General features: G+C 48.7%; 1 protein-coding gene, 2 long non-coding RNA genes and 1 pseudogene across 3 annotated transcripts; 2 read left to right on the forward strand and 2 right to left on the reverse strand.

Moving 5' to 3' along the window:
* Positions 1-3,316: 3,316 nt before the first annotated feature.
* On the reverse strand, positions 3,317-7,495 carry LOC111561277. The gene is made up of 3 exons (XR_006600198.1): positions 7,171-7,495; positions 6,733-6,902; positions 3,317-3,985 (listed from the first exon to the last, which is right to left on the reverse strand). It is a non-coding gene; the product is annotated as an uncharacterized LOC111561277 (long non-coding RNA).
* A 7,801-nt stretch (positions 7,496-15,296) lies between these two features.
* Positions 15,297-18,225, forward strand: LOC109501892 (annotated as a pseudogene).
* Positions 18,226-24,981: 6,756 nt separating this feature from the next.
* Positions 24,982-32,558, reverse strand: LOC123386406. Its single transcript, XR_006600197.1, has 3 exons — positions 32,098-32,558; positions 29,763-31,794; positions 24,982-28,923 (listed from the first exon to the last, which is right to left on the reverse strand). It is a non-coding gene; the product is annotated as an uncharacterized LOC123386406 (long non-coding RNA).
* A 165-nt stretch (positions 32,559-32,723) lies between these two features.
* GTPBP4 (GTP binding protein 4) lies at positions 32,724-60,711 on the forward strand. Its single transcript, XM_003988063.6, has 17 exons — positions 32,724-32,878; positions 38,672-38,842; positions 41,417-41,520; positions 41,600-41,736; positions 43,569-43,669; positions 44,941-45,033; positions 46,071-46,262; positions 46,343-46,408; positions 48,380-48,469; positions 49,224-49,334; positions 50,953-51,030; positions 51,343-51,394; positions 51,778-51,878; positions 53,273-53,470; positions 54,747-54,812; positions 59,020-59,163; positions 60,048-60,711. Exons 1-17 carry the CDS (start codon positions 32,831-32,833, stop codon positions 60,198-60,200), a joined length of 1,905 nt encoding a protein of 634 aa, XP_003988112.2. The 5' UTR covers positions 32,724-32,830; the 3' UTR covers positions 60,201-60,711.
* Positions 60,712-60,948: the final 237 nt, after the last annotated feature.

A 60,948-nucleotide genomic window follows, 5' to 3' on the forward strand; every position in this document is an offset into this window, starting at 1 on the left:
TTCCATTATTTTACTTTCAATCTATGTCTATCTTTGAATCTAAAGGGAGTCTCTTGTGACAGCATAATATTGGACCTTGCTTTTTAACATCTAACTTGACAAGATCTTTATTGCCTTTATTTACTGGATTGTTTAACCCATTCGCATTTAATGTTATTGGCATGGTTGGATTTATGTCTAACATCTTACTTTTTGCTTCATACGTGTCTCACGTCTTCTTTGTTCCACTATGACTCCTTCAATGTTTTCTTTTGCGTTGAGTAAATGTTTCTAATGTAACAGTTAATTTCTTTACTGATGTTCATTGTACAGTTTTGAGTTATTTCCTTAACGGTTGCTCTGGGGCTTACCATATGCATCTAGTCAGAATCGACTTCAGATTTATTGTTTTTATTTTATTTTTGAGACAGAGAGAAACAGAGCATGAGCGGGGGAGGGGCAGAAAGAGAGGGAGGCACAGAATCCGAAGCAGGCTCCGGGCTCTGAGCTGTCAGCACAGAGCCCGACGTGGGGCCTGAACTCACAGACCGCGAGATCATGACCCGAGCTGAAGTCGGACGCTCACCCGACTGAGCCACCCAGGCGCCCCCGACTTCAGATTTATAATAATTCCAGTGAGATAAAGAAATGTTCCTCCTGTATAGCTCTATTCCCTATCCCACCTTCCTGTGGTATAAGTTAAATACGTGTTATTTCTGTAAACCTCACAGAGCCAACAACATTTTGTTGTAATTATTATCGCCTTATAAAATGTTGTGTATATTAAGGCCTAAGTAAGAAGAGAGAGTGATCAGCGTGCCTCGGTGGCTCAGTCAGTTGAGCATCTGACTCAATTTTGGCTCAGGTCATGATCCCACGGTTGGGGAATGAGCCCGGCCTCGGGCTTCACGTTGAGCATGGAGTCTGCTTAAGATTCTCTCTGTCCCTCTGTCCTCTCCTCTGCTCACTCTTTCTCCCTAAAAAAAGAGAAAGAGTGATCCTACATTTTGTTATATTAGGCTTTTTATTTCATCTCTGATTATCTTCATTCTATTCTGAAGGAAACACGTTCTATTCTATGGAAACGTGTCCTGACCGCAACACGGCTTTGCTGTGACTCTTCCCTTTTGTGCTGTTGTTGCAAATTTATATTACATTTCTGTATGTTGTCGTGTTAACGATACATCATACACCTATGTTTATATACTCGCTTTTTAAATTAGTTAAGAAAAGAAAGTAAATATGCATTCACATGATCATAATTATGTGATTGTCTTTACTATGCTTTTTGTTCTGGTGTGTATGCAGATTTGAATCATCATTACTTGCTTTCAAGACTTCCTTTAGTGTCTCTTATAAGGCGATACACTGGCAACACATTCTCTCAGCTTTTGTTCATTTGGGAAAGTCTTTCTTTCACCTTCATCTAAAGATAGAGGATTCCTGGGGCGCCTGGGTGGCGCAGTCGGTTAAGCGTCCGACTTCAGCCAGGTCACGATCTCGCGGTCCGTGAGTTCGAGCCCCGCGTCGGGCTCTGGGCTGATGGCTCAGAGCCTGGAGCCTGTTTCCGATTCTGTGTCTCCCTCTCTCTCTCTGCCCCTCCCCCGTTCATGCTCTGTCTCTCTCTGTCCCAAAAATAAATAAATGTTGAAAAAAAAAATTAAAAAAAAAAAAAAAAAAAAAAAAAATAAAGATAGAGGATTCCTGTTAGCATTTTTCTCTTTGAGCCACTTGTGAAGTATACTCCTTCTGACTTCCATTGCTTCTGCTTCTGGAGGACGTCAGCTGTCAATCTTACCGGGGTTCACTTGTAAGTGACGAGATTTTTTTGTGCTTTCAAGATTTCCTCCTTGTCCTTGGCTTTCAGCACTTTTAGTATGATGTGTCTATTGTGGGACTCTGTGTTTATCCCACTTAGAGTTTATTGAATTCCCGTTTGGGAGGTTTCAGCCGTTACTTCTTTGAATATTCTGTCTGCTTCTTTCTCTTTTGTCCTTCTATTTCCATTACATGTATGCTGGTGCCCTGAATATTGTCCTACCCACTTTCCAAGGCTGTATTCGTATTTCTTAATAATTATTTCCCTGTTCTTTAGATTGCATAATCAGTATTGGTCTGCCTTGAAGTGTGCTTTTTCCGCCGGTTCTAATTTACCCTCTAGTGAATGTTTCATTTTAGTTGTTGCAGTTGTCAACTTCAGAACTCCTATTATTTATATATTTATTGAAAATAATTTTTAATTTTTTTAGCATTTATTCGTTCTGGAGAGACAGAGTGAGGAGGGGAGGGGGAGAGAGAGGGAGACACAGGAGCTGAAGCAGGCTCTAGGCTCTGAGCTGTCAGCACAGAGCCCAACATGGGGCTCGAACTCACGAATCATGAGATCATGACCTGAACCGAAGTCGGACACTTAACTGACTGAGCCACCCAGGAACCCCTCAAAATTTCCATTTTTTAAATTATTTCTAGCTCTTTATTGGTATTTTCTCTTTCATGGCATTGTCATCATACCTTCCTTTACTTTGTAAATTATAGTTTCCTTTAGCTCTGTGAACACATTTATAATGGCCACTTTGAGATTTGGTTAGCGCCTGGTCTCATCACTCTCACAGGCAATTTCTGTCACTTGGTTTTCTCTTCTTTTCTTTCTTTTTCCTTTTCTTTCTTTCCTTTTCTTTCTTCTTCCCTTTTTTTGGTGTCTGGTTCATATTTTCCTTTGCATGTGTTCTAACTGCAATGTCTATTTGTCTGGGTTTTTTCCTGCCTTATTTTTTCATGTAGCAACATAACTTTAATATTTTCCTGTCAGTAAAAGAGTCTTCTTTGCTATGATTTTATATGGCTGTAGAATACATTACTTATGAATGAGTGCCCCAATTTTTTAAGCCCACTCTCCATATTTGGGCCTTTCCCACTTTAAGTTTTCATTAAGCAAACTTATTTTCTGTTTGTATTTTTCCACAAACACAAAAACAGACGATCACCTCTTCTGTCTCCTTCTCCAAACAGGATAGAAAATTATGGTCTTTTTTAAAAAAAATTTTTTTAACATTTATTCATTTTTTGATAGTCAGAGTGTGAGCAGGGGAGGGGCAGAGAGAGAGGGAGACACAGAATCCGAAGCAGGTTCCAGGCTCTGAGCTGTCAGCACAGAGCCGGACGTGGGGCTCAAACTCACAGACTGCGAGATCGTGACCTGAGCCAAAGTCGGACGCTCAACCGAGCCACCCAGGCGCCCCGAAAATTATGGTCTTAAAGTGTAACAAAGATGATAGAATTTAGACACTGAGACAACTATGTAGTTATAGAATATAAGCATTGATAGATCTGTTCAAAGGCTTGTTCAATCCTTTTTTATTTCCTTCTGGACTCTCAGACGTGGCTTTGTTTCTCAAAGGGGATGCTGACGACGTTCTTGGGGAGGCCACGCTTTCCACGTTCCACGGTGTTTCGTGGCCCTGTCCCTCCCATTGAAGTCAGCACTGCTTCCCAGCTATCGTGACCACAAAATCCCCCTTTCCCTTTGACCAAACGTCATTGAAAGTCACTGGGCTATCTGCTGTAACAGTGTACTTTCGGTCTTGATGCTGGGTGAGGGGATGCAGAAGAGACACCTGCCCAGGGCGGCAGCCTAGTGTGCTGAAACACCGTGACTTCAGGCCCGCTGGGGCGGCACAGAGGCAGGGCTCACGTGCTCAATCCGCAAACAAGCTTATGAGATAGGTGTCCCTCCAACACGGCGTGTGTGAGGAGACCGAGGCTCCGAGGCAGGGAAAGTGACCGAAGGTCCACAGCTGGTGAGTCACCGAATCGCAGTCTGATCTCTACCAGCCCCGTGGACCGGGGTCAACAGCCACTCCCTCTGTGGTGTCAGGCGGAGGTCCTGCGTCCCCAGCACAGTGTCGATTCAACAGGAGGTACCCAGGACTTGTTGCTAATGTGCTTCTTGTTCCAAGAGGTTGTTACGCGGATGTTCATAATTGCTCACATTCATATGTATGTTATGCTTCAAAGTGAAAAAAAAAAAAACAGAACAGAAAAAGGGGAGTGTTTATGTCGAACAACTTTTTAAAGGTCTGATCATAAGTAGACAAGAGAGAAAGGAATCAAAGCATCAAAACCATAAGATCAAAGCCTAGAAAACCAAGTTCTGAAGGGGTAAAACTTGCATACTTAGGAGGATTGGGAAAGCATTTGCTTCTCATCTGCAGTTGATTTCTTTATTTGTGGAGCACGGATAATAATGTTCTTCATGAGCCAAATTATCCTTATTTATTTATTTATTTATTTATTTATTTAATGTTTATTTATTTTGTGAGAGAGAGCAAGTGTCAGTGGGGGAGGGGCAGAGAGAGAAGGAAAGAGAATCCTAAGCAGACTCCGCGCTGACAGCACAGAGCCCGAGGTGGGGCTCGAACTCACGAACTGTGAGATTATGACCTGAGCCGAAGTCAGATGTTCAACCACCCAGGGGGCTCCTAAATTATCCTCTTTGAAAACATTTATTTTCTCAACTTCCGAATGTGTCCGCTCAGCACTTCTTCTCATTCTTCCCTTCCCTGATTTTTCTTACCGTTCCACAATGGAGAGCGAGCGCGTGGTGATTTGTTCCCTGCGCCTCTGGAAATACCTGTCCGGCAAGTGGCTCCCTGAGACCCCATCCTCCTCGAGGCCACATGTAACCCTGCAGCCTGAGGGGAGATCTGAGACCCGAGGGGAAGAAGGCCAGCTTCACAGAGCGCAGAGCGCGTGTCCCCATCCTGACGCGCTGGCTTTCCCTCTGCAGCCCGTCTACCGTCCAGGGGCTCCTTCGGGTCTGTCCTGACGGACGTGTGATGCGCGAACCATCGTCAGCTCTTCCTGTCCGGCTCTCGCTGCCGTCCTTTCCTGGCACCCTGGGCCTTGGCGAGGCCTCTCATTTCATCCTTAAAGTCCCGGGCCTCTGGCAGCGGCGGTCCTGTGATAGTCTTGGCCAATGCTGACCAAAGACGCGGCCCCAAAGTAATAGAACTTCGAGAACCACAGATAGAGTCAATGCTTGCACCGGATCAGGGCCTTTTCTTCACTGAAGATAAAAGGAAGTCTATCCTCCGTTTTTCCAGGCTCCTCTGCAAATGGAGATCAGTTGTACCTGCCCAACAGGGTGTCTCTAGGTTGAATTGATACTTACGCGTCTGAAAGCCTTGTGTTGTATTTCTGCACGGAGGGAACTTAGGAAGGGATTAAAAGATGATGCCTGGGCGGCTCAGTGGTTAAGCTCAGTGGTTCGGGTCATGATCTCACGGTTCATGGATTCAAGCCCCACGTCGGGCTCTGTGCTGACAGCGCGGAGCCTGGAGCTGCTTAGGATTCTGTGTCTCCCTCTCTGCCCCTCCCCCACTGTCACTCTGTCTCTCTGTCTCTCTCTGTCTCTGTCTTTCTCTGTCTCAAAAATAAATAAACAGTAAAAAAATTTAATAAAAAAAAAGGAAGATACTAAAGATAAGGTAGGTGGGAAACCGACCGTGCCCAGGGATAATCATATGGAAACTTCCTCTCTTTAAGGCAGAAAACTGGCTTTTAAGTAACTAATTATCCTCTGACAAGGCATAACAATTTCCCCACCAAGAAAGCAGTGTCCTTGCTCACCTGGGTGAGCTCATTTTCTCACGCACTTTCGTTGTTATATTACAGCTTTACTCTTCAGGACAACTCAGTTCACTTTTGCCAACCATTTACCTGCAGTGAAACCCGGTGCTCTGGTAGTTTTAGAGCTGACTGGTAACAAATGAACATCTTTTCTGGGGAGTATGGATTGGACTACATTTACTGCTAGCCACTGAGCTGCCGTCGGAAGACAATTCTACTCTCGACAGGTGTCCACTTTTTTACTTTCTTTTTAAAACCAGGAAGGATGGGGCGCCTGGGTGGCTCGGTCGGTTGGGCGCCGGACTTCAGCTCAGGTCATGATCTCACGGTTCGTGGGTTCAAGCCCCACATCGGGCTCTGTGCTGACAGCTCGGAGCCTGGAGCCTGCTTCTCGTTCTGTGTCTCCCTCTCTCTCTCTGCTCCTTCTCAGCTCACACTCTGTGTCTCTCTCAAAAATAAATAAACATTAAAAAAAAACAGGAAGGAGCTTGAGACTGTTGGGGAACCACTCAGAACCCCAGAATTAGTCTGAAGATGACTTAAAATTTTTTTTAATGTTTATTTTTGAGATACAGAGAGACCGAGTGTGAGCAGGGGAGGGACAGAGAGAGGGAGACAGAATCCGAAGCACGCTCCAGGCTCTGAGCTGTCAGCACAGAGTCCCATGCGGGGCTTGAACTCACAAACCATGAGATCACGACCTGAGCACCCAGGCTCCCCCAGTATGAAGATTATTTTAAACTCAAGACATTTGATCTAATGGATAGAGAAAGAAGCCTCCTCAAAGCTTGCCTTCCCTGACAAAAAGCAGCAACTTCTGGGAAAATGACTTCCCCCCGGAGCGGGGGGGGTGGGGGGGGGTGGGGGGCGGGTGGACTACTAATCCCAGCAGAGAGATCAGGGGTAAACCTACGGAAAATCCTGTCTGGGAGAGTCTCGTGGCCGTGAAGAAGACAGAAAGACCACTCACACCTGCATAGATGAACATTATCTCAGACTTCTTATCTCCTGTTTGTTTTCCTAAAAACGATTTGTCTTTCCTAAAGAAACCTGTTTGCTCTTCCCACTGGAGGCCTTCCTCCAGTCGGGCACACAAGCACCCCCCCTCCGTGAGCTCCTTCTCACCAAACCTCCCCAGGTGTGCACGTTGCAGGCCTAAAGAAACTCTTCTCTTCTTTTGCTAATCTGTTTTTTGTCAGTTTAATTCTGAGTCTCCCGGGAAAAGCCGTTCCCCTTCCAACCTGGCAGATCTGGGCTTTGCACCTCCAGAGGGCTTTAGGTGTCCTTTTCATCTCCTGAAGGGAAATGAACACAAACGTTGTGAGTGGGGCAGGGATGGGAAGGCGGCCGAGTTCTGAGAGATCTGGAATCAGAAGTGAGCCTGCCTCTCTCACCTGCCCCCTTCTCCTTCTTCATTCATTTTCGCCACACGCCCCTTATTCCCCGGGTTTGCATTTCTCAGCATGCGTGTGTGCTCTGAGGACCACCCGTCCTGGATTCCTGGGGAGCTGGATAAAATGCACATCACTAGGCCCTGCCTCAGACACACAGAATCAGAATCACCTGCAAAGGGCTCTGGGGGTTTGCACGTGTTATGGGCTCTCCAGGTGACTCTTGGATGTATGAAAATTTCATAATTCCTCTGGCATCTGGAAAGAAACTTAGGAAATTTAAAAATGAATGTGTCATCGTCCCCATCCTCCAGGAGTTCACGAATTCACCTAACAAAGAAGAAAAGATGGGCAGAATGATAGCATGGGGGACAATGGTGCTAAGTCTCATTGAAGCTCTACAGAAAATAAAATGTAGATGCCCATATTTATAAACTTGTCCACAAGCCTGGATTTCATTAGGCTTTTTTTTTAAATAAAATTTATTTATTATTTCAGGGTGGGGGGGAGCACAAGCAGGGGATGGACAGAGACACACACAGAGTCTGAGCAGGGGAGGGGCAGAGAGAGAGGGAGACACGGTATCTGAAGCAGGCTCCAGGCTCGGAGCTGTCCGCACAGAGCCCGATGCGGGGCTCGAACTCATGAGCCATGAGATCATGACCTGAGCCGAAGTCAGACGTTTAACCGACTGAGCCACCCAGGCACCCCGATTCTGTAATTCTAAGAAAGCCCACATTCTCAAACAGTTTATAATCTAATCCAAGAGACCAAAAATGCAGCAGAAGATATGAGGGAATTAGCAAATTACAGACACTCGTGTGTAAGCAAAAGAAAACTAAAGAAGAACAAGTTAAAACTATGTCATTTGGGGCCATTTCTCCGCTAAGCAGCTGCCGGGGAGGAGACCACGGATGAGGCCGCTGTTGATTCAGCCCGGTGTTCAGCACATGCTTGTGCGGGGGCTGCTAGGCTCTTGGCCCTGGCGGTGAGGAGGGGGTGTGCACTGGGCGACAACTGTCAGGCCTCGGGGTGGATCTGTGCACTTCGTGACTCACCCCGAGCTTGGAGCATAGCATTGTTTGAAGAGTGGAAAGGAGCCCAGGGGCTTCCTTGACGTGAAGGCTAGGTTTTTCCTGTGCTCCTGTCTGAATCTTCAGATGACAGGAGGCAGAGAGGGAGAGAAGGAGGAGGGGGAAGAAAAGGGGAGAGAAGAATGTGGTGCAGGTCCCTACAGAGAAAGGGGACAGGAAGCCAGAGCAAGGAGACTGTGGGGGCCGGGAAACAGACTGAGGAGTGGTGGCGGGTTCCTCAGGCCCAGAACAGCTGACACTGCGAGGGAGGCCAGCAGGCAAGCACTCACACCACAGCACCGGAATGACACAGAAGCGGACGGCGGCAGGGACCCAGGAAGGCAGGGACCAGGTCGGCCTCAAAGCAAAAGGCTCCTGGGAAACTTGAAGTCCCTTCCCGCCACCTGTCGCAGGAAGGCAGCTGAGGCCTGGAGAAGGCTTGCTGCCTGGTTGGGGTCACAGAGAAGGTCTCTCCCAGAGTGGGTTAAGTGAGCGGCCTCAGGACTGTGTCATCCTCACAAGATGTGAGAAATGTCCACAGTTTCTAAGTGAGGGCCTGTGGCACCTCCTCAGCGGTCCATCCGATGGTGACCACGCACACAGAGCTACCAACAGCCCACCAGCCCTGCTCTTATGAGTGGACGGCCCAGAACTATCAGACTCTGGAGGAGAGCACCCAACATCGAATTCAGACACCAGAACAAGGAGGAGAAAGACACAAACATCCAGAGAAAATAGACACAATGCAGGGGGAAGAAATGAAAATGCTCGAATTCGCATCCTCAGAGAGAGGAGAGTAGATATCGCACTCATGAAACAAGAACAGAATGCCTTAAAAAGGAGCACCCGGAAAGGCATGAAAAGGGGGGAAAGCTTTTGTAAAACAAAACAAAAACAAAACAAAACAAAACAAAACAAAACAAAACAAAGAACCTCCAATAGCATAAATCCCAAGCTCGGCAGCAGAATTGTTGGAAGGTGAATTTTTTTAAATTCTCAAAATTGGAAGGGGAAAGGGGTGAGAAAGAGCGAGGTAACAGGACACACTCGTGCTGCGGGGACCGGCGAGACTTCTCAGGAAAAGGAGTCCCGGCCAAAACGGGGAACAGGTCCATCCGGAGGGGTGAGGGGCACCTGCAGGCGTTGGGGAACTCCGGCTGGGGCCCGAGTGCCTGCTGCGACGTGATGCCACCCACTACAGCCCTGGGCGTCAGGAGGTCGTGCACGAGGCCCCAGCACTCTGAGGGCACTTTGCATCCAGACCCGTCACTATCGAGATCTGCAGACGTGGAGGGTCTCCACGCCCTGACCTCGCACGCACTCCCTCAGGAAGCCAGTGGAGGGATGGGAGTAAACAGGAAGCACAGCACCCGGGATCTGGAACGAGGAACCTGACGCAGTTGACAAGAAGCCACGCCGCGACTCCTGGGTGGGCCCTGGGCACAGTCGTGCAGACAGGGGCAGGAGGACCGAGGCCTGCGGGACCTCAGCACAGAGAAGGTGAGACAGCGAAGGCCAGGTGTGTCTGTGCCCGTGAGGGAGACGGCTGTGCTCACGGTGGAGCGTGCAGTGAGTTCACGACGAGCGCGCGGAAGGTTGAACAACTGAAAGACCAAGACAGTTACTCACTTCGGGGAGAAAAAATGTGCAAGAAAGGAAATGGAGTCGTAGTTTTCCATGTGGATAGTGTTTACACAGAGAGAAGGCAAAGAACCAAATATTTAGGAGGGAGCACGTTGAGAACTCATGGCTGGAGCATGTGTGCTCATATGCGTATGTGCTCGTGTGTGCATGTGTGTGTGTGTGTGTGCTCGTGTGCACGTGTGCTTGTGTGTGCACCTGTGTGAGCATGTGTGTGCACTTGTGTGCATGTGTGTGCGTGTGTGCATGTGTGTGCACCTGTGTGTGCTTGTGCATGCACCTGTGTGTGCACGTGTGCGTGTCTGTGTGTCCCTGTGTGCATGCCTGTGTGTGCCTGTGTGCGTGCCTGTGTGTGGTCGTGTGTGCACCTGTGTGTGCGTGTGTGCCTGTGCGTGCTCCTATGTGCACATGTGTGCCGGTGCCTGTGTGTATGTGTGCATGTGTGCTCATGTGTGTGCGCCTGTGTGTGTGCATGCGTGTGCACATGCAATGAACAGCCAAAATCCCAGCACACAAAATGAAAGTCAGTGGATAATGCCTGAAACAAAGGAAGCGAGAGGTAGCACGATAAGTGCTTTTTCAGGGCCAAATTGGGTGAATCAGCCTCACTGGTCCCGGCGTGGCCTGGACATCACCGTGTTTAAAGCCCCTGAGTGATTCTATGTGCCGCCGAGATTAAGAACCCGGTTGAGGGCAGAGATTTCCTGTGGGCCAGGGAGGCGGAGAAGAACCCCCCAGCCCATGGGCGTCCCTCGGCAGCCTGTGCTTCTCCGCGACACACCTTCTCGGGGAGAAAGAATGTCTGGGTGTTCTATGGAGGCACCCCCATCCCCGTGTTGATTGGGAAGGGAGGGGGCAGAGATAATGAGGTAGTTACTGGTCACCTGCACGGTCCGAGCCCTGCGTGGGGTGAGCTGCACACAGTACTCCCCATGGAGGTCACGTGGGGATGGGGTGCAGACACTGGTCCGCCGCTCTCCACAGGTGCACCCTGGCCCCCGAGCACTGGGGGTGGAGGGTGCCTCCCAGGAAGGACAGAGGCCACGGTGGTTAGCGAGAGGGCGGTGGCTACGCTCGCTGGCCCAGGTACCCGGCTCTGCCGAGCCTGTGGTGAAAAGTTCTCAGAAGAGCAGGCTGCGTCTTCTTGTGCGGTGTTTCCCAGCGCAGGGCTGAAGCAGGGAGGTGGAAATCAACCCGAGAAGGATTTTGACTCAATCAAAAATAAAAACATTTCTCCCTCTTCCTCTCTCTCCCCCCTTCCGTCCATATATCGTGTAATATATGCTCATAGCGCTCAGGAAAAATATTCAAGCAGAGGCTTTTAGCAACGGGGAGAAATTTAGATTCAATATGCACGGAGATCTTCTCTGTCTCCAAGACCCTATAATCCTCAGGCATGAACACTTCATTAATGTGGAACCTGGTAATTTGTAGTAATCATACGGGCTGCAGCCATAGTGTACCTTCAAGCTAATAAAAAGGCTTTCTAAAGCAAGTCATGTTACTTGAGAGCAAATTGAGGCCAAACATTATAGCGATTCCAGGTGAACAATTTGTATGCTAATTAAAATAGTTCTTAGAAAGTTTCCAAAGAATTTTGTTCTCCTTGGCAACCCTCTATTAGCGAATTTTGGTTAAGGTACTCAACTTCCCGCTAATTCCATCGGCCTTTCCCCCAATTAGCCCCAAACTGATAGGGTTTAGCCCCACGTGGGCCTCTCAACTGTGGACGCAGAGAGAAGGTTTTACCGAGTTGCTTCCAATCCAACAAACACAGAGACAAGTCACGGAAGGTGGAGAGGCCGAGCCCCCTCAAAGCCCGGCGTCTGACAGCTCCACCCGCTTTTGGTGATTTCCGAAATGCTGAAACTCCTTGGGATCCGAGGAGCGCGGCCGACAAACCGAAGGGACGGAGACGGCTTCTCTCAGAAGCGAGGCAGCCACGGAGGAGAACTTCACGGGGGGCCGCTCCAAGCGACACTCCGGAGAAGGTGCTGGAAGAGAGTGTGCAGTTGCGTGTTGGCTGCAGTCTCGAGGGGTGACCGCACGAGGCGGGTGGGGGACGGACGCACTGTCACGCAATTACCGTGTGTCATCCAGAGGGCGCGCTCCCCGGCTCCGCGATTCGCATCCTGGGTCACACCACGCCTGCGCTCCACGGGTCTTGGCACCCACCATACGTTAAAAGGCGTGACAAGTGGTAGCAGGTTGAGACAGGGATGGAAAAGTTGGAAACTCTGCTTTGGGGGAATCAGTGAAGGCACCAGGAATGGTTTCTGAACTGGGTGGTAGCACTTGAGGCAAACATGATACGTAGTGACAAATACTCGGAAGGAAATGGAGAAAAGGATTTATTTGTGCTTCGTGTGGCAGTTAAAACTTGTGTTTGGGCCTCTGTGTTTACCTTCCTCTCCGGCCTCCCTGCTGCCCCGCCACACTTCAGGCAAGTGTGCAAGTGGAATTTCATTGCCTGGGGCTGTGCCAGGAGGCTGGATGGCAAGGGCCCTCCCTGACTTTTATGGAAGCTGGTAAGAAATTAAACAGTTTCCTGTGGTAGGGTAGACAGGAGTGGTACTTTCAAGAAGTAGGTACTTTTAGGAGAGGGGCACCTGGGTGGCTCAGTCGATTAAGTGTCCAGCTCTTGGTTCAGACTCAGGTCATGATCTCACGGTTCATGAGTTCGAGCCCTACGTTGGGTTCTGTGCTGACAGCATGGAGCCTGCTTTGGATTCTCTCTCCCTCTCTCTCTCTCTATGCCCCTCCTCTGCTCTCTCTCTCTCTCTCTCTCTCTCACTGAAAATAAATAAATAAACTAAAAAAAAAAAGAATTAGGAGGAAAAGATATCCTGGGAGGAATAGAACAGGTGTAGGTGACCTGCCTCGTGTTACTAACCTGCCCCCTCCATGAAGGTGCCCTGGGAGGTGGCAGGACCTGGGATGGCCGAGCAGCCGCACCCACAACGGCCCCAACGGGACCCTGAGCGTTCCACTAGCAACGAGCACACACGAAAGGACTGAAATAAGAATGTCCCTGAATATTTGGCTCTGCGTAGGCCCCTGGGAACTCCTCATTGCCCTGGGGTCGTCGGGTGTTGGCCGGGAATTTTATAACCACTGGGACAGAATGTTGCCGTGGACACTACCAGAGGGAGACTTGGATGTAAGTCTAAGTTGACTTACAGAAAGAAAGTGCAATCTCTCGCCTGTCTATATTTACTGTTAGGTAACTGTAGATTTGTAGAGGGCAAGGGCCAATGAGTACCAGTCCTGCAATGAGGATTTTAGTTAATGCCAGAAAAATTTCTAGCCACTGACACTGTCCAGAGGTGGGGTGGGCTGAGGTGAGAAACCATGGACTCTGGTCACAGGTGGGAACTTGAGAGCTGTCCTTCAAGGGTATTTTGAAGGAGAATCTCACGATGATAGGTACAAATTGGATTGAGTAATCCCTTCCGTCCCTTCCAGATCTGGGGTTCTGCGATTCTGTGAATCCATGGGGTCCCTGGCTCAGAGTGGGAGCAGGATGGAGATTCCAAGCGGCTTGTGTTTGCACCGGTCCTTGGAAAGCAGCGGCAGGACTTCTGTCCTCGAGCACTCTGCACTGCATCACAGCCGTCCTGTTGGTCTTGGTCCGCCTCCTAGAGCAGGTGACAGAGCGCATTTTCAGAGGAAAAGACAGCTGCGTCGGCTTGGATTGTTCTCAAAGGTGCTGTGCTTTGTTTCTTCCTTGAAGTCCGATGAATGTGTTTTCCTTTCCTTTGTGGTTTTTTATTTTTCTATTATGTTTTTATTTTTTCCATGATGATTTATTTATTTTGAGAAAGAGAGAGAGAGCAAGTGGGTAGGGGAGGGGCAGAGAGAGAGAGAGAGTCCCAGGCAGGGGCCAAGCTGTCAGCACAGAGCCTGACGTGGGACTCGATCTCACGAACCACGAGATCACGATCTGAGCCGTAAACCAGGAGTTGGACACTCAACCGACTGAGCCACCCAGGTATCCCATTTTGTGGTTGTTGTTGTTTAATGGTAACTATCAGACTGTACTGAGCATCAAGAGAGAAGAAACTCTGTGTGAAAACTGGAAGTACCAGTGGAAGAATCAGGGACGAAGGAAATGAAAGATGGAGATTGAGAAGGAGTGGAAACATTGCAAGTAGCATTTCCAAGCCAAGCTAAACGTTTTATTACCGGATGTGTCAGAGCTCCAGTGTTGGGTTTGGCTCGACTGTCCTCCGGTGACACTCTGCTCCATGTCAGATGAAGCGGGTGTTTTCAGAAACCGAGTACGGTGGCCTGTGTGTGCGCAGAGGCGCTCTGCCGCCCACGCAGCGTCCACACCCAGGTCTGTGGAAGCTGTTCGAGCCCGGCCATCGTTGAGGAAAACATCATTTGAGCGAGCTTTGGGAGCAGAAATTGGTTCTTTCATTTTAACTATCTGTCATTTTATTGACAACGTAAGGAATCCCATCAGTTTAAATATTGGTTCCAATATCAAAGTGTCGAAAAGTAACTTTTCTTTCCCAGACAGGCTTATAGAAATTGTTTTTGTCGCTCAAGTGAACCACTAGGAAGTTCTGTGTGATGCTACGTCCATTAAACACAGGGAAGGGAGGGTGTGTGCGAGGAACCGATCACTCTGCTTTATTGCTCTCCAAGTACAGAGTGTCCACTCAGTTACAACTATTAGAGTTCTGTAATTTATGGATACTAGGAAGTAGAGGTGACCAAAATTATTTTACAACAACAGTGAGAAAATATGGCTTTCTCAGTTTGTAAGGATTTCTGATTTTGATTCCACATCATTTGACGTGGACTCATTTGCACATCAGGAAAATATTTTGGAAAATCTGTTTTCGGCCATGGCAGAGTTGCCTCGGTTGGACAAACCCTCCTGCTAATAACAATGATAAACTCTATATCAAATATGAAGAACAATAGTGTGAAGGCAGCAGCAGCAAGTGGAAGCAGACAGAAGCTGGAAGGACACAATCGTTGAAATAAAGGAAGCAAACCAGCGGATACCATTTAGCCACATTCATCTGACTTCTCCGCGACAGCACATCCCAGCCCCCTCAGGGCTCGTGACACTAGGGTCAAGCAAAATGTGGCGATTTTACCAAGATAAAGAGAGAGAATTTGGAGGTTGATGCTACCAGAGGGCTGGAAACTGAAGAGAAAATCCCAGAAGGGAGGGATGCACCAGACTGGACCTCTCACCCGAGCTTGCACAAAGACATTTCACAGTCTTGGCTGGCTCTTAACTACACGTATGTGGCTCTTAACTACACCCCTCCCACCCCCGCCCCAGAAACCAGCAGCTGGAAAGCTGAATAGCTGAGGAGGTCCCGGGCTGCCCAGTGCTGGAGACAGTTTGGAGTTCGATTTCCATCGAGTGCGAAGGGCTTGATAGACACGGTGGCTTTCCCAGAAGGGACACCCCTGGGGGTATTGGTCACATTTCAGGCTAAGAGTCTTCTGTGTTCTTTTCTGTGATGCTCACTGAGGTGCAGCTACAAGAGGACATGCAGGAGAGATTCAGGAAAGAACAAGTTTACTATGCTCATGGGTCCCAGAAATGGGAGGCACAATGCCATGCGAGACCACGTAAGGAAGCACCAGAATCATCAGGAGTAAGGGGAAAGTGGAAATCGAGACCTTTACTGGGATTTCTGTAGGAAAGAAAGGCAAGATGGCAGGGCAGACAGCCTAGGACTGGCCTGGTTGAATAATTCCATCAGGCCCTAAGCTGTAGGGTATGTCCCTGTCTCTGAAACGAAGACAGAAGAATACTGCCTCCTGGGTGCAGGGGCCAGATAGGGGAGTTCTGGCTCCAGACTGGTTAGTTTGCAGATCAGAGGCATGCTTCCCGATGAGCTTTTTGGCATCTTAACAATTGGCTGGCCCTGGAAGGGGCAGTCTCTCCCCAGATAGAAAAGTTTTAAATATGTCAAAATATATGAAAACTTTTAAATATGCATGATACAGGAGAGTATACTCTGGAGCAAAGAAGAAAACTGAAGCAGACCTGTTTTTTTTTTTTAAGTTTATTTAGTTTTGAGAGAGAGAGTGTGTGCGGCAGAGAGAGAGGGAGACAGAGAATCCCAAACAGGCTCTGCACTGTCAGCGCAGAGCCTGACATGGGGCTCAAACTCAGGAAACATGAGATCATGACCTGAGCCTGAGTCGAAAGTAAAATGCTTAACCAACTGAGCCTCCCAGGCAACCCAAGGCAGAGCTGTCTTAACAAAGATTAAAGCCAGCCTTCCAAAGGATCAAAGTAATCTGCCACAAATTTAACTGCCTACCAGAATAATAAGCAAATGTCTGCTCTTTATAGAGAAAGGTAACACAATCCAGAGTTTCTACAGTGTTGCCATCCACAATGTCAAGTATACAGTGAAAAACCACTAGATAGGCCAAGAAATATGAGACATAATCAAGAAAAAAGTGAATAGAAGCAGACCAACAGATGACCTAGATGTTGGAATTAGCAGATAAAGACTTTAAAACTTTAAGACTTTTTATAAATATAAAAAACAATTTACAAAAAAAAAATGTGAAAAGATGGACAGAACAGGTGAGTAGATGAAAATTCTCACCAGAGAAATGGGAACTATAAAAAAATTAATAGAAGGAAAATTCTGGAAGTAAAAATAATACAATATCTGAAATGAAAAATTCGATAGACTTAACAGCATAATGGATACAGAAGAGAAAGGATCAGTTAATTTGAAGATACTTCGTTAGAAATTATCCAAATTAGGGAGGAAAGAATGGAAAATAAAAGAATGTCCAAGATGTGTGGAACTGTAAATTGGTTAAAAATACATGTTAATGGAGCTTAGGACTCTAAGGAATTGAAAGAATGGGGCAAAATAAAGAGAGATAATAAAGTATAGAACTGTCTCTTCTATATTTAAAGAGATAATGGACAAGATTTTCTTTAATTGATGAAAGACACAAACTCACAGATCTGAGAAACTCAGTGAATCCCAGTCAGAAAAAACACAAACCACTCCTAGACATATGATAGTTAGATTACCAAAAAGGGTAAAACTTAAATATAGCTAGAGAAAAACTGCACATTACATTCAGGGGAATAACTCTATGATGACAGCTGAAAAAAAATAAAATGATAGCTGATTTCTCATCAGAAACAATGAAAGCTGGGGCACCTGGATGGCTCAGTTGGTTAAGCATCCAACTTTGGCTCGGGTATGATCTCATGGTTCGTGGGTTCAAGCCCTGCATCAGGCTCTGTGCTGACAGCTCAGAGCCTGGAGCCTGCTTCGGATTCTGTGTCTCCCTCTCCTTCACTCACACTGTCTCTCTCTCAAAAATAAATAAACATTAAAAAATTTTATATAAAAAAAAAGAAACAATGAAAGCCATAAGACAATGTAATAGTATCTTTGAAATTCTAAAATTACTTACAAATTAAAAAAAAACACACACCAAAAACCTAGCAACCTAAATTCTATACCCAGTGGAAATATTCTTCAAAATAAAGGAAAAATAAAGACATTTTAGAAGAAAAAAGATCTCACAATATTTTGCACCAATGGGCCTGCACTACAAGAAATGCTAAGGAAGTTCTTAAGGTTTAAGGGAAAGCATCCAAGATGGAACCTGGATCTGCAAGAGGTACCGGAAATTCAATATACAGGTAAATTTAAAATATTATTTTCATAAATTTAAAAAATCTGTTTAAAAGAATAGTAATGGGGGTGGGGGGGACGCCTGAGTGGCTCAGTTGGTTGAGCACTTGACTTCGGCTCAGGCCATGATCTCATGGTTCATGGGTTTGAGCCCCAAGTTGGGCTCTGTGCTGACAGCTCAGAGCCTGGAATCTGCTTCGGATTCTGTGTCTCCCTCCTCTCTCTGCCCCTCCCCTGCTTGTGCTCTGTCTCTGTCTCTGTCTCTCTCTTTCGAAAATAAATAAATAAATGTTAAAAAAAAAAAAAAAGAATAGTAATGGGAGTGGCTCCATTACCTTGGAGAGGTGAAGTACTGGGAGATCCTTTGGCCACGCTGTGGGCCGGAGATGGAAACAACATAAACATTAAACAGTAAAGCTGCCTTAAGTTGCTGGGAATTTCAGGAATACAGACCCTTCTGAAGCTGTTCCAAATTTTGAAGAGACGTTTGCCAGTACATTCACAGAAGATGGCAAAGAGTACCATGAATACCTGAAGAGCCCTCCTGGGTCTCCTTCCAATTGTTGAGGAGTAGAACAGCCGAGCTGCTGGGAGCCAGAGACACAGAGGCAATCAGTTGCAAGGTAATAGACTGTTTAGAGGTCAAACCAGTGGGGGTGGCAAACTGACACTCAATCCAATCAGCGGCATGGACAATCCGGGGGTAACAGTTACCTGCAGTACAGACATGAAACTTACTACCCCCATGGATATGTACACTGTGGTTACAACCAGCCAGCTCCCTATGGTTACTGCTGGTGGAAACGTCAACAGCTTTTAGTAAAACCGTTTACTCTGTGTATCTTCTGTTGGTCATAGTTTTATATCTGATTTCAGAGAGTGGATTATTAACTTTTTAGAACTTGTGACTTTTTTTTTTTTAATGAGATCTTACCAGAGATGTGATGGTTGCTAAATGTTGTGGATTATACTGCCTGACTTCTACTGCAGATTCTTCTTTGTTTCATGACTTAACAGTGCGTTCCACTTGCTATCTGTTTTCCTTGTTTGACCTCCAAGAGTTCTGTCTTTGTTTTACACAGAAATAATTTTAAAGTAGAAAATGCTTGATTTTACTCTGTGAGATAAAGAAGTATCCATTTACTCGGATGTGCTCATTCCTAAATGTTTACAGAGGTTGGTACAGTCAACTCGTGAATGCACAACTGTGCTTTCTTGCACTGTGTTGTAGGTGACCTCAGCAGTCGAAAGGTAAAACGATGGTCGATACTTCTTTTGGCTCTTGTTGTTATGACCGTGGTATTTTGTAATTACTCCAGGTACGAGTCAGCTCCACAATCGTTTTGGTCTCAAAGAGGGATGTCAAGAATAAAGCTGTAAATAAGGAAGGAACTCTTCTCAGTTTCAGTGTCTTGATCTAGCGGTGGGTGAGATTAAGGCACACAACCATTTCACACAAACTGTAAGACTTTTTGCTAACTTAAACATAGCATATCAAAACTCACATGTTATACAAAAGTTTAACTCTGTAAATGTTCCCCTTTCCTTTTCAATGGTATGTATATGACGCTGCATTCTGACTACTTACTTTTATGGTATTTAACGTGGATCGATCGAACAGTGTTATAGGCACTTCCAAATGTGCCCCTTGCTGCTCCCTCTTGTATAAATATAGTGACGCTGTAATTTCCTTTTATGCTGATCATTTTGTTTCAGGCCATCTTAATGGCTTTATTAAAATACTACAAGATTTTTTAAAAATAAAGAAATAGTGATGATGATGATGATGATGATGATGATGATAATGGTGATGATGGCATATTGGGGGGTTATGATGCACATAAAAGTCAAACAACAACAACGTGATGTGCTAAGGAATAAATGAATATTATATTGTTTCTTACAATGAATACGAAGTTTTAGAACATTAACTTACGGTAGACTGTGATAAACTGAAGGTGTGTATTGTAATCACTAGAATTACCATTAAAAGATATTTTTTAAAAAGACACAGCTAAAAAGCCAATAGAAACAATAAATGAAATACCAACAATTACTTATTGATGGAAAGAAGGGAGGAAAGAAAGAATAAAGAACAAATGGAAACAAAGAGCAAGATGGCAGACTTAACCCCAGCTTTGTCAGGAATTACATTAGCTAGAAATAGTCTGAATATTCGAATAGAATCATTAGACTGGGAGAAAACCAAATGTAACTATCTTCTATCTACATCAGCATGTTTTAAACTTAAAGACATAGATTGAAAGGAAAAGGACAGAAAAAGACCCACCATGCAAAATCTAATTTCAAAAGAGCTAATGTGGCTGGCTATATTAATATCAGAAAATGCTATAAAATTTTATAAATTTATATGAAGTTCATAGACATGCAAAAGGAATACACGTTAAAAAAAAAAACGAATACACGTTAGAGAGGAATGGAGGTGCAAATTACTTTTTTCCCAGGTATTTTGCAACTGTATAATAGAAGCAATTTACCCTTTTAGAAAAGGAATAGTTCTGCATAATGGTTGAAGTAAACTAAGTATTCAGATTTGGGTTTAAGTGTCAAAATGTATGACACGTGTCTTTAAAGCCATGAAAGGAAATGTTTTAGGGGAAGCAATTTTCTCAAAAGGAAATTTGAAATTTGATATCTATCTTTATCGTATAATTTTTGCAATATTACACCCCAAAAAGGACTTCTTTAATTAAGCTGAATTAAGTATAACTTTGTTTTGAAAACTTGAAAGATATGTTAAAACCCCTCGAAATAATTGAAGTGATATTCTCAGGTGTTATAAAACTAGGAATGGGAAATATTTTTTAGTAAGTACATTTAGGCAGGTAACTGCACCTGTTCTAGAATATACCAAATTTAATTATGTAGAAAGGTATATTCACCCCATCCTTGGAATTTATTTTAAAAGGCAAGGATTTAAAAAATTAAGTTATCAAATTACTATGATACCCAAACCAGACATAGACATTGCAAGAAAGCCATAGACCACCATCCCTTATGAATATTGATGCAAAACTCCTCAACAAAATACTAGCACACTGAATTCAGCCCCATATTAGAAAGATCACACACCATTACCAAGAAGCATTTATTCCTGGATTGCAAGAATGGTTCAACGTATGAAGATTAATCAGTGGAATATGATACATTAATAGAATGGAGGTGAAAAAAACATATAATCATCTTAATGGATGCAGAAAAAGAATTTAAGAAAATTCAATGCCCTTTCATGATGGAAACACTCAATAAACTGGGAATAGAAGGAAACTTTCTTAACGTGACCCATATGTGAACAATCTGCAACTAAAATTGTACTCCATGGTTACAGAGCGAAAACTTTAAAGTCAACATCCATTCATGATAAATACTCTCAACAAAGTATAGACGGAATATAATAAAGGCCATGTATGACAACCCCACAGCTAACATCATCCTCAGTGGTGAAAAGCTGAGAGCTTCTCCGCTGAGATCAGGAACAAGACAGGGATGTCCACTTTCACCACTTTTATTCAATGTGGTAGTGGAAATCCCAGCCACGGCAGTCAGACAAGATGGAGAAATTAAGGCATTCACATCAGCAAGGAAGGAGCAAAACTTTCACTCTTTGCAGATGACACGATACTCCATATTGAAAACCCTAAAGATTCCACCAAAAAACTATTAGAACTGATAAGTGAATTCATTAAAGTTGCAGGATTTTTTTCCCTATGATATTCCCGATGCTATGTACTTTTCATCCCCTGACTTATTTTATAAGTGGACGTTCGCACCTCTTAATCTCCTTCACCTAGTTCGTCTATTTCCTAACCCTCTATTCTCTGGCAGACCCCTATTTGTTCTCTGTATTTATGAGCTTCTTTCTGTTTTTCGTTTTGTCTTGTTTTGTTTTTTAGATTCCAGATATAAGTGGAATCATAGGGTATTTTTCCTTCTCTGACTTACTTCACTTAGCCTAACAACCTCTAGGTCTATCCATGTTGTTTCTAATGGCAAGATTTTATTCTTTTTCATGGCTGTGTAGTATTCCATTGTGAGGGCTTCTGATTTGCTCACTTCTGTGCCCCAGAGCCTACAGCAGTGCCCAGCATGTTAGTATGAAATAAACACGTGTTGAATGGATGCGTCTCAGTTGGAAACTTTAGCTCTGAGCCACCTGCCATCCATCCTTGGGGCTATGTGGTGCAAGTCTGGAATGGAAATCCTGTTCCATGACCCCAAAGGAGCCAGCCCTGACACCAAGAGCCTGGGACAGAAATAGGGCCACCACAGCTCATCTGATGGCTGGGCTATAAATGGAACAGGAACTTGAATGACCCCGATGATTTTAATAAACCAGAGACTCCTCCAATACTTGGGAACAGGAAGCCTTATGGTCCAATGAGACCCCACGGGGCCCTGGCCTCATTCCACAGGAGAGGACGAGCCCCCTCTCTGGAGTATCTTAAGGTGGAAAAGTGTTGGCATAGTTATGAACAGACATGGATTCCAGCTGTGGTTTGCCATTTACTATCTGTGTCAAGTCTCATACCATCTCTGGGCTTGAGGTCTGTCCCAATGTGAAGATGGAAACTGGCTAAATAATATGTAACTGATTAGTTCATGAACTCGACCAACATCTGTTGGGAGGGGGCTGTGCCAGCGACAAGTCTGTAGCAGGGCTACAAGGAGGCCCCTGTCCTCGGTGACTGCCTTGTGGGAGGCCCGCAGCCTGGACTGCTTTCTGAAGACAGTAGTGTTCACAGTGACAGACTTGATCTGAGGTCATGAAAGATCCAATTTAGGAATGGGGGCAAGGCCAGAGGAGTAGTAACAACTCACAGAAGTAACATAAATTAGGAGAATTGGTTTGTTTGGTTCTCTTGTGCTTCAATATTAATGATTCCATTTCCACTATTTTGAGAACCCATGGCATTTGTATTTTAAGGGCCATATTTTTGATCATCATGTCTTCTGGTGTGCCAAGCCTATGAATAAATCCTGAACCACCCAAAGTTTCTCAACCTCTCCCTTCTGTCGCCATTGTTCCATGTGACAGATGAATTATAGGTGAATCTGTGCGTCTCCAGAAACCTGGAAACCTCCTCACTCTTCACCTCCCCTTTTGGGATCTAGTGCATTCTGATGCATTTAATGAACCTGAAGGATACATGATATCTGAGTGTTACATGTAAATGACCATAGATGTTTTGGTCTTATTCAACACGGAGTTCTCAAGGATCAATATTTAACTCAGGTTAGAGTTAACTCAGTCAACTTTTCTATTATGTATGGCTTACAAAGAGAGGAAAAGAGACAGGTTGAACTCTGATGAAAGGATTGAAATTATTTAGAAATCCCACAAATATCTCAAAACCTCACTTTAGGCTGCTAGCTATTTCGTCCATCCACTCATCCACCCACGCACCCATCCATCTACCTACGCAAGCACCCATCTACTTACCCATCTATCTCTCCACCAGCCATCCATCTGTGATCAACACATTGCTTATCGTGGTAGAACAAAATCATCGGAGAGATCCTTTCCAGTTCTAAATCTCTAAATTTTATTATTTTATGGCCCCAGCACCATTCTAGCTACTGTAAGGTATACTGAAATACAAAGCATGGACATTGCCCGGGTTTATAAGCTGACTTGGGGGATTTGTTCCTTGACTTCTCTAGCTTCTAGAAGCTTCCACATTCCTTGGCTCACGTCCCTTCCTCCAGCTTCTAAGATAGCGGCGTGTCATTTCTCAGACCCTTCCTCTGTGGCCACATGTCTTTGTGACACAGTGGGGAAAGAGTCCCCACTTTTAAGAATGGGCATAATTAGAAGGGGACCAGATGATTGAGAGCACTCTCCCCATCTCAAGGCTCCATGCCCATAATCACATCCCTTTCCATGACAGAAGGTAGCACTCACAGGTTCTGAGGACTAGGACATGGACCTCTTTGGGGACAGTTTTCTTCCTGCCTCAGTACGTGCTTTCATTATCTCCAGTTTCTCGAAGAGAACATTGAGGTTCAGTGAAGCAAACAATTCACCAAGGCTCTGCAGCTGCTGAGGGGGAGGGGTGGGGAGCAGTGTCTCGTTCCAGCCCCAGCTCCTGGCCTCCTGGCCTCGGAGTCAGAACCTCAGGTGAACAGTTGCACAGACAGAGCAAGAACAAACTCGAATGTCATGTGCACAGTGCACATGGGCGCAGGTGCTTCGACGGTCCCAAGTGGGCAAGGGGGGAGAAGAACAGGGGTCTGAGTGACCCACAGTCAGGTGTGCGGGGTGGTCGCAGGGTTACAAGATGGCAGATGGCCCTCCGTCCCCACAGCCCCGCCCCTGACACATAGCAGAGCTACTAGGACCTCATCTGTGTCCGACCCTCCCCCCCCCCCCCACCACCGTCCCCAGCAAGCACACTTAGCTTCCCAGCGCACCACAGCCAGCGAGGCCCAAGTGTCTGACCCGGACGCTCACCAGGCACTAGGGCCGCAGGCTGAGTGCTGGCACCTGCAACCTTGCAGGCATGGTACCCAGAGGGGAGCCCTTGGAAAGAATCTAGTGAGGACCTGCCCATTTACATCCAATGATTGCCCAGCTGTCACAACTGTGAGCACTGATATAAATGAGGACTGTCGGAAAAAGCAAGTTACTCAGGTGCCCAGTCTTCACAGTCAGGTCCCTGTTACCTCCCTCCTCCCGGCGGTGAAGGTTGGTTGATTGACACAAACACAGAGCTGGGCCTGTGAATCAGCTACTGTCCGTCCTTCAAGGAGCCAGTGGGTACCAGGCAGATGGCGCCCAAACCACCACAGTACTGTGTGCAATCAGTGCAAGGAGGGCAGGCGGACAGGGCCTGGGAAGGCCAGGGCAGGGCACTCACCAGTGCTCCTGGACCAGGAGGAGCCTAGGCAGGGGTGGGGCCAGGAGGGAGGCAGAAGTCAACCAGAGGTCCCTAGGAGTCCTGGCCTGAAGGATCTGGGCCCATGCTGTCCCGCAGGGATATAATGCAAGCCACATCACATTCTGAGTGATCTGGTAACTGCTTCTCTAGAAAGTAAAAGGGGGGAGCGCCTGGGGGGCTCAGTCGGTTGAGTGTCAGAATCTTGATTTTTGCTCAGCTCATGATCTCAGTTTGTGTTTCAGTCCCCACGTCGGGCTCTGTGCTGACAGCGTGGAGCCTGCTTGGGATACTCTCTCTCTCTCTCTCTCTCTCTCTCTCTCCCTCTCTCTGCCCCTCCCCAACTTGTGTGCACCCTTTCTCTCTGTCTCAAAATAAACTAAAAAAAATATATATATATATATTTGTGTGTGTATATATATATATATATATATATAACCAACTCTGCTACAGTTTTGGTGGGCAGTGGCCTGGACATCAGAATTAAAACGCAGCCGTGTGAGACCAGCCAGTGAGAGCACCATCGTCACAGCCCAGCCGCTGCCAGGAACCGTGCGGGGAGGTGTCTGGGACCCCGCGCCCAGGTCCCACCCTGCCTGAGCCCCCTCTTCTGGAGACCGCCCTTCGTGCCCTGCCTGTAACTTCCTTATTTCACTCACCGTGTTTGCTCTAAGATCCTTGGGTTGAGGTGTACATCTTACTCTGTGATACACGGTTGTTTGCTCTTCAAAAATCTATTCTGAAAATATAGGTATTGGCAGGTATGAGATGTGGAGAACACAGACTCACACCGCTGCGGGTTTTCACTCTGTGGCCCAAATCCCCTGCTACTGGGGACATTTGCTCAGTGCAGGATGTCAGGGGTGAGCACAATGGGTGCTCCGTCGGTACTGAGTTGAAGTGGGCTGGGTGCCCTCTGGCTCTCGGGCCTATTTCCTGACTGGCTTTGCTCCTAAGTCAACAGGCAGGAAAGGTTAAGCACCCGCACAGAGGCGTGAACTCCCATCTCCGGCGCTGGCCCAGCCCTTCCATGCCAGGAGGCGTCTACACGGGCAGCAGCATGCTTCTGCCAGCTTCCGGGAGCGGCTGCCTGGGTGCCGGCTCCGTGTCCCCCTGCTCGGTCCCCGGCAGCCACAACTCTGCCGGGCAGCACCTGCCATAGGATGGGGGAGCTGGGGGAGGGCGCTAGGCCTGGAAGAGGCTTCGGGGCTCAGCACTGCCTGGGCGAGGCGAGTCTGGTGGGCTCTGCAGAATGGGAAACCCAGACCCGACCCATCTCCAGACTCCACCCAGACTCAGGAGCCTGGCAAGTTCAGAGTCTGATTCCTGTGCAGTGAGCACTGGGTGGAATGAGATTTGAGGTGGCTACAGAAAAGAGTCTGGAGGGCTTTTAGGGGGATAGACCCCAAGATAACCAGGTTCTCCAGATGCAGAGCCGAGGCTGACAGTCACTCACAAGCAGCATCTTTCTCGGTGCCAGGAGGCTTGCCAGCGTTTCTGAGATGGAATGTTCTGGAACAGTCCAACGATATCAGAAACCTCATTAGCAGAGTTGGGGGAGCTGCTGACAAGAGTCCAAAGAACAGGCCCACAGGGAAGCTTGGGAAATGTCTCCAACCCGGAGAAGTGTTTGGCACCAGGTCACCTAGGAGACGTGGACTAGTTCACGTTCACTCAGATTCCAAAGTAGATTTGAAAACTGGGTTGTTTAAAGTCATAAGCATAACGTGGCATGCTTCCTGGTGACAACTCTGATGTTTACCACAAAGCGTTGCCTAATGCAGCAATCAAAAGTCGCCCCGTCAAAAGTGTGGGCGAGGGTGGGAGCCTAACGTGGCCGTGGCCACAGCCGATCCAAGGAGAGTTCCACTCACCCGGTGGCCAAGGGCGCCCACCTCCCCACACAAGTGAGCAGCATTCGCGGCCCCTTGTGCTGACCTTGAGCAAGAGTGTAACAAGAGGAATGAATGTGGCCGTCTGGCTCTCCTCTGGAGGGTGGAAGGGACACCAGCCCCGCATCTGGCTGAGAGGTGGCTCCCAGGCGCTCCACCCTCGGGGACTTGCCATCCGCCGTGTGGGTCTCGGCAGGAGTCACACAGAAGGGAAAGACCGTCCTGTTCCACACCGCCTTCACTCATTGCCCTCTTGGTTTCACTCCGTGCACGCTCCCCAAGCCCAAGAGTTGGGGGGCACACTGGCCTTCCCTTTCTGACATTTGGCGTGAGGCCGAGCCACATGGAGTCTTGTATTTATGCAGTCTACTGGCCAGCCACCAAGCCCCGCGGCTCTTCCTGGTAGTGCGAGTTTCAGTTGTGGGTGAGTGGACTTCATCCACAGTGATTCTGTTGTCACGAGGAGGCTGCGTAGCCTGGTGGTAGGAGAGCCTCACAGGTCAAAGCCAGAAGAGCCGAGGCCCTGGTGCTCAGAAGGAGGTTCCTGACTGCAAGGAGTCAGGGGCGCTGGCTGCAGGCTGGCCTTCAGGCTCCACTGGGGAGCACGGGGTGGGAACAACCCTCAAGACCTGGGTCTCAGGAGGGTGACGTTAGCTGGACCGGCTGGCTGCACCAGAGGCCTTGCTGAGAAATTCGAACAATTGCCTCTGGTCACCTGTAACGTGTGCCCTGGGCTGTGGTCACAGCACACTGCTTTCCATCAGCTCACACCCTACTTACAGGTGCTGTCATTCTCACACCAGCCTGGAGAGCCCCCAGAGGTCACAGGGGCTGGATCTGAACCACTGGGTGGTCACAAGCAACACATGATCTCCCGTTGCCTCAGGCAAGCAGCAGATGCGTGCAGGTAGAAAGACACAATCCTCTGTGATTCGTGTCCTATTATTCACACTGGGGCATCACAAAGTATTTCCACTCGTCGCCCAGATCTGGTCCACTGCCTGGAGTCTGGTGGGGCTCCGCATTTTGGTTTTTCGGATTCTCTTACAGCACATCACTTCCACAGGGAGGCGAATTGTGGCCAAAACCAAGACGGCAGAGGACAATGCATACCTCACTACAAAGCGGTGCTGGTGACGTGTGGGGTTGACACTGTGGGCAAATGTGTTTCGAACACCGGGTTGTGGCAGCCGCATCTTGAATCTGTGCTCCCTTCTGGCTCCCTCGGCCTCCGTCAGAAAGGCCGAGAAGGCACTCTGACTCTCCCCGCATTCACGCACGGTCTGCAGCTTTACGAGCCTTCTCAGGCCGTGTTCCCCAAAAGTTTGGGAATGCCGCTCCCACACAGGATGGGGGCTCCTGGGTATCCCCAGACATACCCTGTGGCCGTTTTCGAGACTCTGACACAATGGGCCACAATCGCTGTGCCGTAGCGCATCCTAATAAGGGTCTTGGTTTTTACATTTCGTATCTGAAACATGTGAACAAGTGACTTCTAGCTGGGAAGCTGTAGCACAGAACCAGATATTCTCCGGATGAGGATGAGTAGTGAGTTGCTGCAGAGAGTCCTTGGGCCGTTGGGTTAAGCCAGGCCTCTGCCGGCCACCGGTGCCGTAACAGCCCCAGACTCCGAAAGACGAACCTAACTGACCTTTCCTTGAAAGAAGGAACTCTACTGTGGGTGGTGAGGTTGGAGCGCAGGAGGAAGGAGGCGGCTCCGCACCGCAGGGCGGACACATCCCGCTGTGTGGAGGTGTGGCCGGCCGGTCTGGAACAGCAAACGGCAGCCCCATCACCAAGCACTGCACAAGGTGCACGGGAGGGGCAGGTAGGTGGTCAAGGTCCTGTGATGGTGACTCAGTGAGCGAAAGGTGACCGCACAGCAGGCTTGCGCCAAGCCACCGGCCTGTGGACAGTGGATCAGAAGTGTTCACGGACGGGCAGGGTCCTAACACTGATACCGCACAGCTACGCCAGGCGAAGTACGAACACCCACACAAAGGCTCCTTTTAGGCAAGAAGTTTGATCACATTCCCCAGGCACAGATTCTGCTGCAAAACGTACTTTTCATCTGTGAGAATCACAGCAACAAGAAAGTACAACAGAGAAGACCAATTCCGCACAACAGGCATGGAAGACAGCCTGTTGCCGTGACGGACCCCAACTGGCTGAAGTCGCCAGAAAGCACCGCAGGGCACCCTTGAGGGTCCTTCGCCACAGCCAAGGCTTACTTCCGCCACGAGGCTCACCCTCTGAGGAGCCTGAGTCACCAGACATCTTCAAACACGGTGGAAATCAGCTCAAGAATTGGTGACCTGCCTTCACTGCAGGTGGCTTTTCCGACTCTCCTCTAAAAGGGCCCCCAGACACCAGCTGCCTCTTACTGCTTCGGGACACACACCTGTCCCCAGGAAGCCACGCTGAGCCAGGCAAAGGGCAGGTGCAAAGGGAAGGACGATGATTCTCATCACCACGCAGGTGGTGTGCGATGCTGGGCACCTCCTCCCGGCTGTGCGGCTCCGGACCGAGGGGCTTGGGCCTTCAGACACGCCTCCCGGCTGCGCAGCTCCTGCGAGTGGCCTCGTTTTCCCACAGCCCCTCCCCCAACGTCACACCCATAGACGCACGATGACCGGAGGGTGTTCCATACGTCTCTTCTGTTCATGTGCTGGTTCTTGTCCCTTACAAAGCTAGCAAAGAACTCAGATTGTGCATGACGACGCGCTCAGAGGGATGATTTCATTGCCACATGTGGCAGCCGAGAATCTCTGGTAAGAAATGTGGCATTTAATATACTTGGCTGGTTCAATCAGTTAAGTGTCCGACTTCGGATCGGGTCATGACTTCACAGTACATGGGTTCAAGCCATGTGTCAAGTTCTGTGCTGACAGCTCAGAGCCTGGAGCCTTCTTTGGATTCTGCATCTCCCTCTCTCTCTTCCCTTCCCCCACTCCCTCTCTCTCTCTGTCTCTGTCTCTCTCTCTCTCTCTCTCTCCTAAAAATAAGTCAACATTAACAAAAGAAAAAGTGGGACGCCTAGGTGGCTCAGTCAGTTAAGTGTCCGACTTCAGCTCAGGTCATGATCTCACAGCTTGTGAGTTCAAACCCCGTGTCAGGCTCTGTGCTGACAGCTCAGAGCCTGGAGCCTGCTTCGGATTCTGTGTCTCCCTCTCCCTCTGTCCCTCCCTCACTCACCCTCTGTCTCTCTCAAAAAATAAACATTAAAAAAAAAAAGATATCTGGGGCGCCTGGGTGGCTCAGTCGGTTAAGCGTCCGACTTCAGCTCAGGTCATGATCTCACGGTCTGTGAGTTCAAGTCCCGCGTCGGGCTCTGGGCTGATGGCTCAGAGCCTGGAGCCTGCTTCCGATTCTGTGCCTCCCTCTCTCTCTGCCCCTCCCCCATTCATGCTCTGTCTCTCTCTGTCCCCAAAATAAATAAACATTAAAAAAAAATTAAAAAAAAAAGATATCTAACATTTAATATACTTCGTGGCAATGAAGTACATTACCTTGTGCTGACCCAATAAAGTTTTCATATAAAGTTATGTTAAAGTCAGCCCTCATATTAACATCTCTTACTTTATGCCTTATGCTTTTGTGCACATACCTTAACTAATCACCGTAAACAATCCTTTGGGGGTGGACATGATTTCTCCACTTGGCAAACAGGGGCCAGGGCTCCGTGGAGCTGACTCACCCACCACAGCACATGCAGCTTGTATAGGGCAGAGCTGGGGTGGGGATTTGAGGCCTTGGACTCTTCACCATGGCAAGTGATTATTGTTTTTTTGGCAAATATGATTCCAAATTCATGAGAGAACAGTAAAAATATGAAAGGCCTGTCAGTTTTTTACTGATAAGATTTACAAAATTACCTCACATTTCTTTTCTGACACACATGTTAATGTATTTGCTCTTTGTCAAGAGTCCTGTTTTGGGTTTCTTTCAAAGAACGGTTCCTCGGGGCGCCTGGGTGGTGCAGTCGGTTAAGCGTCCGACTTCAGCCAGGTCACGATCTCGCGGTCCGTGAGTTCGAGCCCCATGTCGGGCTCTGGGCTGATGGCTCAGAGCCTGGAGCCTGTTTCCGATTCTGTGTCTCCCTCTCTCTCTGCCCCTCCCCCGTTCATGCTCTGTCTCTCTCTGTCCCAAAAATAAATAAACGTTGAAAAATTAAAAAAAAAAAAAAAGAACGGTTCCTCTTCTGTTCTACGTGACCAAGTAGGCTTCAACTGTTCTGTGTAAAACCAACAACATCACGTATATTGACTTTATATTATTATTACCATTTTAAACAGTTCTGTCCCCTCCATATGCTGTCTATATATAACGATTGCATTTACAGGCCAGTGGGGTCCCATCCTGTTTGCCACTTAGAGCCACGTGATTTTGGGGAGAAGCAAACCTGTAATCCTATGTTAACCCCACACCACAAAGTTGTTGGGAATACTGTTGACACTAAAAAGTACAGCACTTTGTAAATGTTAATGACCTGTAGAAATATAAGAAGTTGTTTGATTTTTGCCTAGAGGGAGGAAAGAGCTCAAGGAAGGATAGTTGTCTGTCTGAAGCCAAGGATTGGTTGGACTTACCCAAATATTGGATTTTCAAGGAGGATCCGGCCACGTAAGCGTGAGGGCGACGGGAGGGGCTGAGGGAACTCACGGGCACCCGAGGGAGAGGAAGGGCACCAGCAGAGCTCTGCGGGGCTGTCCAGCAGTTCAGCAGGTGACTGTGGCCACAGAGTCCTGATTATCCCAGATGCTTTTGTGCAAGTGCCACGGAGACATAGGAGGCATATTTATCTAACCTCCTGATAACACAAAAAAGGGCATTATAGTTAATAACTGAGAGAATCGTGATTCAAAATTATTTTCAACTTCAGAACATAGGAAGTTTCTGTAACAACAATAGGACTTGTTGAAAGGATCTGAGAAGGTGACAGAGAAGCAGAACAGCTAATGGTCAAGAACAAAAATGCTGGGCCAGGCCACCTGGGTTCAAACCCAACTCTGCCACCGTTAACTGTTTGACCACAGGCTAGTGAGCAGCTTCCCGTGCCTTGGTTTACCCACCCACCTTGTGGGGTTGTAGGAATTAAGTGAGTTAATACGTAGTTAAGCGCTTCGAATAGTGCTCAGCACATGGTCACAAGTCCATAGGCTTACCACGACATGTGTTACCTGAGGGAGTCGCCACACTGTTAGCAGAAGTTACAGTAGTAAGTGTCCAGATGCACCTCCCTTATCAACTTTCTCCTCTGTCAGACGCCTCTGTCTGTCTCCACCGGCCCCCCCTTGATGTTCCTAATGCACTTTGTGGGGCTAATTGCAACCCTCTGCCTTGGATCAGGCTTTGTCTTCTCTGCCCTGTGTTCTTGGGACTTAGCAAGTCCTTTTTCTGCAGTCTGCAGGGGAGTCAGGGCGCGGGCTGCCCTCTGGCATGGCAGTGTGAGGATAGGTCTACTTACAGGGAGAAGACGAGTTTTTGATTTTCAGAAATGTCCGGTTTGGCACATCTGAAATCACGCAGGTGGGCATTTCACAATTGATTGGAAATGTCAGACTGGCATTGAGAGAGAAGTTGGGACTGGAAATATCTGTTTTTTCAGAGGAATCCATGCAAGGCAACCGTCAGGGGACCTTAAAAGAGAGACTTCATGGAGGAAGAGCAAGGGCTGGAGGGCAAAATCTTGAGGACAAGCTGGGCGGGGAGACAGGCAGGTAAGTTAGCCAACAGAACAGGCAATGAGAGACGTCCGGGGAATGGAGACAGGAGGGTTTTAAGCAGATGGGAAGCAGTTGGGAAGACAGAAAGCGATGGCCAAGGCATCAGAGAGAGGTTGACAGTTGAGGCTGGCTGGGGGCGGGGGGAGTAGGAGCCCAGGAGGCAGGGATCAGACACCCGGGGAGCCTCTGGGGGGCGGGGAGGCTGGGAACACAGACCTGGGTCTGGCTTCGCAGACCGGGGTGAGGAGATTGGTAGCCCCCACCCCGCGGACGACTCTGCTGTCGCTTTACTCATTCATTAAGATTTCGCTGCATTCACAAGTCCAGAGTCGGTGTAGGCCGCAGAAAACGCAAAACCAGGGCGTCGGTTCCTGGGGAGCCCACGCCAGCGGGTCACGACCACGGTGCCCCGAATCCTCCGGGATCCTGAGGCAAACACCCCGCCCTGAGACCGCCCTGGGCCCTCGAGAACCCCAGAGTCCTGGAGTTCCCCGGCCCCTGAGATCCCCAAGACTCTGAGAGCTTCCGAGTCCCCCGGGCCCCCCCCCCACCCGAGAACTCTGGAGTTCCTGGGACTCCGGGCCCCTAGACCCCCGGAGCTCCCCGGAATCCCAAGCCCCTCGAGCCGGCCGGATCGAAAAGCACAAGCCCGTAGGCGGCCTGTCGGCGCCGTGACCTCTCCTCGCCTCCCCACCCCCACCCCCACCCCCACCCCCACCCCCACCCCCACCCCCACCCCCACCCGCCCTAGCAGGTCCCAGCAGGTCCCGGCCACCTCCTCCTCCGGGGACCTCCCGCCGGGCGGGGGCGCCAAGCGGCGAGGAAGCCGTGCAGGGGGTGGGGGCAGGGCCGCAAGGAGATACCGGAAGTGACGCGAAGGCGGTAGTCCCGCCCTCTCCGGCGGAAGTCCCACGCATCCGTCAGCGTTCCCTCGTGTGTGGCAGCTGGCATGGCGCACTACAACTTCAAGAAGATCACGGTGGTGCCGTCCGCCAAGGTAGGCGGCCGCGAGGGCTCATACGCCCTCGCCTCTCCCTGTCGGGGGACTGGGAGAGCCCGGCCCGTAACTCGGGGATGGGACAAGGGTCGCCTGCTCCGGGCTGCCTCTCCTCCCAGGCCACGTCCTCCCAGATGAGGGCCCTTCGGGGTTAGGGGTTCCCCCAGGCAGCAAGGCTCCTTCTTCAGGCCCTTGCGTCAGGCGTCAGGGTCCGTCCTCAGGGGTGAAGGTCCGTCCTCAGGCATCAGGGTCCCTCCTCAGGCGTCAGGGTCCGTCCTCAGGGGCCAGTGTCCCTCCTCAGGGGTGAAGGTCCGTCCTCAGGCATCAGGTTCCCTCCTCAAGCGTCAGGGTCCTTCCTCAGGGGCCATTGTCCCTCCTCAGGTGTGAGGGTCCCTCCTCAGGTGTCAGGGTCCGTCCTCAGGGGCCAGTGTCCCTCCTCAGGCGTCAGGGTCCCTCCTCAGGAGTGAAGATCCGTCCTCAGGTGTCAGGGTCCGTCCTCAGGGGTGAAGGTCCGTCCTCAGGTATCAGGGCCCCTTCTCAAGTGTCAAGGTCCTTCCTCAGGGGCCAGTGTCCCTCCTCAGGCGTCAGGGTCCTTCCTCAGGTGTCAGGGTCCGTCCTCAGGGGCCAGTGTCCCTCCTCAGGCGTCAGGGTCCCTCCTCAGGAGTGAAGATCCGTCCTCAGGCGTCAGGGTCCGTCCCCAGGGGTAAAGGTCCGTCCTCAGGCATCAGGTTCCCTCCTCAGGCGTCAGGGTCCGTCCTCAGGCATCAAGGTCCCTTCTCAAGTGTCAGGGTCCCTCCTCAGGGGCCAGTGTCCCTCCTCAGGCATCAGGGTCCGTCCCCAGGGGTAAAGGTCCTTCCTCAGGCGTCAGGGTCCCTCCTCACGGGTCAGGGTCTGTCCTCAGGGTTAAGGTTCTGGCCTCAGGCATCAGGGTCCGTCCCCAGGGGTGAAGGTCCGGCCTCAGGCATCAGGGTCCCTCCTCAGGGGCCAGGGTCCCTCCTCAGGGTCAGGGTCCGTCCTCAGGGGTGAAGGTCCGGCCTCAGGCGTCAGGATCCGTCCTCAGGCGTCAGGGTCCCTCCTCAGGGGCCAGGGTCCCTCCTCAGGCGTCAGGGTCCCTCCTCACGGGTCAGGGTCTGTCCTCAGGGTTAAGGTTCTGGCCTCAGGTGTCAGGGTCCGTCCCCAGGGGTGAAGGTCCGGCCTCAGGCATCAGGTTCCCTCCTCAGGCGTCAGGGTCCGTCCTCAGGGGTGAAGGTCCGTCCTCAGGCATCAAGGTCCCTTCTCAGGTGTCAGGGTCCGTCCTCAGGCGTCAGGGTCCCTCCTCAGGTGTCAGAGTCTGTCTTCAGGGGTGAAGGTCCGTCCTCAGGCATCAAGGTCCCTTCTCAGGTGTCAGGGTCCGTCCTCAGGCGTCAGGGTCCCTCCTCAGGTGTCAGGGTCCCTCCTCAGGCATCAGGGTCCCTCCTCAGGGGCCATTGTCTCTCCTCAGGCGTTAGGGTCCCTCCTCACGGGTCAGGGTCTGTCCTCAGGGTTAAGGTTCTGGCCTCAGGCGTCAGGGTCCGTCCCCAGGGGTGAAGGTCCGGCCTCAGGGGTGAAGGTCCGTCCTCAGGCATCAAGGTCCCTTCTCAGGTGTCAGGGTCCGTCCTCAGGCGTCAGGGTCCGTCCCCAGGGGTGAAGGTCCGGCCTCAGGCATCAGGGTCCCTCCTCAGGGGCCATTGTCTCTCCTCAGGCGTCAGGGTCCCTCCTCACGGGTCAGGGTCTGTCCTCAGGGTTAAGGTTCTGGCCTCAGGCGTCAGGGTCCGTCCCCAGGGGTGAAGGTCCGGCCTCAGGGGTGAAGGTCCGTCCTCAGGCATCAAGGTCCCTTCTCAGGTGTCAGGGTCCCTCCTCAGGCGTCAGGGTCCGTCCCCAGGGGTGAAGGTCCGGCCTCAGGCATCAGGGTCCCTCCTCAGGGGCCAGGGTCCCTCCTCAGGGTCAGGGTCCGTCCTCAGGGGTGAAGGTCCGTCCTCAGGCATCAAGGTCCCTTCTCAGGTGTCAGGGTCCGTCCTCAGGCGTCAGGGTCCCTCCTCAGGTGTCAGAGTCTGTCCTCAGGGGTGAAGGTCCGGCCTCAGGCATCAGGGTCCCTTCTCAAGTGTCAGGGTCCCTCCTCAGGCATCAGGGTCCCTCCTCAGGGGCCATGTCTCTCCTCAGGCGTCAGGGTCCCTCCTCACGGGTCAGGGTCTGTCCTCAGGGTTAAGGTTCTGGCCTCAGGCATCAGGGTCCATCCCCAGGGGTGAAGGTCCGGCCTCAGGCATCAGGGTCCGTCCTCAGGGGCCAGAGTCCCTCCTCAGGCGTCAGGGTCCGTCCTCAGGGGTGAAGGTCCGGCCTCAGGCATCAAGGTCCCTTCTCAGGTGTCAGGGTCCCTCCTCAGGCGTCAGGGTCCGTCCCCAGGGGTGAAGGTCCGGCCTCAGGCATCAGGGTCCCTCCTCAGGGGCCAGGGTCCCTCCTCAGGCGTCAGGGTCCGTCCTCAGGGGTGAAGGTCCGGCCTCAGGCATCAAGGTCCCTTCTCAGGTGTCAGGGTCCCTCCTCAGGCGTCAGGGTCCGTCCCCAGGGGTGAAGGTCCGGCCTCAGGCATCAGGGTCCCTCCTCAGGGGCCAGGGTCCCTCCTCAGGCGTCAGGGTCCGTCCTCAGGGGTGAAGGTCCGGCCTCAGGCATCAGGGTCCCTTCTCAAGTGTCAGGGTCCCTCCTCAGGCATCAGGGTCCGTCCTCAGGCGTCAGGGTCTGTCCTCAGGGGCCAGGGTCCCTCCTCAGGAGTCAGGGTCCATCCCCAGGGGTGAAGGTCCGTCCTCAGGCATCAGGTTCCCTCCTCAGGCATCAGGGTCCTTCCTCAGGGTCAGGGTCCGTCCTCAGGGGTGAAGGCCCGGTCAGGCATCAGGGTCCCTCCTCAGGGGCCAGGGTCCCTCCTCAGGCATCAGGGTCCTTCCTCAGGGGCCAGGGTCCCTCCTCAGGCATCAGGGTCCGTCCCCAGGGGTAAAGGTCCTTCCTCAGGCGTCAGGGTCCCTCCTCACGGGTCAGGGTCTGTCCTCAGGGTTAAGGTTCTGGCCTCAGGCATCAGGGTCCGTCCTCAGGGGTGAAGGTCCGGCCTCAGGCGTCAGGGTCCCTCCTCAGGGGCCAGGGTCCCTCCTCAGGCGTCAGGGTCCCTCCTCACGGGTCAGGGTCTGTCCTCAGGGTTAAGGTTCTGGCCTCAGGCGTCAGGGTCCGTCCCCAGGGGTGAAGGTCCGGCCTCAGGCATCAGGGTCCCTCCTCAGGGTCAGGGTCCGTCCTCAGGGGTGAAGGTCCGTCCTCAGGCATCAAGGTCCCTTCTCAGGTGTCAGGGTCCGTCCTCAGGCATCAGGGTCCCTCCTCAGGTGTCAGAGTCTGTCTTCAGGGGTGAAGGTCCGTCCTCAGGCATCAAGGTCCCTTCTCAAGTGTCAGGGTCCCTCCTCAGGCATCAGGGTCTCTCCTCAGGGGCCATTGTCTCTCCTCAGGCGTCAGGGTCCCTCCTCACGGGTCAGGGTCTGTCCTCAGGGTTAAGGTTCTGGCCTCAGGCGTCAGGGTCCGTCCCCAGGGGTGAAGGTCCGGCCTCAGGGGTGAAGGTCCGTCCTCAGGCATCAAGGTCACTTCTCAGGTGTCAGGGTCCGTCCTCAGGCGTCAGGGTCCGTCCCCAGGGGTGAAGGTCCGGCCTCAGGGGTGAAGGTCCGTCCTCAGGCATCAAGGTCCCTTCTCAGGTGTCAGGGTCCCTCCTCAGGCGTCAGGGTCCGTCCCCAGGGGTGAAGGTCCGGCCTCAGGCATCAGGGTCCCTCCTCAGGGGCCAGGGTCCCTCCTCAGGGTCAGGGTCCGTCCTCAGGGGTGAAGGTCCGTCCTCAGGCATCAAGGTCCCTTCTCAGGTGTCAGGGTCCGTCCTCAGGCGTCAGGGTGCCTCCTCAGGTGTCAGAGTCTGTCCTCAGGGGTGAAGGTCCGGCCTCAGGCATCAGGGTCCCTTCTCAAGTGTCAGGGTCCCTCCTCAGGCATCAGGGTCCCTCCTCAGGGGCCATGTCTCTCCTCAGGCGTCAGGGTCCCTCCTCACGGGTCAGGGTCTGTCCTCAGGGTTAAGGTTCTGGCCTCAGGCGTCAGGGTCCGTCCCCAGGGGTGAAGGTCCGGCCTCAGGCATCAGGGTCCGTCCTCAGGGGCCAGGGTCCCTCCTCAGGCGTCAGGGTCCGTCCTCAGGGGTGAAGGTCCGGCCTCAGGCATCAAGGTCCCTTCTCAGGTGTCAGGGTCCCTCCTCAGGCGTCAGGGTCCGTCCCCAGGGGTGAAGGTCCGGCCTCAGGCATCAGGGTCCCTCCTCAGGGGCCAGGGTCCCTCCTCAGGCGTCAGGGTCCGTCCTCAGGGGTGAAGGTCCGGCCTCAGGCATCAGGGTCCCTTCTCAAGTGTCAGGGTCCCTCCTCAGGCATCAGGGTCCGTCCTCAGGCGTCAGGGTCTGTCCTCAGGGGCCAGGGTCCCTCCTCAGGGGTCAGGGTTCTTCCTCAGGGGCCAGTGTCCCTCCTCAGGAGTCAGGGTCCATCCCCAGGGGTGAAGGTCCGTCCTCAGGCATCAGGTTCCCTCCTCAGGCATCAGGGTCCTTCCTCAGGGTCAGGGTCCGTCCTCAGGGGTGAAGGCCCGGTCAGGCATCAGGGTCCCTCCTCAGGCATCAGGGTCCGTCCCCAGGGGTAAAGGTCCTTCCTCAGGCGTCAGGGTCCCTCCTCACGGGTCAGGGTCTGTCCTCAGGGTTAAGGTTCTGGCCTCAGGCGTCAGGGTCCGTCCCCAGGGGTGAAGGTCCGTCCTCAGGCATCAGGGTCCGTCCTCAGGTGTCAGGGTCCTTCCTCAGGGGCCAGGGTCCCTCCTTAGGCGTCAGGGTCCCTCCTCAGGGGTCAGGGTCCGTCCTCAGGGGTGAATGTTCGTCCTCTGATGTCAGGGTCCTTCCCCAGAGGTGAGTGTCTACTCCTTGAGTGTCAGGGATCTTCTCCAGACCTTGGGGTCCTTCCTAGAGAGGAGAGGTTCCTCCCCAAGAGGTGGGGTGGGTCAGGGAAAACTTCGTGAAGTAGGTCAGGGTTTTGAACTGGCGTCTTACGGATTCCTAGACTCCGCTAATGGAGGGGATAGGGGAGGCCTCTGGGCTTGATGTCTCTGTTTGCCCTGGGTACACGAGCCAGAGTCGTGTACATTCTCAGTCACTTTCCACACCTAGGTGTACTTATTTAATGTACTTCCAAAGTCAAAGATACGTGGATTGAATTGCAGAATTTTTTCCCTTTAATATTTTTTCTGGTTTATGCTTGAGTTATATGACTAAAGTTTCAGAGGGTTCTAGGTATTGGAAATACAGGTGGGATTAAGAAAGTGTGGGACGAGGCTCCTTGGGTGGCTCAGCCAGTTGCATGTCCCACTCTGATTCAGCTCAGGTCACAATCTCAGTTTGTGGGATCGAGTCCCGCATCAAACTCTGCACTGACCATGTGGGATTCTCTGTCTCCCTCTCTCTCTGCTCTTCCCCGCTCGCTCGTGTGTCTCCGTGTCTCTTTTTCTCTGAGTAAACATTTTTTTTTTTTTTAATATGGGATAAAATTTATTTAGGCAGCCATCTGCTAAATGTTTTTTAAAAGCCAAAAACTATGAACATGAACCAAGTTGGATATAAAAGAGTAAAGATTTAGTTAGGAAAAGTGTTTGTAGTTTAAAATATATGGTATTGTTAATTGTTGGTTTTTGAGGTTTCAGATAAGTGGATAGAAAATAAACATTTTTGGTGTACTGTCTCTTATTTAATTACAGGACTTTATTGACCTGACGTTATCGAAGACTCAACGGAAGACTCCAACAGTGATACATAAACATTACCAAATTCACCGCATTAGACATTTTTACATGAGGAAAGTCAAATTTACTCAACAAAATTACCATGACAGACTCTCACAGATTCTAACAGATTTCCCCAAATTGGATGTAAGTGATTCTGGGGGACACATATGGCAATATCAATGTGAGCCTTCAGATAATTTATAGCCAGTTTGTGTACTTATCTGACAGATAATGAAGGAAACAAAATTATTCACTGGTCAGACTTTGTGAGTTCATGGCAAAGCTGGGAAAAGAACACAGGTTTTTTTTTTTTATTCCTTACTATTCTTCCTTTCCCCCAAACTAAACTCCATATAAAAGGGCCCAAAGCTATCTCCGCCACCTTTTTTTTTTTTTTTTTTTTGGTAACTTCTAGGATTGCAGGCACCAACCCAAGCTCTATAAAAGCTATGGATTGTGAACCTGGCAGCTCACCAGCCTGTATGGGCTTCCTCTTTCCAAGGCTCCTTTGTGGCCTCAGGTTGTAGCAGTGGCCTGAGGTCCACCACTGTTTGTTTCATCAGCCAGTGATGGTCAGTTCAGCACTGTCCTCTCTGTTGACTGGTGGGAAGAAATTGCCTGGGGGAGCTGTGACTTCTGCATTCAGCTAAAAGAGTTGAAGTCTTCACTCTCTAGCATAGAGAGTTTACCTGTTGATTAAGCCGTGGAAAGCCAAGAGCAGACACTGCTCGTGAAATCCCCGTGTAGGAGAACACTGCTGCAGGGTTATTTGGGGTGGGCTCCACAGTGCAGGGTGAGAGCCTAAATTGGCCACTGTCCCCAGATAGTCCGTAAAGCTAGGTTAAGCCAGGAGGCAAAAGTTGGTTTATGTGACAAGAGTTTCTTTTATATTTATTTAAGGTGACAGTAGTTTGTTTAAAAAATTACAGATGTGTTTAAAATAAGAGTAGAGATTTCTGCTAGCGGACAGGCACTTAACTTTACACGTGTCTCCTGGGCATGCTGTAGGTGCTCAGTAGAGGCTCGTTGAATGGGTGGATAGTTTGTTGGGAAAGGGTGGGTACCCTAGAAATTACCTAGAAAGAATCAGAAGAGGAAGATGATTGGAAACTGGTGTGATATTTGGAAACACCTGATGTGGGCAAAAAATGCTTTGAACTAATTAGCACCAGATTTTTGTGGTTCTTTGTAAGAAGTTTTATCTTTTTCATCCTTGGTATCATTTTTTAATACAATACATTTAAATTGTGAACATTGTATTCCTTTTTTCTTTTTTTTTTTTTTAACGTTAGCTATCCAAGAATTTTAGAGCAGAAGGTTAGCATAGTTACATTCATGGAATAATTGATATGTCTCAGGTACTTATCTAGGCCCTGGAAACACAGTAGTAATAAGTCCCTGTCCTCGTCTAGTGAGGGGAAAGGTTGTAAACCTAGAAATCTCTAGAGTTTGCAGCAGAGATCTGAAGGAAAGGAGCTGCAGGGCTGCCTAGAGAGAAGCACTGTAGGCACAGAAGCAGCAGGTGCAGAGGCCCCGAGGCACAGAGTGTGAGGTCTCAAACGGGAAGACCCATCAGGGTGTGTGAGAGGGAGGGTACCTGGAGATGAGTCAGAGATGGTGAGTCGGTGAGCCGCCTGGTACAGGGCTCGAGTTCTGTTGTTAGGGAAACCTTCCAAGTTGAGTGTGGGACGTGCCGAGCTTTGACTTCTCTTTTAGAGGATGCGTGGCCTATGGGGTTAGGAGACCACTTGAAGGTTGACGCACCGACGTGAACAGCTGGTGGAGGTTGGAAGAGCTGAACTTGCTCGTGGCATCTTGGGCATCTTGCAGTTGCCATCCATCCAGACGGGGAAGTGGGGCATTTTGAGGACGAGGAAGGGGGTGGTTTGGACGCGTTGGTCTGAGATTCTGGTAAGGTGTCTGAGCAGAAGTGGGAGTAGTCTGGAGCTCTGTGAGAGGTGTGGTCTGGAGATATGCAGTGGCACTCAGGAACCCATCAGTGCCTTTAGATCCACGTGAGGTCACCTAGGAGCTGAACCTGGAGAGAAAAGTGCTCCTAGGAACTCTGATGTTTAATGTTGGGTGGAAGCATAAGCCAGCGAGGGAGTTTGAGGAGCGGCGAGGGGAGAGAAGAGCCAGACAGTTGGTCCCAGAGGCCAGTTGAATGGAAAGCACCAGGAAGCGTGAGTGGTCAGCTGTCTGGTGCTGTGGAACGCTCTGGTAAGATGAAAGGAGTTCGGGGAGGGAGCTGATCTGATGAGCCGCTCTAAAGGACGGGTGGACACGATTCGGACTACACTGGGTTCAAAGGAAGAAGAGCCAGTACCTCTCCGTGACCTTCCCCAAGAAGGGGAGCAAAGGAACGGAAGGGTTGTGGGTTCAGGGAGCTTTCCAACTGTTAGAGCTGAGGGGGAAATGACAGCGTGTTTGCAGGCCTGGTTTCAGGTCTTGAGTAGGAGGGGCAGGGGGTCTGGTGCACAAATGGAGACCTGCAGATGAGGTAAAGGGGGATCAGTCTGGGGCCCAGGCTAGATGGGCAGGCAGAAGCGACCCCTGAACTCTAAACAGTCCTCAGTCAGGAGAATGGACCGGGGAGGAGATCTGGGGTTTGAAGAGCGTGGAAAAGGCAGGACATACTTCAAAACTATTCTTCAAGAATTATTGACACATGGGGATGAGAAACCTGTCCCAGAATGACCGCTTTATTTTCTGTTTTAGGATATCCATCCATTTTATGCTGATTTGATGAACATTCTCTATGACAAGGACCATTACAAGCTGGCCTTGGGACAAATAAATATTGCCAAAAATTTAGTGGACAAGTAAGGTATCTTTTAATACAGTATCTTTTAAGTTATTGCCTGAGGTGAAAAGTATCTTATATCTTTTTATTTCTTTAAGCGTGGCTAAGGATTATGTGCGGCTTATGAAATACGGAGACTCTCTCTACCGCTGCAAGCAGCTGAAGCGAGCCGCCCTCGGCCGGATGTGTACAATCATCAAAAGACAGAAGCAGAGCTTGGAGTATTTGGAACAAGGTACCTCTTTTACGTAAGCAAGGACAGTGTTTAGTGTGTGCTGTTAAGGTACTCGGTTCTTGTCAAGAACTTATTTTTAGGGTGCTCTTTTTTGTTTTATTTTAGACCCAACAGGATCAAACCATTCCTTACCCATCCTTTGAGAAACTCTGACAGGCTAGTTATTACTGAAAAAGCAGCTGGTGCTTAAAATGCTTATGAATTACTAGTACAATTTTTTAAAATGTTTATGTATTTATTTTTGAGAGAGAGAGAGACAGTACGATCAGGGGAGGGGCAGAAGAGAAAGACACAGAATCCGAAGCAGGCTCCAGGCTCTGAATCCATGAGCCTTGAGATCATGACCTGAGCTGAAGTCAGAAGCTTAACTGACTGAGCTACCCAGCTGCCCCATAAATTGTTTGTTCTATTAAAAGGACTTGGGGCGCCTGGTGGCCAGTCGGTTAAGCATCCGACTCTTGGTTTCAGCTCAGGTCAGGATCTCACAGTTAGTGGGGTTCAGCCTCGTGTTGGGCTCTGTGCTGACAGGGTGGAGCCCTGCTTGGGATTGTCTCCCTCTCTCTCTCTGCCCCTTCCTGCTTGTGCTCTTTCTCTCTCTCAAAAATAAACAAACATTAAAAAATAAATTTAAAAGTAAAGTTTAAAAAAAAATTTTAAGAGCTTTTCAATATCTGGGGCGCTTAGGTGGTTCAGTTGATTGAGTATCCGATTTTTGATTTTGGCTCAGGTCATGATCCCAGGGTCGTGGGAACAAGTCCCATGCTGGGCTCTGCACTGAGCATGAAACCTGCTTAAGATTCTGTCTGCCCCTCCCCCACTCACACACATTGTCTCTCTCAAATAAAAGAGGGGCACCTGGGTGACTCAGTCAATTAAGCGTCCGACCCTTGATTTCAGCTCAGGTCATGATCTTGAAGTTCATGAGATTGAGCCCCACATAAGCCTCCATGCTGACAGTGCAGATCCTGCTTGGGATTCTCTTTCTCTCTCTCTCTCTCTCTCTCTCTCTCTCTCTCTCTCTCTCTCTCTCTCTCTCTCTCTCTCTCTCTCTTTCTCTCTCGCTCTCTCTCTGCCCCTCCCCCACTCATGCATGCATGTATGTGTGTGTGCACACGCACACACTCGCTCTCAAACTTTAAAAAACTAAATAAAATAAAAGCTTTGCAATATGTGTTAGCATGAAATTGCCACTCCAGCTTTGTTACATGATAGTTTAATTAAAGAGGACGGTTCTGAATTAAAGTAGTATTTCTAGTGAAACAGGTATTTGCCTCTATGCATAGATTTTTACGCTGAAGTGTTCTCGAGTCCTCTGGGTTTGTTCCCCCTTTCCTGGCATCTTACAAATGATTTGCGACAAGCTTGTAGTACTTGACTGCTTTGCCAGTGCTTCCAGCGATCTGTTTTGTTTAGTCTTGAGGGTTGCCTCATGGTGTCACCGCCTTGCAGATGATGCACCTAGTCGTTGCGTGGAACTAGCCCAATGCCTTGGCAGGAAGTGGTGGCATGCACACTTGCTTCAAAAATGCTTTCCAAATATCCCACTTAGTAAGAGCGGTCTGGGCACCACTTAGATGTGTGTTTCTGGCCCCACTTTTGACCTATTGAATAGGACTGTGGGTACAGCCAGAGTCGGGAAGTACGCTGCTGTGTGCTCTGGTGCCTCTGCAGGCAATCTTTTTTCTATTCATACTTTTTCTGTCGCTCACATTGTAAATTTTGGAGTGGGGTTAGTATAACCATGGGCCAGGAGTACAGCTAAGTGAAGCAGTTCTTAAAGTTTGAGTTTCTTAATTGCTCTTAAGAAATCAAGCACATGTTATTTCCCATAGTGCGTCAGCATCTGTCCCGTCTGCCAACTATTGACCCGAATACGAGGACCCTGCTCCTGTGTGGGTACCCGAATGTCGGCAAGTCCAGCTTCATCAATAAGGTTAGTATGTGTCTGGTGATAATGCAAATGACCGAGGACCTGAGACCCAAGGGCTGCTATGTCCTGCCGTGTGGGCTGGAGGATGGCCAGCCGGTTAGTCTGTCAGCACTGTTGTCGGCTTAAATAGCCGTTTACTTGAAGGGAGGACTGACACTGTCTAAATCTAGGTTTCGGCTGCTATTTCTGTTCTAGTATGCATTCCATAAGTTTCTAAGGGATTTGAGATATTAAGTCCGGTTTTGTTAACACAGAGAGCCTTTCCCAGGACGTACTGTCTCAGCCTCATCTGGGGGTGGTAGTGCCAGGGGCGCTGGGGTCTACCGTGGCAGGCTGCACTCACTGAAGCGGGCTTCCTGAGGCACTACGTGAATGTCACTGGTTGATGTGTCACTGCTCACATCAAGTATTTGGTCCCCGTAGTGGGAAGTGGCTGAGTTGCTCTTGATTTGAGTGAGTTCATTAATTGGGACTCGAGGGTGCTCTTTATTTAGTAACTTGGTGCTTCAAGACCACTTGGCTGAGTTTGAAGGACTTGAACAGAGTAGAAACCGCATGTAAAATGTCGGTTCATAAATAAGTAGATAAAATAAAATGTCAGTTCACAACCAACAACAGCTCAGGTGCCAGACAATGACAGTTACATATGTGTGGTGTTTGCTGCCAGGAGCACTTTCACTTGAAGCCCATTTGCAGGTTTTTATTTTGTCCCCGAGTTGTGCTGACGTGACAGGCTGAAGCTCTGCGGTGTCTGGGCCGATGTCTCAGATGCTCGTGAGCCAGTGCTGTGGCGCTAAGCCACTGGCCACTTGAATAAAATTAAACAACAAACAGGTCAGTTCCTACATTGCACTGATCACATCTCAAGAGTTCATGGGGACGTGTGGCTGGTGGGCCCCGCATCAGCAGTGTAGATCAAGTCTGTCTTCACAGCAAGTTCTGTGGGTCATTAGTGGGGCTGGGGTAGAGCAGAGCAGAAGCTGATGGGTACCCTCCCGGTGCTGGGCCTTCCTCCCCTCCCCGTCCCGTATTTGGACTCTTGTGTCCTGGCCTCGCCTGGTGGCGTGAGGAAGTGGAGCCTGTCCGTCTGTCAGCAGCAGCTTCTGACATCAGGAGTGTAATCATGGGAGCTCTCTCGCTCTCTGTTTGGTTGTTTTGTCTTACTGCCGAAATCATTAGTCTCCATAACGTATAGGTGCCACATTTACCTTCTTTGACCGGGAATAAGGTTTGGAGCTCGTGTGATTGTGGAAGTTTTCGTTGTTTTGTTTCAGGTGACGAGAGCCGACGTGGACGTCCAGCCCTATGCGTTCACGACCAAATCCCTGTTTGTGGGGCACATGGACTACAAGTACCTGCGTTGGCAGGTGAGCGTTCCCACCATCAGACATGGGGGTCACGTCTGGGTGGTTTTGTGAATGGGGTTTGATTTTGGTGGTCCCTGAAGAACTATAGTCTCTCCCCAGGTCCCAGTACACTTACAGGAAGACTCCGAAGGGATGGGACAGGTTCTCGGGGTCACCAGGAATGTCCTCATGAAGAAAACTCCCAAGCTTCGCGGCTGCCCGAGTGCAGTGCTTGTTTTTCTGCGAGAACTCGGGAAGCCGCCAGCTGCCAGAGCAGATGGCTACATCACATTAGCAGTGGTGCTTCTCATGAAACCAGAGTCTCCTTGTCGTTTCTGACCCTGTCCTTAGAAAGGACGTGCATTAGCCACTTAAAAGCATGGGGCAGTTTCCACAGTTGAATTTAATTTTGTAAATGATAAAGTCATTCCTAACACCTGGGAGTGTTTGCCAGTTCTGTTCTCTCTGTCGGGGCACCCAGTAGGCTGAGTCAGTAGAGTGTGCAACTCTTGATCTGTAGGTCATGAGTTCTAGCCCCATGTTTGGCATAGAGCATATGTTTAAAAAAAAAAAAAAGGTAGGGGGACGCCTGGGTGGGTCAGCCGGTTGGGCATCCGACTTCAGCTCAGGTCGTGATCTCACAGCTCGTGAGTTCGGGCCCCACGTCGGGCTCTGTGCTGACAGCTCAGAGCCTGGAGCCTGCTTCGGATTCTGTGTCTCCCTCTTTCTCTGCCCTTCTGCTCGTGCTCTCTCTCTCTCAAAAATAAACAAACATTAACAAAAATTACTTTAAAAAAAAAAGAGAGGAGTCCTTTTCTCTAAGTCATTGACTGGTTCTTCAGTGAGCTCTGCAGGGTCGACTCATCCCCCCCTTTTTTGTAATATTTAAAGAATAGGTACTGTTCCATCATTGCTTTTTTCATTATGTCAGTCGGGAGACCCACGTCTTATTTACTAGTATTGAGAGGGCCGGGTTGGGTATGTGAGTCACCTCCAGGATATGCTGGGCAAGAAATTTGTGGGTATATGTGCTTTGGAGTAACAGACCTGACGCTTAGGTTGTTGATACTCCCGGGATTTTGGACCACCCTTTGGAGGATCGGAACACCATTGAGATGCAGGCCATCACGGCCCTGGCTCACCTGCGCGCCGCGGTCCTATACGTGATGGATCTGTCCGAGCAGTGTGGGCACGGGCTGAGGGAGCAGCTGGAGCTGTTCCAGAACATCAAACCTCTCTTCATCAACAAGGTGCGTGTGGGGACGGGTGTTTGCCATTCATAGCCTGTGCCGCGAGGATAATCATTTCATTTTTTTTTTCCCTGTTCCAGCCTCTTATAGTTGTAGCAAACAAATGTGATGTGAAGCGGATAGCTGGACTTTCTGAAGACGATCAGGTAAACTGTCTGAATGTTTTGAGTCTTACGTACTAATTCTAAGTTTATTTGCAGACAACGAAAGCTGAGAAGGAATTTCAGCAATACTAGTAAAGATTATTATTCCACAGTTGAGATAATTCCCTCAGTGGTTTGTTAGTGGCAAACTACACCTGACATTTTCTGTCCTCTGCTCTTGGAGGCTGTGCAAGTACCTGTGCATTTGACAGGACGGTGTGTTTAACCCCAGAAAGGTCTTGTGCTTCTTTAGGATGCGACTGTTCTCCGACCTTGGTGCCTGGAGGATGCAAAGCGCCTTCAGACGGGCTTTGGCCCTTTGGGTCTCTGCCGGCTGGTTGCCCAGAGCCGCGCTTCCAGAGGAGGTTCCTGGGGAGGGGAGGTTGGGGGGGGGGGTGTCACGTGCCTGCCACACACATTTGTGGGGGAAATGAGTTTGGGAGGTAAGCGTGGAGTGAATGATGAAGAAGGGGCACCTGTAAACTTGCCAGAACTGTGAGTACATAGTGTTCGCTGTGTTTTCCACGAGGCAGGTAAGGTGGTTAGCCCTCATTTTCCACCCACACGTGGCCCCGCAGCTCTCTGTAATAGGCACTTTGGGGATAACTGCCTGGAGAAGGTTGGCACTAGTAACAGAGGTTCTCAGATTCTTGGACGCACCCAGGCCTACAGGGCCAATCTGGGAGGCACCCCGCGTGGTGGGTGACACTCGAGTTTTAAGAACCAGTGCGCTAGAGTAATCTTGATGTGGCTGCGTCTCCTGGGGCATGTGCCACCGACCAGCTCTGTGTAGAGGGTCTCTTCCTGGCACCTGTCTCATGCTGGTTGGATGTCTTAATACCTGGTGAGAGGGTTTTAAACAGCTGTACTGGTTTAATGGGCACTGCAGCATGTTCATCAAGTTACTAACTAGGTAACCACTGATATCAGAGAATTCACTTGTTTGAAAGGACTCAGATCCCTATTAAGTAATTTCAGTTTTTTAGGTTAATCACTTTGGAAGCTACAGACGGGGTTTGGGTTGTGACGACCAAAGGTTAGGGTGAGTGTTGGACCAAGTGCTCAAGCTTCGGGTTGAAACGTGTCTGGGTTTCACCGTCTGCCAGCTGTGATGGGGTGAGGTCTCCATCCTGGAGTCACCGGTGGCAGTTGCTGCATTGCTGGGCTACCAGTCAGTGATGTCATCAGGCAGATTGAAAAATCTGAAAGCCAGTGGGTGGCGGATGCCGTTGCGATGTGACTGTTGGGTTAACACTAGGGCGTGGCCTGCAGCCTGCCCTGTGTACGCCATCTGTGCTCTGACCGTGGAGTGGCACCACGTGAGGAACATGGTTACGGCTAGCTCAGGTAGAGGCACAGTGGCTTGCATCACATGCTGGTCGGTGGTGGGGTTAGCTGTCAGATCCCGCTGTTGCCCAGGACCACTGCTGTTTCCAGGAGAGGTGGAAGTCTAATTGGTAAGTGGGAGCCTGTAGTAAAGGTGTTTGACCTTGTTCATGAGCAGCTTACCTGTCACAGGATTGGCCCCCTACATCTGAATGAGGTGGCCTTGGTGAAGAGCTACGCAAGTGAAGCCCCACCTTTGGAGTGCAGTGATTTATTCATTTTTGTATTGTTTTCTAAGGAATTCTCTTAGGCTGCAGACTCTATGCATTTTATTTAAAAGTAGTATTGAAAACATCTTAAAAGTTTTGTATCTTGCTCCTTTTTAGAAGGTAACATCTCACAGAATGTTCCAGAGAGCTTCTGGTTTGCTTTTGTAGTCTGGTTTGATTCTCCCAGTAGTATTTTCTTTGTCACAGAATAATATGGGGTGGAATCAACATTTTGGGGAAACGTCCTTTAGAAGAATTTGCAAATGAGCCACGGCCAGGCTAATTCGCATTTCTGATCCCTACATGAAGAGCAGTAAGAGTTGTCTGTAGGGAAGTAGAAATAAATAATGGCTCTCTTGTTTTCCTTCTGTCTCTGCAGAAAATATTTGCAGATTTGCAGGCCGCAGGATTCCCCGTGATTGAGACTAGCACCCTGACGGAGGAAGGGGTTATTCAGGTGAAAACTGAGGTCAGTGCTCCATCCACACCTATACTGCCTTTCTCGTGAGAGGTGTCTGCCGTGGGGAGAGGCTTTCCGTCCAGGTTGGAGAGCGTGTGCGCCACACTGAGCCCTGGTTTCCCCCATCCCACCCAGTCCAAACAGGGGGTTTAGAGGGATGATCTGACTCCCTCCCCAAGGGGGTTGAACCTCGTGCACAGCCTGCTGCCCTTCTTGACCTGCCAGGATGTCTGTGCCAGCTGTACTGTGAAACTTGTTCAGAAGCAGGGAAAAAAAAAACAAGAAAAGAGACATTTCCTGTTAGATTTCACATGCGATTCTGATCATTTTACGTCCTTGTTATTTTTACCTGAAAGGAAAAGAGATGGCAGGGTCTGATGCTGTTGGTTGGCTTGGCGCTGTTGCTCCAGGGCCCAGGGTGGGCCTTGAACCTGGCTAGGGAACACGGCGCGAGGGTGACTGGTGGTGGAGGCAAGCCCAGATGGGACATGGGGTGCTGCCCCAGCCTGGGCCTGGCCTGGTAAGGGAGAGGCCTGCTCCCTCCTGAGCGTGTGGTCTGCCCCCGGGGGGTCACCTGGATCTTGGGGTGATCCCCAAGATAGCACCAGTGGATGTGACTCCTGAGGAAAAGCGCAAAGCGGGGCCCAAAGCTTGGAACACAGTCTGCTGGTTATTGCGGAGTCTGGTTCCTCTCCCACACCCCCACCTCCAGCCCAGAAGGTGGGTGCCTTGTGAGTCATGTCCCGTTTTCTCACCTTCCCAGGCTTGTGACAGACTTCTGGCGCATCGGGTTGAAACCAAAATGAAAGGAAATAAAGTGAATGAGGTGCTGAACAGGCTGCATCTGGCCATGCCAAGCAAGAGAGATGACAAGGTGAGGCTGCCCTTCCCAGGAACTTGGGAGCGAGATGCCTATGCCCTCTGTCCGCACACACCAGCACCTGCCTCATGCAGGGCTCATGGGTGAGGCTCGTGGGCGCCGTGTGCGCACATCCACCCCTGTGGGCATCATAGTGGGCTTGAGTTTCTCGTCCAGAGTAACAGTTGTGTCCTGAAGTATAAAAGTGCCAAGGTAGAGCCTGCTGCTCGCTCCACCAGACATAGTTACTGGTAACTGTCTTGATGTTCCCATAAATCTTTCTGGTGTATGAGCATATTTTTAAAAAAATTTAAACATAAAAGTGTATTACATTCTTTAAAATTATTCTGTTTTCTTGCTGTTACAAACAGTGCTCTGTCGCATGTCTTTGTGCATAAGTCTTTTATTTGCAGAGTGAGTTTTCAGTAGGCCATTGAGAATGACATTGTCTCCCAGAAATGCCTTCCTGGGATATGCTCCGCGTCCCCTCATCATTGGCTGCTGTCAGTTTAATCGGTGGTTCCTTTAATGATCAGTTCAGGCAAGCATTTTTTTAAATTTTTGAACAGTTTATTTTTGAATAATCTCTACACCCAACATGGGGCTTGAACTCACAACCCTGAGATTAAGAGTTGCAGGCTCCACTGAGCAAGCCAGCCAGGTGCCCTGCCAAGCCTGCATTTTTCATGTACTTACTGGCCTATTAGTTTCTCAGGTCATTTATCTTTTACTCGTTTAATTTACAATTTTTATCTTAAGGAAATCAGATTCTTATATGTTCTTTTTTAAATAAGCTCCATGCCCAAATTGGGGCCCTTTGTGGGGCTCAACTCACAACCCTGATACCAAGACCTGAGCTGAGGTCAAGAGTCAGATACTCAACTGACTGAGCCACTCAGGCACCCCCAGACTCTTGTATGTTCTGTGGATTTTTTTTTTTTTTTCATTTGCTTTTTGATTTGGGTTTTTTTTCTCAGCTTCAAAGAAATTATATGTTTTTAATATATGCTATGAATATTTAGTAATTTTCTAATATATGCTGTTAGCTAATATTAATATTTTTTTATGGTAACTAGGTTTTGTGTCCTGCATAGAAAGACCTCCCGTTCATTCCAAAAATATCTTGATAATATTTTTCTCCTATACTTTGTCCTGTACTTAATTATCTAATTTTACCTGTTTTGAACAGAAGTTTTTGCTCAGTCTTGCAGTTGATTTGTTCTTAGGCAGCAGGTGGAAGCAGCCACCCAGCTCTGTTTTTGCCTGGCTAGTCCTTAATCTCAGGACTGAGATTCGAATACTGTATGTTTTCGTTGCCTTCTTGTATGGACTTGCTTCGTGTCTAGATTTCTGTTGTCTGCTTTGTTTTTCTCTTGTATCACTTCTTTTGTTCATAATTTTCTCGAGAGTCTTGGTGTTTATTTTTTCTAGATAAACTTTGGATCAGCTGTGGAGTCTTCCTGGTTTCCGTGCCCAGCTGGCCCTGCTCCGCCCCCCAGTCTGTTGGTTCTGAGTTGGTCTGGCTTCACCTTGCCCTTGCAGACGGAGAGCGTGCCTCTGGCTTTTCACTCTCATGTTCCTTTTGCATTCAGCAAGGTGTTTCATGTCACTCTTTCTGGTGATGTCTCCTCAGGAAAGGCCCCCTTTCATCCCTGAGGGAGTGGTGGCGCGCAGGAAGAGAATGGACATTGGGGAGCCCAGGAAGAAGCGGGTAGGTCTACTCTCGCGGGTGCAGAAGGCCATGTGTGTGCACTGAAGGTGTCCTGGCCTTTACCCTCAGGCTCTGTGACCGCAGCTGTGGCCGACGAAGGCCCCTTCCCTTGTGAGTGGGAGGGAGGTGGCTGTGGACACTGCATGGATGTGAGCCGTAGAGCCAGCCGGGAATAGCCGGCTGCACAGGCATTAGAGGGACGGGCTCTCAGCTTAGGGCAGAGGCTGTCTCCTGGGGCAAGGGGGTGCCTGGCGTTCATGCGCCTGGAATGCTGGCAGGAGCTGATGAGAGTTATCTGTTCTTTGGTTTCAGGAACGAGACCTTGAAGTAGAGCTGGGAGACGACTACATCTTGGACCTTCAGAGTAAGGGCCAGCATCCCTGTCGGGACGCTGTGGGAGGGCTTCAGTGCCCTCTTGCCCTGTGGCTGTACCTTCATCTCTTTCTTAGAGATGAGGCTGTGTGTGTGTGGTTCTGTGGCTTCAGGAGGAGGGTGGTTTGCAGCGTGCATGGTGCAGGTGCTGGGGCCACTGCTGCCTTTGTCCCCCCTGCCCCCGCTCGGCCCGTGGTCCCAAGGTGCTGGGCGACCCAGGAGGTATTTGGAGACTCTCTGCTGTGCTGTTCTGGGGTGTTATGTGCAGGTGCTCTGTTGTCTTCATGGAGCGATGTGTGTAAGAACTCATTTTGGGCACGTGGTGCTTGAAGGTATTAAAAACTGCAGCGAACATAACTTTTTTTTCAACCTCAGAGTACTGGGATCTAATGAACTCTTCTGAGAAACATGATAAGATACCTGAGATCTGGGAAGGCCACAATATAGCTGATTACATCGACCCCGACATCATGCAGGTTTGTGTCTCCTGTTGTATTATGTGATTTTTATTACTTCTGTGTCCCTGATCGCACAACCACAGCTGTCTGCCCGGCCGTAAGTGCTGCCCTTATTCCTTATGCACTGTGAGCTTCTCCAGCCATCACTAACAGCCTCTCCCTCCAAGGCTCTGCTCCCTGTGCGGTTTCGGCCACGGCCGCCTCTGTGGGGCAGGTGCGTTCCGGTGGCCACGAGCCCCTGTCCTCCAACCCAGCCTGTTCTCCTCTCCTGGAGCTTTGCTTAGCCTGTGGTGTCCACGGGTCCTTTCACTTTAAAAACAAAACTTTTCTTAAGCCCTGGGTCCTTCTTTCATTGCTCTGCTGCCTTTCTCTCCTCAGCGAAGCTTTTTGAAAAAACACTGTTTCCCGTCAACACTCCCTCATTTCCTTCCCGGATGCTGCCCTTGTACCATTTCAGTCTGCGGGTCTCCAAGGAGGAAACCCTACATGAACCTCCTCATCCCTGTTCCTGTTCCTCCTTCCCTTGAATCCTCTGTACTCTCTGGTGCTTGGTTCTCCTCCTTGCCTGTGTCCGAGCGTGCACCTGTGCTCTGCTCACGCACGGTCCATGCTCCTGGCTCAGGAGCCAGGTCACAGCCTCCTTCATACTCTACATGTGCCTCCTCGTTGTTGCTCTCTGAGTGATGTCCATTTTGAGCCTGTGGGTTCGCAGCCTGCAACTGGCCTGCCCGTTCCTGCCCACCTCCCTCCCTCCGTGCTTTTCACATCAGCCAAGGCATGGCCGCATCTGACTGCGGCATTGCTGTCAGGGTTTCTTTGCTTGGTTATAGAGTGTATTCGTGCGTACATAATTTGTTCTTTTATTTTCTAGATTTTATTTTTTAAGTAATCTGTATACTTAGTGTGGGGCCTGAAGACAGAACCCTGACATCAAGAGTCATGCTCCACCAACTGAGCCTGCCGGGCACCCTGTAACTTCTTTTTATTTGAACTGTACAGCCAGCTGTGGTGTTGGCTTGTGTTGGCTTGTGTTTGAGGATGGCCTCAGAATGGATAAATGGGATATTGGAGGCCTATGTCAGCTCACATAGATGAGTTCTTAGTTCTTCAAGGACGGAGGTTCTGTCCTGGGTCTGTTGGGAGTGCTGGGGAACGAGAGAGGTGTCATGTGCACGTGTCCCCTCGATGTCTGGAGTAATTGGTGAAGAGAAGGAGACAAGAAGCGCTCACAGGGTGCCGTGGGCTTAGTGCTGCACGGTCTTCATTTCCTCCCAGATGCCGTTTGCTGGGAGCTGAGTTCTGGGGCATCCTGTGTGGAGCCAGGTGTGGGCGCTTACTGCCCCCGAGAGGCACATGAACGTGGCTACGCTCACGAGGTTTTCATTATTGAGTTTGTTTAATTCCTTTTCAAGAAATTGGAGGAGTTAGAAAAAGAAGAAGAGCTGAGAACGGCAGCAGGCGAATATGACAGCGAATCCGACAGCGAGGACGAGGAGATGGTGGAGATCCGCCAGCTGGCAAAGCAAATTCGGGAAAAAAGGAAGTTGAAAATTCTGCAGTCCAAGGAGAAGAACACACAGGGGCCCAGGATGCCTCGAACCGCTAAGAAGGCAAGTTCTGTGTTTCCAGAGCAGCAGGACAGGTTTCTGCAGCTTTGGATTCTTGCACAGCCCTGCTAAAAGCAGCATGTCAGCCTAGACAGACGTGGCCATGGGATTGCACGTACTTGGTTTGGTGATACGTACTGACTTTTGAGGTTGGTCGAGCCCTGATCTTTTTATTCTGCTGATGGCACTCTTCCTGCTGACATCCAGGCTCAGCATTGTTGGGTTCAGCCTCTCTGCAGTTGTGCAGATTGAGGTTGTGATTCGTAATTTGTGACAGTAAAGCCATCATTTAACATGTTCTTATTAACTTCTTTACTAGTTAGTGCTCCTCTTTGCAATTTACAGAAACCTAACGCAAGGCAGCTTAAATCCTCAGGCAACATGTTAGCTCCTGTGACTAGTTAGGACAGGGAGAGTCACACTTCAGGCACAAATGGCTCAAATGATGTCAGAATTCTTTTCAGTCTCTGCTCCATCTTTGTAGGTCTTTTTCTCTCCTGCCCCATGCTTTTGTCAGGGTGGCAGGTGAGGCCAGGTCCTGTGGTCACCCTCAAACCACAGGATGTGACAGCGGGGGGTAAGCTTCCCAAAGACAGGATGATGGTTAGGGCAGATACCTTTCGCATTAGTGTGTCTGAAGTACTCTTTTCACATGATGGCAAATGAGTTGTTCTTGGTAAGCAAGACCTCCATCTGTTTCCCCAGTGGCGCTCAGTGAGTTTGGGAGAAGCTGCTGTCGCTGGAGTCTGCATCTTGGGGCATGTCATGTGACCTCAGCGTCAGTGATCCTTGCATGCAGAGACCCTTGCAGAGTTGTGCAGAATTCAAGGGCGTGAAGTGTATGTCGTCTTGCACATAGTCACAGCCTGGGAGATATTGGTTTCCATGGGCTTCAGTGATGAACTGTCCAAAAACATGAACATGGGCCCAATTAAAAGATATAATTTCTTTTTTTTTTTAACGTTTATTCATTTTTGAGACAGAGCATGAACAGGGGAGGAGCAGAGAGAGAGGGAGACACAGAATCTGAAACAGGCTCCAGGCTCTGAGCTGTCAGCACAGAGCCCGACGTGGGGCTCAAACTCACGGACCGTGAGATCATGACCTGAGCCGAAGTCGGATGCTTAACCGACCGAGCCACCCAGGCGCCCCTAAAAGATATAATTTTTAAAAGAAACATATCATAGATAATTGTAAAAGGTACATTTTCCTGTGAAATTTTTTTTAAGCATCTTACCAACTAATTTTTCTTAAAACATACCTTTTCCCCTGTGTTCAGGTTCAGCGGAAAGTCTTGGAGAGTGAGATGCGCAGTCTCGGTGTTGACATGGATGACAAAGACAATGTAAGTGCATGCAGATGGTCTCAGTCACATACGTATGTGGACATGTACAGCTTTGCCTTCGAAAACTAGACTTTTAGAAACCTGGGGGGTTACAGATGTGATCAAAGAAGAGATATGAACTTTGAGTATGTCTGTTGAGGAGTGTCACTGGAAGTGGCTGGCTGAGAATGGAACGGGTGTGTCCCACTGCTGTCCATATGCCCCGTGGGACAGCTCAGGACACTCAGCTCAAGGGACTGTGCTGCTAATGCAGGGGTGTCTTCATCATACTCCATTCTTGTTCACCACGTGAGAATTTAAGAATGCCTTGGACACTCCCATCGTTTTGCATTAAGTCATCCCTGAGCATCGGACTGCTCCTGGGCATTACGGTGATGTTTCAGTAATAACATCAATGATGCGAGGTGGCCTCTGCACTTTCTTCTTTGTCTCTCTCTCTCTCTCTCTTTTTTTTTTTTTTTTTTTTTTTTTTTAATATTTCATTGTGTATGTATACATCGAATTCTGTTTCAGGTTAATGAAAATACGAAAAATACCAGAAACAACAAAGAAAAAGAAATGACTTGTGTTCACAGTGCACAAAAATAATCTAGGTTAACATGCCGTGTGTATCTTTTTATTTAATTTTTTCTGCAGAGGGCTTTAATCTTTGTTTCTTTAAGATGTAGTTATAACCATATTCTGTATATCGTGTCTATATTTCACTGATGTATAAGCAAATTTTTTTGTTTTTTAAAGTTTATTCATTTTGGGAGAGAGTGAGTAGGAGAGGGGCAAAGAGGGAAAGTCCCACGCAGGCTCCATGCGACAGAGCTTGAGCTCAAAACTGAGATCATGACCTGAGCTGAAATCAAGAGTTGGACGCTTAACCAACTGAGCCACCCAGGCGCCCCAAGTGTTTTTTATTTTGGGGTAATTTTTCACATTTTTTTTTGAGTAAAAAATTTTAGTTTCTTTTAGACCTCAGTTTGGTTGCTGTTCAGAAATTCATTTGCTGTTATATGCTAACTAATTTGGATGTAAATTAAAAAAAAAAAAGAATTTATTCACTGTTATAATTGAAAATAATAATAATCTTCAAAGTTATAGAACTCAAAAAAAAAGCATTAAGTACTGATTCAAAAGACAGTTATAACAAAATACCTGAGACTTTTCTGGAAATGATTTATAAAATCCAGAAAATTTGGAACAAATATTTGAGAAAATTTTCAACTTACGTTGTTATAAGAGGAAGAATTTTCAACTTATGTTATATAAAAGGAAGAATTTAATAATCCTATTATATATAAGATATTTTTCTAAATGACATACGCATTGAAAGATGTATCTATGAAAAAATAGAATTTTAACTATGGTTGCATCTGAGGTCTTATCTCAGGTGTGAAGATCATATCTTATCTCAAATGAAATAATCATCAACTCTTGTGAAATTTTACATGATGGTAATGAATTTAATATTAGTTTATCCACATAGATGCCCACTTTTACTTTTAAAAGTCTTAGGGTAAGCTTTATTTTAAAAGTTAACTTGCCGGGGCGCCTGGGTGGCGCAGTCGGTTAAGCGTCCGACTTCAGCCAGGTCACGATCTCGCGGTCTGTGAGTTTGAGCCCCGCGTCGGGCTCTGGGCTGATGGCTCAGAGCCTGGAGCCTGCTTCCGATTCTGTGTCTCCCTCTCTCTCTGCCCCTCCCCCGTTCATGCTCGCTCTCTCTCTGTCCCAAAAATAAATAAAAGTTGAAAAAAAAATTAAAAAAAAAAAAGTTAACTTGCCAAGAAATTTCAACAGAGTCAACTTTGAGAGCAAAGTATATTCCAGAATAGGTTGATAACATACTAATAGCTGAATGATAGATTTGGAATAGTCTGAAGGGAAAAAGCAAAAGGTACAGGATATTTTACAATGTAGAAAATAGGAAAGACAATTCTTCAGTTTTCATAAAACCATTTATTTGGCATTACTGTAAATTCAACTCAAGCCACTGAGTTTAATTCAAAGAGCCAATACATGAATTTCTCATTGTTTGAAGTTGACATTCCATCTAAATGACACTATGCACTACTAGTAAAATCTGAGTTTCCAATTTTTTTTTCCAATTTTATATGACATATTCTTGTCCATCCCAATTATGAAAAATATGCAGGGAAATATTTTAAATGGTCTCATTTCTGTGCTCAAAAATCTATCATTATACTTCAGTAATCTTACATATTGCCAATTTTCATCTCCACGAACAAAACAAAAAACAAAAACATAGTGGAGAAAAAAAGCTACTAAGAAGAAGGAATATACTACACATAAGTAAATGAATAAATATCTAAGCTCACATTTAGCATGTCATTTTGCCTCTGGGGAACATGACAGAGTTTGAGTGTTAGGAGGTTACTGTTTGTTCTTTATCCAGCCACTAGTCATGAAGTCTCTAGCATTTGAAAACTGGTGAGATTTTCAGTTGCATACATAACACTATGAATAATCATCACATACCAATTCATTCTGTTTGGCTCACTGAGCATTTTGTGTGATGTCCCTGATGTGTCCTCCACCTCTAGCACATAGACTATGTGGGCCCATTTCCCTCCAACCTCCCTTGTCCACTCTTTTTAATGCTGTTTAATCTTAAAATAATTCTGATTTTTTTAATTAAGTTTACTAAATTCTAGGTGTACACTTAATATTTAGCTTCAATATTGTCAAATGATTTTTCCAGAATAAAATACTAAATCTAATTTTTAAAAAATTCATTTGCTGTTAACTGAGAATATATGGTGATGTGTAAGAAATACACAATAAATTGGAATTAGTGTCTGGTAAGAATACAAATTGGAATAGAATGTCAGAGAATAAAACATAAGCTTATTTTTTATATTTTTTACTTGAACTTTGATTTTGGTGACTGAAGTCTTCATGGAGCATCTTAGGTTCTGTTTAGCGACCAGATACATGAGGGTTTGTTGAGTCAACACAAGATGGGCTTAGGTTGTGAATAGTTCAGACCTGTTTTCCTGGGAGCCCAAAGACTAGAAGGGGTTTCAGATAACTATTGGAATTCTGGTCTTTTTTTTTTTTGATAAATTATGCTGGAGCATATTCATTTTTGTCTGAAATAACTTTTTCATATTCTGGATTATTTTTTCAAAACATTCCTAGAATTGGAATAACCAAAATCAAAAGACAAATTGTGTTACAGGTCCTTTCCAAAGGGGTTAGACTAATTTGGATTTTAATTAGAAACGCTTGAGACTACACTGCTAGCCTGAAGCGTTATTTTATTTATTTTATTTTATTTTTTTTAATGTCTTATTTATATTTGAGACAGAGAGAGACAGAGTATGAATGGGGGAGGGGCAGAGAGAGAGGGAGACACAGAATCGGAAGCAGGCTCCAGGCTCTGAGCTATCAGCCCAGAGCCTGACGCGGGGCTCGAACCCACGGACCGCGAGATCGTGACCTGAGCCGTAGTCAGACGCTCAACTGACTGAGCCACCCAGGCGCCCCTGAAGCGTTATTTTAATGAACATCCATTAGCGTCTGACTTCTGACTGTTCGTTTTTGCAGGCTAACTGCCTGCGCTCCTGTCCAGGTGTTTTGTTGTTCTTTGGGGACAGGACATGGGTGAGTGAGGCGCCCACCAGTGCGAGCACAGCGGCCTCTCCCAGGGGCAGGCTTTGCTTCGCTTCAGCGCTGAGCTTCCTGAGGGCTGTCCCTGTGTTCAGGTAGATGGCCCTAAAGCTGGGGAGAGAGGACACACTACAGCGAAAATAGCAGTTAGGATGCTAGTTTCACCACCTAGGGGAAAGGACACCATTGAGGAATGGCCAGCGTTAGGTAAACGGTTTCTAATGGAGTTACAGTCGCTTGTAACATAAAGCAGCCGTGTTAAGTGAAAAAGTATGTTTGACGAATAATGTGAAGTTAACTCTGTGTATGTGTGTGTGTATTTTTTTTTTTTAATTAGTAGCAGGCAAAAGTTCATTAGAGTATAAGAGAATATTAGAAAGGAAGAATAGTATGAAATCTCTTTACACAGAGGAGACATTTGAAAGTGAGTGCCCCAACTATATAATTTTAAAGAGCTTTAGTTTATTTGATAATGGCATTAAGAACTCCTGAGTGTTCTGTCTCCTTGTTGGTGTGATTTCGTCTGTCACCAAGCCTGGGAGCCGGGCTGGGGTCAGGCAGCACTGAATTTGCTGTTTATGCTTCCCAGGCCCATTATGCAGTCCAGGCCAGAAGGTCCCGGAGTGTTACAAGGAAGAGAAAACGAGATGACTCTGTTCCACCCACATCAGTAACCCGGAGCCGCAGCTGCTCTCGGACTCCACGGGATGTCTCTGGCCTTCGGGACGTCAAGGTTAGTTCCCTGTGATGTGCGATAAAAAATAGTGGTCTCTACTGTTGATGACTCCAGGGCTCAGGGCACATACCCGCAGCTACTGTGTAGAAGGTGGGGACCGTAGGTGGGTGCTTGTGCCCCTGAGAGACAAGCTGGGTGTTCTGGACCCTTCCCTAGGTGCACCATTCTTTACTGGCGTCCTTTCTCAGGGGTAGACAGAAGCATGGTGTCATAGGGCACCAGGTGGTCTGAGCCGCAGGCCAGCCATGCGGGAACAAGCTAGGAAACAGTGCTTGCTCAGCACCTGGAGTCCCAAGCCCCCACCTTACAACCAGACCCTGCAGGGACCCAGCCCAGAAGGAGCTGTTTGGGTCAGTCTTTTAGGAAAGACATTTTGGATGTACACAGTTTCTTTTGCTGAAACTATTTAAATTAAATGAACGCAAAAATTGTTAGTTTCAGCATTTTGAAAATTCAGGTACAAGAGAAAGTCTGTATATAAACTGGCTAACAGTCTACTTGATGGAAACTTGGGATTTCCCTTCCACCATGCCTTTTCCTTCTAGAAATCTGGATTTTAATACTGGCATTATCGTTTGTCCGATATGAGTATAGTATCGTGGGCTGGTTCTGTTTTCTCGTGTGTCCCTAAGAGGGAGTTACAGCAGATATCCCCTAATCTCCCAGGTTCTTCTAGGCACAGAGCTTGTCTAGAAATAACATTCATTCCCATCTTCATTCTCATTGTGCAGACAGTTGAGTTCCTGCAGACACGGTGGGTCACAGAGGGACTTGCCAGCACTTCTCACAGAGTAGATCTGGACACTTAAGACCTGCTCTTAACTGGTAATGAAAAAGCACACAGACACTCAGCAGCTAACGTGTGTCCTTTTGCTTTCCAGATGGTGAAGAAAGCCAAGACTATGATGAAAAATGCTCAGAAGAAGATGAACCGCCTGGGAAAGAAAGGAGAAGCAGACAGACATGTGTTTGATATGAAGCCCAAGCACTTACTCTCCGGAAAGAGGAAAGCCGGAAAAAAGGACAGGAGGTAGAGTCCTCTGCAGCTGAGATGGTTTGGCTAGACTGTTAGTTTCCTGGTCTGGCCCAGTTTCACGAAACGGGAGTCCTGACTATAAACTGAAAATTGCGATGACATACCTGACGGGCTTGTTGCTTTGCTGTACGTTGGGGTATGCAGGTGTGGGAGACGTTTGTCACCGCAATGATGGGAAGGCACCTTGAGCCGACTGTGGTTTCTGCATTTGTTGGGGTTCTGATTGCTTCAGGTCTGCAAAACTGGAAAGATTGATTGATGCAAATTTTTGTTTTGATGGAGAAGAATCTTACTTTTTTCTGCAAGAGGGAACTTTGGTTTGTGTATGTGTATTGTCTCGCAAAGAAAGCATCTCCTTGCAGACGTGGGCAGAAGGTTGGCGGCCCTGCCCTGCAAATGTAAGAGTGAATGCCAGTGCTAGATTATTTTCTAGTTTTTTTGTACAACGTGTGCATCGTTGCAATCTATTTTCAATTAGTTTATCTAAAATAAACTTCTGAAAGAAAGTGGTTTTGGTTGATTTAGTTTGTTTTTATGGGTTTTTTTGGTTTTTAGTTACAAATCACTGTCAATTTGGCCAAATGAAAAGGGAGAAAAATTCTTTCGTTTTTCAAAACAAAACACTTTTTTGTGGGGTAAAATGTTGCCTCAGGCACTGTAGCAATTGAGCTGGGCATCCCCTGCTGGGGGAACCCGGAACTGCGTATGTTCAGAGAAGCAGACACCCTAACACTCCCGCAGAATCC

This window comes from Felis catus, chromosome B4 (assembly GCF_018350175.1).
Source record: "Felis catus isolate Fca126 chromosome B4, F.catus_Fca126_mat1.0, whole genome shotgun sequence".
In the NCBI taxonomy this organism is placed as follows: Eukaryota; Metazoa; Chordata; class Mammalia; order Carnivora; family Felidae; genus Felis; species Felis catus.

Coding starts and splice junctions, on each gene's coding strand:
- GTPBP4 (XM_003988063.6), top strand. CDS start 32,831: ATGGCGCACTACAACTTCAAGAAGATCACGGTGGTGCCGTCCGCCAAG. Junction 41,521..41,599: donor GCCAAAAATTTAGTGGACAA/GTAAGGTATCTT, acceptor TATTTCTTTAAG/CGTGGCTAAGGATTATGTGC. Junction 51,031..51,342: donor GGGAGCCCAGGAAGAAGCGG/GTAGGTCTACTC, acceptor CTTTGGTTTCAG/GAACGAGACCTTGAAGTAGA.